Source organism: Anomaloglossus baeobatrachus, chromosome 12 (assembly GCF_048569485.1).
Source record: "Anomaloglossus baeobatrachus isolate aAnoBae1 chromosome 12, aAnoBae1.hap1, whole genome shotgun sequence".
Taxonomy (NCBI): Eukaryota; Metazoa; Chordata; class Amphibia; order Anura; family Aromobatidae; genus Anomaloglossus; species Anomaloglossus baeobatrachus.
Window position 1 is genome coordinate 109,368,944 of NC_134364.1, and position 58,840 is coordinate 109,427,783.

The 58,840-nt window shown below is 43.9% G+C and overlaps 1 protein-coding gene and 1 long non-coding RNA gene across 2 annotated transcripts; both read right to left on the reverse strand.

Moving 5' to 3' along the window:
- Positions 1–6,127: 6,127 nt before the first annotated feature.
- LOC142257670 (embryonic protein UVS.2-like) lies at positions 6,128–37,549 on the reverse strand. The gene is made up of 13 exons (XM_075329808.1): positions 37,543–37,549; positions 37,260–37,304; positions 28,928–28,996; positions 25,723–25,857; positions 25,514–25,631; positions 24,403–24,581; positions 24,023–24,104; positions 23,540–23,667; positions 22,815–22,930; positions 20,971–21,196; positions 19,209–19,327; positions 7,691–7,901; positions 6,128–6,185 (listed from the first exon to the last, which is right to left on the reverse strand). The coding sequence occupies exons 1-13, from the start codon at positions 37,547–37,549 to the stop codon at positions 6,181–6,183; spliced, it is 1,440 nt and encodes a 479-aa protein (XP_075185923.1). The 3' UTR covers positions 6,128–6,180.
- A 95-nt stretch (positions 37,550–37,644) lies between these two features.
- LOC142257985 (uncharacterized) lies at positions 37,645–53,550 on the reverse strand. Its single transcript, XR_012727688.1, has 3 exons — positions 53,502–53,550; positions 39,887–39,914; positions 37,645–37,684 (listed from the first exon to the last, which is right to left on the reverse strand). It is a non-coding gene; the product is annotated as an uncharacterized LOC142257985 (long non-coding RNA).
- Positions 53,551–58,840: the final 5,290 nt, after the last annotated feature.

Sequence of the window (58,840 nt, forward strand, 5' to 3'; positions counted from 1 at the left end):
ATTTGGACGTCTCGGGCAGTCGATCAAGAAATGGTCCGATTGACCGCAATAGAAACACAAACGCTCACGGAGCCGGTGTTCACGACGTTCGTTGGTCTCTCGCTTTTGCAGAGAGTCCACTTGCATAGGAACGTCCTCGGCCTCCCGTGGCGTCCTGAGAGCGGGTTCTCTGGAAGGAAACGCAAAGTTGGTTACCCGGTTTACAGCTGCCCATTTTTCCTGTCTACGTTCCGTCAAGCGGGTATCAATACGCACACAGTGCTGGAGAAACAGTTCAAAATCCCCTGGAGATTCGGAACGAGCTAACTCGTCCTTGATGGTACCGGACAAACCTTTTCTGAAAACAGACAATAATGCATTGTTTCCCCAGTCGGTGTCTACCACTAACCTCTTGAACTCAGTGGCGTATTCAACGACAGAACGCTTTCCCTGACGTAAGGAAAGGAGAGCCGATTCAGCGGTAGCACGGCGATTCGGATCATCAAACATTTGCGCCATTGCGGTCAGAAAGTCATCCAGGTGATTTAAACGGATATCCCGATTCTCTATCATAGGATTAGCCCAAGCCAGTGCTCGTGAGGTTAATAACATGATTATACATAACACTTTTGACCGGTCAGAACGGTAATAATCAGCATGTACATCAAAAAACAGTATACATTGGTTAACAAATCCACGAAACTGACTACGATCACCATTGAAACGGAATGGGGGTAACCTAGGCATACCGGCAGCTGATACGGACGTAGTGGGGATGGCTTCCTGAGCCTCCACTCTGACTTGCAAATCCTGAATAGCCGGACCCAGTACCTGGTGATCATGGCCCAGCTGTGTCTCCACATCTCTAAGTTTAGTTTGTACCGCCTCCATCTCCTGCTGCAAGGAGTTAATCATGGAAAAGAGCTGATCTACTCGTGTCTCAGTCATTGCCCCAGCGAAATCCTTTTGTGGCCTGAGTATAATGTAATACTATTGTATGTTCTGAGGATTTCGATAGCGTTAGGGCAATGACAACCAGAGACGAGTTCTTGGTACAAAGATGTTTATAATATGTAACCACGATAGGTACACAACGGAACAAACACAGTAGAACAATAACACACGAAATACCTTCCCGAAACGGAGCGAAGGGAATTCCCGGGACCACGCACCGGACTCCCCCAGGGAGACCACCAAGAGCGAACCCCTATACAGGGACTGTCTGGCAATCACCCCGGAAGGCCTAAATGCGCAGCAGCCGGGACACAAGGGGCAAGTGGTAAAGTCCAGAAGTGTCCGTACGGGATGATAGTCCAGAGTGGTTACGAACCGGAAGGAACCGGGCAGAAGTGCTGACCAAAGACGGCAGACGGAGTCCGGGCACAGCTTGAAGAAACCAGGTACGGTCCAGAGTCGGTGTCGGTAGTCTTTCAGGAGGATCCAAAGGCAATCAGGAATTAGGAGCAGCAAAGCAGGAGCACACAGCAAGCAGTATACTCAGGCACTGGACTAGGCTTAGAGGCGGCCTTTTAAGCAGCTGGACAGGAAGTAGGGCAACAGAACAGTAAACTCCATGTTAACCGAGGGCAAGCTCTTTCAAAAGAGAACTGGAAATCCCGGAAACCTGACAGACAGATTGGTTCAAGGTTCTCTGGTCTGATGAGACCAAGATCGAGATCTTTGGTGCCAACCACACACGTGACGTTTGGTGACTGGATGGCACTGCATACGACCCCAAGAATACCATCCCTACAGTCAAGCATGGTGGTGGCAGCATCATGCTGTGGGGCTTTTTCTCAGCCAAGGGGCCTGGCCATCTGGTCCGCATCCATGGGAAAATGGATAGCACGGCCTACCTGGAGATTTTGGCCAAGAACCTCCGCTCCTCCATCAAGGATCTTAAGATGGGTCGTCATTTCATCTTCCAACAAGACAATGACCCAAAGCACACAGCCAAGAAAACCAAAACCTGGTTCAAGAGGGAAAAAATCAAGGTGTTGCAGTGGCCTAGTCAGTCTCCTGACCTTAACCCAATTGAAAACTTGTGGAAGGAGCTCAAGATTAAAGTTCACATGAGACACCCAAAGAACATAGATAACTTGGAGAAGATCTGCATGGAGGAGTGGGCCAAGATAACTCCAGAGACCTGTGCCGGTCTGATCAGGTCTTATAAAAGACGATTATTAGCTGTAATTGCAAACAAGGGTTATTCCATAAAACATTAAACCTAGGAATGGAATAATAATTGACCCACACTTTTATGTTGAAAATTTATTAAAATTTAACTGAGCAACATAACTTGTTGGTTTGTAAGATTTATGCATCTGTTAATAAATCCTGCTCTTGTTTGAAGTTTGCAGGCTCTAACTTATTTGCATCTTATCAAACCTGCTAAATCTGCAGGGGGTTGAAGACTACTTGTAGGCACTGTATGCCCATAAGATGTCCCAGGCATGTCGGAGGTGGCTGGAAGCGGGAAATGCCTTCACTGTGGAAGACGTTATGCAGGTATTTCTTATAGAACAATTTCTGTACAAGTGTCCCTCAGAAATACGGGAATGGGTCAGAGAGCGCACGCTGTGCACCTTGGATGGAGCTGCAGCCCTGGCTGATGAGACACTTACTAGACGACCACAATGGAAGAGGCTTATGGACAATAAGCCATATTTTGATGCTCCTGCACCCCTGCCCTCTCCAGTTATAGCTGCCCCTCCACCCAGCTGCAGGCTGATGACAACCACGGCTCCCAATCCTGGGCCCCAACAGTTCCGACCATGCCCTGGGGGGATCACAGAGAGGAGATGTTATGGGTGTGGACAACCTGGGCACCTGCAATCCAGTTGTCTCACAAGGATTCAGATGGACCCCCACGCACCTCTATCTCGTCCGATGCAATTTGTGCATTCCATCCCGCCTGAGGAAGAGTTACCACCACCTCTATCGGAGTGTATCGCTGACCCCTGCACCATAGATGCCCCTGTTGGAGTGTATGGCTTCCGGCCTTTGTCATCAGGTTCTCCTACTGACTTCTCCAGAATGCACACTGGAAGGCATATGACGCAGAGGAGATGTTATCGATGTGGACAGCCTGGGCATTTGCAAAACACTTGCCCTGTTGGTCGATTAAGGAATGACCTTGCACCAAATCGACCTGTCCATTCTCCACAGCCGAACACAATGGGAGAAGAATTCTCACCCCTTCAAGTCGACTTGCCCAATGACTCAGACACTTGTGGTCGGCCACTAGGGGTTTATGGGGTGCGAGCCACTGCCCCGAGTTCCTCTTGCCATCAAAGTGAGCCATATCATGACACCCCATACTTTAGGTGGCGCTGCGCTAGAGTTTGTCTCCTTTCCTGGAGAGACAATTTGAATATTTCCCAGAGGGGCATGGCAGCTATAAGTTCCCTTACTGGCAGCCAGACTGGCTTGCAGAGTCTCCTTAAGGAGAATAGTGTTCCCCCGTGGTCCCCACAATGCTTCTCATGAGCCAGATCAGACACCCCCATACTTTGCACTGACGAGAGGCAAGTACCCCGAAACACCGTGTCTGCAAATTGGAATTCTGATCTGGCTTATATATCCTAAGTCATATGCAAAGGATTGTTAAATATCCACATTTGACTTTTAGGATCGCTACTTCCAATAGGTGGCGCTGCGCTAGAATTTGTCTCCTTTCCTGGAGAGACAATTTGACCATCAAAGTAAGCACTTACAGGAGGTTATCCTGGATAAAAAGAGAGTTATTAAATTTTGTCACTCAGGGGCATTTCTCACAATAGCTAATCCTCAAATGGTTCGGCGAGACGCGATACATTATGGACCAGGGATTGGTATTGAATTGGCTGGAGGACAGAAAAGGAATATCCCAAAGGCGACTGTAGATCTGGACTTTGGCTTTGGAGTCAAGCAATGTGTGGTTGAGGTGATGAGCGGCCTGCCTGCAGATATTCTCCTAGGAAAGGATGTGGGAGATCTACAATGCCAATTTTTGGGTGCAGGAAACACAGTTTGAGTGAAGGAGGACACAAAGGGAAGCTTGTCCTTCCAACCCTATTGCTGTACATTGTACATCGCTTTGTAACATTTCTTGGATATTTTTTATAATCACCTAATTTTTGGATTAAATATATAGAATTTAAAACCTTTGTTCCTCTTGCTCTATAATCCACACCTCTGAATATATAGCTGAGTAGTTTTCTCCTGTTACTTGCCGGTGTTCAATGGATATCCTGTGTGTTAAGGACATTTTGAAACCAGCCCTGCTCTCTACCAGATCTCCTCTCAGATAAGTTGTTCTTGTACCTCTGCTTATTGTTTCCACTTTCTTGTTGTTTTTTTTTTTCTGCTTTGATACTAATGCTTGATTCCTATTTTGCCTGTGAAGAGTTCATGGTGGAATTGGATCATTCCCTGCTTGGAGTGTCTGTATATTTAGCTCCATGATTCTGCAATGTATTGTGTTTTGTCATGCTTGGTATTAATTCAGTCCGTCATCTATATTAGTGTTTTTGGATCCCAGTAACATCAGAGTGCTGATACAGTGGGGGAGAGGTTGTGTGACCTCAGGATTTTTCCATATCAAATGTGCTGGTATTTATTAAGGTTTTTACGGCTGGAGACAGTTGCTCTTTTCTATCCTTTCCTTTAAAGATAGTTTGGGCCTCACCTTTACTGAACCCCTGCTTTTCTAGCTTTGTATTGTGTTTTCCTACATCACCGTAGTCTTTACATGTGGGGAGCTATCTATATCTTTGGGGATTGCTCCGAGGCAGATTAGCTTTTCTTATATTTCTATCTGAAAGAATATTTAGTTCTCCGGCTGTGTCGAGACGACTAGGTCATCGTAGGCTCGTCCCACGCCTACTTCTAGTTGTGTTTCAGGATTAGGTCTGCAGTCCTTTAAGGTTCCTGCCACTCTGGTTACTTTTTGGGTTTCCACATTTTTTTGATCCTCCTCAGTCCCTGAATCATAACAACTTCTGTTATGACCTGCCTAATAGTGAGTTTCCATTTTTCCTCTTTTGTTTTCATCTCCCCTTCTCAAAAGAGCCATAACTTGTTTAGTTGTCCATCAATGTAGTAATATAAAGGTGTTTTTCAGGATGAGTTATGCTTTTTAATGACTATATGTATTTTACTAAGTGACGTACTGGAATACATGAAAAAAATGCAACATTTTTTGAAATTGCAAAAAGTAATGCTATTCATTACTTTTTTGTTTTTACAGTGTTTATGATACTATAACAGTCACCTGGTATTATTATTCTCCAGATCAATACCACTATGGTAATACCAAACATTTATAGTTTTTTTTATGTAGTGAAACATATTTTTGAAAAACCTTTTGCTTGTGTTTTCAGAATCTGAGGCCAGTAATAATCTCCCAGGAATATTTCCTTTTTTTTTTTTCTCGTTGGGTCTGTACGGGGGCTTGTTTTATCTTTAGCCCTGAGCTTACATTTTTATTGGTACTTTTAGGGGATAGAGTCAAAATTTTGATCCCTACTTCCATTTTTTTATCATTCTGTTTAACAGTCAACTTAATTAATTTGATATGTTGATGAATTGGACTTTTTTAAAAGTGGATATAGCACACAAGTGTATATTTTTATTACTTTATTTTTAAAAAGAGGTCATTCAAATTTTGTAACTTTATTTTTTTCATATTTCTTTAACTCTTTTGTATTTATTATATTTCATAATCCCCTTGGGGACTTGAAATTGTGTCTGATCGCTTGTACTATATATAGCAATACTAAAGTATTGTATATAGCAAAAATCATGATCTCATATGAATGTCAGCCAAGGGCTGACATCTTAATAGGCACTGGGGTGCCATGGACTGACTTTCATAGGCAATTTCTGATCTTGCATCAAAGTAGAGGACCTGATACATGTTGGGAAGGGCTTAAAATCTATGAGTTGTGGCACTAAAGCATTCTGGAGACTTCAGGCTATTGAAGGCAACACAATAATATCAATTATCCATATGGAAACTTTATTTAAATGACCATTTCAACAAAATAAATATATAATAGATTATTAGGTTATTTAAATAATTTCTTAATGTGTTAGTTAATATTAATTACAATTTGTTAAAAAGAAAATTACACAGATAAATCAACAATAATGACATTAGGTTTTTTGCAGGATGAACTTAAAGGATAACGGAATGTTCCAGCGCATGGCCAGCTCAAGTTATACTGTGGAGAAAGACAGAAAGATGTTTTAGAATACCAAATAAGTCCAGTTCTATACATTGTTACCTAAAAATGTAATGTGCTTTATTTTCAAACAGATTTATTCTAGGATTTTTCTGAATAAAATAATAGAGTTGATGCAAATCAATTTGCAAGACCAGGTCTATGGGCCCTAGCAATAATCTGTAAACCATCTCTTACTTGCCAGCTAGCTAATCTTTTGCAATTTCGTCAAACAAAAAATGATTGCCCTAAAAAAGCTACTCTTTTGAGGTTTGTTTTACATTATTAGGGATTTATAAGTTAAAAGGTTTTTCCAAGAATTATATAAAATGGCTTACCTCATATAATTCAAATGACAGCCCGTCCTAGTCACATGTCAGTACCAGCTACATCCTAAAGATATATAACTTCGGAGACCTGTGTGTCAATGATATGAGCTGTATCACACATACCTCAGACAGAGGCCAAATCATGGCTCTCACATGCAAAGATATGTTTTAACATATATTGTTCTTGATGAGATCTCTAGCTATTTTCTCCTACGTCAGTCTGCCAACTTTACAGCAGTGCACAGAGACTGACTTAACCGAACTGGAAAACAAATGTTCCCCATTTTTCTCAACGAAGAAGAGATATATTTCTTCACATATGACAGCCTGTGCTCCACAACTGCTCCACAACTGCTGACTTAGGTATGTGTGATACACCTCTTATCAGTTGATGCAGATCTTGAGAGCTATATATCTTTAGACTGTAGCCCATACTATCACATCATTAGGATGGGCTAGGGTTTGAATTATAGTTAGGAGTCCTTTCTTTCTCATTCTCAGTGAACCAGTTTAATAGAGAGGTTGACTTGAAACCTCATTGCTTGATAAGAATAGAGAAAATTTCCAAACTTTTCTAACTTTGGAGGATGTGTTCAGTTCTGCATTACATAAAGAACTCACTGACCTAAATGAGCATTGTGTAGAGTATATTTTTCCCTGTAATGGTGGGAAATTGAACACTTAGTGACAGGTTCCCTCACAGATGATGTTGAAGTTGTCCACAATGAAAAATATTAACAGTCTACGTGTAACTTAATAACGTCTAGAAAGACATATCCATTTAGATATCCATTAAGAAATCCAAGGCACCGCAAGCTCCTTATAGATATCCAAAAGAATTTATTAACACAAGTCTCAGAAATTTCGAGCTCCCTGGGTTCCAAAGGTAGAAATGTTAAATGACCCCTCTCTGGGACTTCTAATGTTAATCCTAACATACAAAAATAAAGCTCAGGTGGCAATGTTTCGGCCACCTCAGGGCCTTTGTCAAGCCATTAAAGTTACATATTACATAACTTTATGGAGGGCTGTACCAAGCAGCATGAGTGGTGCATGGGATCTCTTTACATCATCGTTTAGAGACCATATCAAGCTCTTTACTAAATGATGCAATTATTTTTGAAAACTTAATTGAATTTTCACAAGAAAATCTAAAAATGAGGCAGTAATACTCACTAAAGGTATATGTCGCAAAGAACCCTTTAGTCTCAGTGTCTATATCAGTTTTAAAATTAATGACCAGAGTATTGGTAGTAGAGGTAATGACAGGGATGCTTCTTTCGCCACAGAATTCACCATATTGCTTGCTTCCATCCCAAACTATTACATGATCGTATGAGCATATATACGAATCCTCTAATTTGAAGTCGCTAAAGGTCAGGGTAATCTGTAAAGATCAGAAGCAGACATTGTATTGGGATGAAAACACAATTGTAATTGAGTATATTTGATCTTTCCAACTTGTTTATGGTTGAGAAGAATGATTGGGAAAATTCATACAATCATTGTCGTTCTGTTGTTGTAAAAGTTTCCCCAACATAGAAACCACTATACAATTTAGTACCAATAAATCTCTGAATAAACATATAAACTCCTTATCAAGAGATGGAGATGGAGACATATACCAAATAATGCTGTTATATTAAAATATACATTTTTGAAGATATAAAAGTATAAAATAAAAAAAAATTTGCTACGTATAAAGCAGAGAAGCAAGACGGTAAAAGCATAACAATACAGTCAACCCAAAAATTTAAAAATTAGAGCAAATGCGGGTAAGTATAGAGCGACGACGGCCCCTTATACAAGATAATGAAGCTTACAAGCAATAGTTGTTCAGCAAAAGGAGGGAATAAAGAATAAGAGCATCTAGATAGGGTTTGACCGGTTCCAATAGAAGATATCATAGTTTATGGCACACAATAAACAACTGACCTAGTTGGAGTAGTAGGAGTATGAAAATATGTCTAAAGACACATGCAAGGAGTACTCGAGAAAAAACAATGTAGGTCTCTGACCAAGAGATAAATAAGGAAGAATAGATGTTTGCGATAGTAACCCCTTACCAACGTAGGATGTATTGGTACGTCCTATGTTGGCTTCCTGACTTTGATGTGGGCTCACACTTTGAGCACACATCTTTCCCTGCATGTCAACTGATCAGATCAGCCGAACTGTGCCTCTAACAGGTGTGGGTGGATTAGAGATCCACCTGCCCCTGTGAATCAGTTAAATCTGTCTGTACTGATTTGGGGACTAATATTGCGAGGTCATTTTTACAATATAGTGAACATGATAAATAAAATCTTGCCTTTCAATTGAATGAAATTGAACCTCTCTGCAATTTCACCGCACTTGGAATTTTGTCCACATTTCCTAGTACACTATGTGGTAGAATGAATAGTGTCATTATAAAGTACAACTCGTCCCACAAAAAAATGCCCTCATATGGCTATATTAAAAAAAAATGTGTTACGGAGGGAACGATTGAAATAAAAAATAATATAGTATCAATTGTCGCCCCATGTCCACCGGGCAGGTGTTAATGCCACTAAGGACAGAGGGACGAAATACAGCAACTCAGGAAACGACAAAAGAAACTAAGGAGATGTTGTAAGGGCACACTCCTATGTATAGCGTGTCCTTGTGAACCTCACAGGTGTACACACAATGGTCACGTGTGTAAGGACACGTCTAAACCAAGGGAAACGCAACAGAAAATGGTCACATGTGTAGAGACACGACAAACCAAAAGGTAACCCAGTTAGCGTCACTGGGCAACCTGTATCGTAACCACTGATCCGGTTACGTGCATACAGGGGCACGTCAGATCATAAAGGCCACCCAGTTAGTGTCACTGGGTACCCAAAGCTGGCACACACATACACCCAAGTCTGCCACTGCAGACGGGGTGCGTGCATAGGGAGCACCTTTGTCCGATAAGACCCTAATCCCTCACCGTGCTGAGACACAGCTTGTACCCAGTTATGAGTACCTGGTACTGGCACTTGCCCTAAATTCAGATTCACATATACACGAGTCTGCCACAGGCACTGCAGACTTACAATGGTGCTGAAACCTACTCACTCTTGACAGCAGGGAAAGTAGCCTTTGCTGAAAGCATACAAAATGATGCTGCCGCCCTGATGGGCGGAGCTACAGACCTTTTATAGCCACCACCCTGGCCCAGACCACATGGAATGAGGTAATGGCGTTGGCTGCAGCCATACAGGGGCTGCCACGTCTTTGCGGAAGTCATGATGACCAATCAGCGGCTGCCACTTCATCGATGACCAATCAGTGGCCGCCTTGTCATCAATGACATCACGCACATGCTCAGTGTGGCTGCATGAGAACTTAGGCTCAGGATGGTACAAAACTCTAGCCACCTGATGCCTCAAGTGACAGCCAGATGGTGCTGCAGAGTTAACCAACCTCAATGTGGGAGTCAATAACGGGACTGAACCGGTTCGAGGCACAACAGAACCCCGAATCGTAACAATATGTCTCTTGAAAGAAGGGGAGGAAAAAACAGAAGTACAAAAAGAAAAATGCCCACTGAGGGAAAACTAAATCCCATTACTCAATAACATAGTTAGAGAGATGTAACAGACAAAAAAAGACTTGACACGTTTCTCTCTTGTAATAGTTTGTCTAATAAATTACAAACATCAATTGTTTAGTGTTTATTGGGGATTAGAGGATAAGGAAAAGTTCTTATTCACCCGTTCAAACAGATTTTCCAAGGAAATTTGATTGGCAGAGAATGGAATTTATTATGAGTGAACTAAATATCCCTTGTTATGCTCTGCGGTCTTTCCAGACCCAAGAGCATAAGACATGTAAAAAGTAAGAAAATACTTATACTCATATCACCGTTCACCTGCTCCACTTCTCATCGCCACCTGATCAGTTATTTTCGTATCTACTTACTAGCGTTGCTCACTGATGAACTCTTAAGCACCTTCATGGTAGATCAGCACTTCCGGCTCTGCTGAGGCCCAGGATGTTGTGTAAAAAGATGGTTTAAGATTGGGTGACAAGCAGCAGTGATAAGAAAATTAGGACTGGACGGTTGATGTGATGTTGAATAGCGGAGGGGCAGGAGAGGTGAAAGGTAACTTTAAGTGTTTGTTCTATTTTTCAACCTTTTGATGTCTCATAGAAGCTCAGCAAATGCAGCCAGCTACCAACCTCTTACTTAATCCGTGCAGAAGCAGATTACAAAAAAGCCATGATTTGGTGAATGTGGACTTTTGTAATATTCAAGTAGAATTCAGTTTGATCTGAATACATTCACTCATCTTTAGTGTTTATCGGTGGATGAGAAATGTACATTGTTTTTTGTCCACTCCTTGCTTGTGTCTATTTGGTATATGCTCATACTCCACCCATGCCATTTCTGCTTTATTGGACTCGGGCTAAAAGTGTAGGCACAGCAAAATTTTCAAAATAATGGAGATGGTGGGGGATGAGGTGGTGATTACTTGACATTTGCCAAATACTGCACCCAGCAGTGATTGCTTAGTGGAGTGAGAAATTCTCCAGTATACCTTGACAAAGCAATGTGCGAAATGTGCATCGGGATACTGTGCAGTGTGTGTCATGTGGCTCATTAGCATGGAATGTGGCAAGTATTATATCTAGTGTCTACAGGATATTTTTCTGCACAGCAGCTTTAATGATATAGATAAGGTTAGAACAACCAACATACACGGGATAATAAACCGTGCCATGATAGGTACATGGATAAAGCCATATACAGAACATGCATGCAAAAAAGAAGAAAGACTGTACACAAGGCTTAGAAAAGGAGTATAAATTTATTTAATCCAAAAGGTACAAAGGTAAAAAAAGGGTTAAAACAGGACTTTGGTGAGAGGACCAGCAGGTGGCATGCTCACACCACAACTCAGTGAGCAGAGTAAGTATCAATAAAAAGGTGGCTGCACAATAGCACCATACAGAAATGCCCACCAAGCACTGCACATATATTTATTTATATGTAAATGGCTGCCATACGGCATGCTCTAAAGACCATGTATCCAAGCAACAACAGACTGTGCACCGGCCACCCCCGGAAGAAGGCATTAGATCGAAACCTATAGGTCGGGGCACTTCTGGATCCTCATTTCACAACTCAGGTATATGACTTTATTATTATTGTGCTGAGGAGTGTCATAGCTCCTTCATTTGCGCCTAATGTTGTGTCCCCTGGCACTACACAGTCTGTTGTTGCTTGGATACATGGTCCTTAGAGCATGCCGTATGGCAGCCATTTACATATAAATAAATATATGTGCAGTGCTTGGTGGGCATTTCTGTATGGTGCTATTGTACAGCCACCTTTTTATTGATACTTACTCTGCTCACTGAGTTGTGGTGTGAGCATGCCACCTGCTGGTCCTCTCACCAAAGTCCTGTTTTAACCCTTTTATTACCTTTGTACCTTTTGGATTAAATAAATTTATACTCCTTTTCTAAGCCTTGTGTACAGTCTTTCTTCTTTTTTGCAGCTTTAATGATATGTAGATTGTAAGCCCTCGCAGGCAGGGTCCTCTCTCCTCCTATACCAGTCTGTTTTGTATTGTTAATGAGCGAGTACTAAAAAGCTCAGGTGCTCGAAGCTCGGGCCGAGCCTCCCAAGATACTCGTGTACTCGGCCCGAGCAACGAGCCCAATGTTATCCTATGGGAGACCCGAGTATTTTTGTGAAATGACCCCCCGGCAGCATGGAGAAACCCTAAAAATGTCACAAAAGTCTCAGAAGAGTGCTCAAATGACATGGCAACAGCATGGGGAAGACCCCTTGAAGCATTTATCACTCAAAAGTCACAGCTGTGAACAATTTTGTCCGCGTTTCACGCCATTTTTACGGACTCACCAGAAAACCTTCCAAAATGACCCCAAAATGATTTTTCATGGCAGAAATGTTAAGGGCACATACGCAATAGTGAGATAGAGCTGGTGTATGTTACTTTTTGAGATTAATACATGAAAGATTTTACGTGAAAACATTGTGTGGCACTCCGATGTCCCTGAGAAGAGACGTACATGAAGGCCTCTTGAGTCTAATGTGCCCATTTTGAGGAAGTGAGTCTTTGTAGTATTTTCCTTTGGCAGGGCAGTCCAAAATTGTGAGGTTCACCAATGCCCCTGCATACAGACGTGCATGAGGGCCTGTAAACCTGAAGTGCCCATTGTAAGGAAGTGGGTCTATTTTAGTATAGCCCTTTGCCAGGGCAGCCAAAAATTGGGAGGCTCCACGTTGTCCCTGGATAGAGACGTGCATGATGGCCTGTAAACCTGAAGTGCCCATTGTAAGGAAGTGGGTCTATTGTAGTATAGCCCTTAGGCAGGGCAGCCAAAAATTGGGAGGCTCCACATTGTCCCTGGATAGAGACGTGCATGATGGCCTGTAAACCTGAAGTGCCCATTGTAAGGAAGTGGGTCTATTTTAGTATAGCCCTTTGCCAGGGCAGCCAAAAATTGGGAGGCTCCACGTTGTCCCTGGATAGAGACGTGCATGATGGCCTGTAAACCTGAAGTGCCCATTGTAAGGAAGTGGGTCTATTTTAGTATTTTCCTTTGGCAGGGCAGTCCAAAATTGTGAGGTTCACCAATGCCCCTGCATACAGACGTGCATGAGGGCCTGTAAACCTGAAGTGCCCATTGTAAGGAAGTGGGTCTATTTTAGTATAGCCCTTTGCCAGGGCAGCCAAAAATTGGGAGGCTCCACGTTGTCCCTGGATAGAGACGTGCATGATGGCCTGTAAACCTGAAGTGCCCATTGTAAGGAAGTGGGTCTATTGTAGTATAGCCCTTAGGCAGGGCAGCCAAAAATTGGGAGGCTCCACATTGTCCCTGGATAGAGACGTGCATGATGGCCTGTAAACCTGAAGTGCCCATTGTAAGGAAGTGGGTCTATTTTAGTATAGCCCTTTGCCAGGGCAGCCAAAAATTGGGAGGCTCCACGTTGTCCCTGGATAGAGACGTGCATGATGGCCTGTAAACCTGAAGTGCCCATTGTAAGGAAGTGGGTCTATTTTAGTATAGCCCTTTGCCAGGGCAGCCAAAAATTGGGAGGCTCCACGTTGTCCCTGGATAGAGACGTGCATGATGGCCTGTAAACCTGAAGTGCCCATTGTAAGGAAGTGGGTCTATTGTAGTATAGCCCTTAGGCAGGGCAGCCAAAAATTGGGAGGCTCCACATTGTCCCTGGATAGAGACGTGCATGATGGCCTGTAAACCTGAAGTGCCCATTGTAAGGAAGTGGGTCTATTTTAGTATAGCCCTTTGCCAGGGCAGCCAAAAATTGGGAGGCTCCACGTTGTCCCTGGGTAGAGACGTGCATGATGGCCTGTAAACCTGAAGTGCCCATTGTAAGGAAGTGGGTCTATTTTAGTATAGCCCTTTGCCAGGGCAGCCAAAAATTGGGAGGCTCCACGTTGTCCCTGGGTAGAGACGTGCATGAGGGCCTCAAAACATTAAGTGTCCATTGTCAGGAAGTGGGTGTATTATAGTATAGCCCTTAGGCAGGGCAGCCAAAAATTGGGAGGCTCCACGTTGTCCCTGGGTAGAGACGTGCATGAGGGCCTCAAAACATTAAGTGTCCATTGTCAGGAAGTGGGTGTATTATTGTATAGCCCTTAGGCAGGGCAGCCAAAAATTGGGAGGCACCACGTTGTCCCTGGGTAGAGACGTGCATGAGGGCCTCAAAACATTAAGTGTCCATTGTCAGGAAGTGGGTGTATTATAGTATAGCCCTTAGGCAGGGCAGCCAAAAATTGGGAGGCTCCACGTTGTCCCTGGGTAGAGACGTGCATGAGGGCCTCAAAACATTAAGTGTCCATTGTCAGGAAGTGGGTGTATTATAGTATAGCCCTTAGGCAGGGCAGCCAAAAATTGGGAGGCTCCACGTTGTCCCTGGGTAGAGACGTGCATGAGGGCCTCAAAACATTGTTCCCATTGCAAAGGAGCGGGTCTCCTGTCGTTGTAATGTCCATTCTGCAAAGAATGGGCGAAAAAATTTACCACTGGGGGTATACCTGAAACAAAGGCCTAAGTATTGCAATTTGTAACGGTCATCATCATGGTGGCGCATGAGGAGAAGGAGGAGCAGTCCAGCGATTATCCAAAGTCCAGAAGTGTGTACCCATGGGTGAGTGGAGGTACATGGCAAACTTTAAATTCCGCTCTCATTTGCTGGTGGTGTGGTGAAGTCTGGCCCAATCCAACCCTTGTTCATCTTGATCAGAGTCAGCCTGTCAGCATTTTCAGTTGACAGGCGGGTGCGTTTATCTGTAATGATTCCACCTGCGGCACTAAAAACACGCTCTGACAAAACGCTAGCAGCAGGGCAGGCCAGGACTTCCAAGGCGTAGAGAGCCAATTCATGCCACGTGTCCAGCTTGGATACCCAATAATTGTAAGGCACAGAGGAATGTCGGAGTACAGTTGTTCGATCTGCAAGGTACTCCTTCAGCATCTGGGCAAACTTAGGATTTCTTGTGGCACTACCCCGCACCTCAGGGGCTGTGGTACGTGAGGGGCTGAGAAAACTGTCCCACATCTTAAAGACTGTTCCCCTACCTCTGGCGGATTGGACTTGTGCCTCTCTCGGCTGTACGCCTCGGTTGTCCACTGATTCCTGACCTATGCCGCCAGCGTTTTGTGAGGGGAATGCTTTGCCTACTTCCGTGACTATGGCCTTCTGGAACTGCTGCATTTTGGTTGACCTCTCCTCCACGGGAATAAGAGACAAAAAGTTCTCCTTGTAGCGTGGGTCTAACAGTGTTACCAACCAGTAATGATTGTCGGCCAAGATGTTCTTAACGCGAGGGTCACGAGACAGGCAGCTTACCATAAAGTCAGCCATGTGCGCCAGACTCTTAACAGCCAGGACTTCAGTAGCCTGACCAACAAGATGACTGAACATGCTGTCCTCCTCCTCCTCCTCCTCCTCCTCCTCATCTACCCTGTCCTCTGGCCAGCCACGCTGAACCGAGGATATGACTGGTGTGCATGTCATATCCTCAATTTGGCCGGAGAGTTGCTCCATGTCTTCATCCTCCTCCTCGTCATAGTCCTCCACTGCACGTTGTGATGAGACGAGGCTGGGCTGTGCGTTATCACCCACACCCACTACTGTTTCTTGCTGCAACTCATCGCGCTCCGCCTGCAATGCATCATGTTTGTTTTTCAGCAGAGACCGTTTTAGAAGGCAGAGTAGCGGTATGGTGACGCTAATAATGGCGTCATCACCACTCACCATCTTGGTGGAGTCCTCAAAGTTTTGGAGGATGGTACATAGGTCTGACATCCATCTCCACTCCTCAGGTGTTATGTGTGGAGTTTGACCCATTTCCCGACGGCTTAGGTGATGCAGGTACTCAACAACTGCCCTCTTCTGCTCACATATCCTGACCAACATGTGCAGAGTTGAATTCCAACGCGTGGGGACATCACACACCAGTCTGTGAGCCGGAAGATGCAAACGGCGCTGAAAGCCGGCAAGGCCGGCTGAAGCAGTAGGTGACTTTCGAAAATGTGCAGACAGGCGGCGAACTTTTACCAGCAGATCAGACAGCTCTGGGTATGACTTTAGAAACCGCTGAACCACGAGGTTGAGCACATGGGCCACGCATGGAACATGTGTCAGCTGGCCTCGCCTCAAAGCCGCCACCAGGTTCCGGCCATTGTCACACACGACCTTTCCTGGCTTTAGGTTCAGAGGTGTGAGCCAGTGATCTGCCTGCTGTTTCAGAGCTGTCCACAGCTCTTCTGCATTGTGGGGTTTGTCACCTATGCAGATTAGCTTCAGCACAGCCTGTTGCCGCTTCGCCGAGGCAGTGCTGCAGTGCTTCCAGCTTGTGACTGGTGTGGAGGGTACAGTGGATGAGGATGCGCAGGAGGAGGAGGAGGCTGAAGAGCATGACATTCCGGAGCTGTAGAGTGTGGGTGAAACACTGACTGAGGTAGGGCCTGCAAACCTTGGTGTGGGAAGGACGTGTTCCGTCCCTCGCTCAGACTGGGTCCCAGCTTCCACAATATTAACCCAGTGTGCCGTCAACGAGATGTAGCGGCCTTGCCCACAAGCACTTGTCCACGTGTCTGTGGTTAGGTGGACCTTGGGTGAAACAGTGTTGTTCAGGGCACGTGTGATGTTTTGTGACACGTGGTTATGCAACGCGGGGACGGCACACCGGGAGAAATAGTGGCGGCTGGGGACCGAGTAACGTGGGACAGCTGCCGCCATCAGGTCACGGAATGCTTCTGTCTCCACCAGCCTAAAAGGCAACATTTCCAGCGCAAGCAGTCGCGAAATGTTAGCATTTAGAACTGTGGCATGTGAGGTGTTGGCAGTGTATTTGCGCCTGCGTTCAAAGGTTTGCTGAATGGATAACTGAACGCTGCGCTGGGACAAGGACGTGCTTGATGATGGTGTTCTTTCTGCGTAGGCAACTGCAGGTGCAGGAGTGGAGGAGGCTTGTTCGCAGGCAGCATGGACAGGGGATTGGCTCGCATGCACAATCAGCGAAGACGTAGCAGTGACATCAGCAAGCACTGCTCCTCGACTCTGTTGTACTTCCCACAAAGTCGGGTGCTTGGCTGACATGTGCCTGATCATGCTGGTGGTGGTCAGGCTGCTAGTTTTGGTACCCCTGCTGATGCTGGCACGGCAGGTGTTGCAAATGGCCTTTTTTGAATCATCTGGATCCAACTTAAAAAACTGCCAGACTCGGGAAGACCTAACATTTGTACAGGCACCTTGTGTCGTCGTGTTGTTCCGGGGAACGGTTGCCTGACTTCTGCCTGGGGCCACCACCCTGCTTCTTACTGCCTGTTGTGATGCTACGCCTCCCTCCCCCTGTGCACTGCTGTCCTCGCTCTGCATATCCTCCTGCCAGGTTGGGTCAGTTACTGGATCATCCACCACGTCGTCTTCCTCTTCCGCACCCTGCTCCTCCTCCTGACTTGCTGACAATTGTGTCTCATCATCGTCCACCACTTGTTGAGACACGTTGCCAACTTCGTGAGAACGTGGCTGCTCAAATATTTGGCCATCTGTACAGACGATCTCCTCATGACCCACTTCAATATGAGCTGGCGAGAGGCCAGAATGTGTGAATGGAAACGTGAACAGCTCTTCCGAGTGTCCAAGTGTGGGATAATTAATGTCCGAGGAGGACGTGTACTCAGCCTGGTGGTAGGAAGGAGGATCAGGTTCAGAAATGTGCAGTGCAGTATCACGGCTACTGACACTTGACCGTGTGGAAGACAGAGTGTTTGTGGTGGTGCCAATCTGACTGGAAGCATTATCTGCTATCCAACTAACAACCTGTTGACACTGGTCTTGGTTCAAGAGCGGTGTACTGCTGCGGTCCCCAAGAATTTGGGACAGGACGTGCGAGCGACTAGATGTGGCCCTTTGTTGTGGCGAAATTAGAGCTTGCCCACGACCTCGGCCTCTGCCTGCACCACCATCACGTCCACTTCCTTGTTCCTTGCCAATGCCCTTGCGCATTTTGCAATGCTGTGCACTGCTGACGTGTATATTCACTACTTGTGCGTTATATCAAAGTTTCTGGAAATTGCACACAAGTGCACCTGTACGCTGCCACCAACAGGCACACACGTGCGGTTTTAAAAACCAAGCACGGACGCAATAAGAACCTAACAGGTTTTTTTGGGGAGCGACAATTACAGACAAGTCAGACACTATCTGGACTGTTTTACACTGTGTACACCAGCCCCAGATATGATGAAGGCTGGTATACGGTCACCACTACCCTGCCTGCCTGCCTGCCTGTATACTGGTACAATAGTCCTGACAAGGACTCTTTTGGTCACTAGCCTGTATTCAGACCTGGCTATACCCTGCCTGTATATAGCAACAATAGTCCTGAGAAGGACTCTGCTACTGTACTCCGACCTGGCTATACCCTGCCTGCCTGTATACAACTAGAATAGTCCTGAGAAGGACTTTTGGTCACACTGTTTGCAGCCCTGCAACTGAAAAAGCTATAAAGGGCCGCAAAGCTTTCCCTGAATCAGCGACACTCTCCCTGCACTGACAGTCTGGATAGCTGTGAGCAGAGCACAGCGCGCCGGCCGATATAAAGGCTCGGTCACGCTGTGCAGGCCGGCCAATCACTGCAATTCCACAACTAACAGGGCTGTGGCATTGCAGTGGTCTGCCAGCCAATCCCTGCATGAGGGCTGGCTCTCAAAAGAGCGCCAACATGCAGAAATGAAGACCACGAGTACAGCACGAGTATCGCGAGATTACTCGGTCCCCGCCGAGCAGCCCGAGTACAGCGATACTCGTGCGAGTACCGAGTAGTTACAAGCATGCTCGCTCATCACTATTAATGATTGTTGTACATATACCCTCTTCCACTTGTAAAGCGCCATGGAATTAATGTCGCTATAATAATAAATAATAATAAGTAGGATTTTTATTGTTGGATAATTGGCATTAAATATATTTTATATTGCTAGTTAGTGTGATTTCTGTGGATTTTTGTTTTATTTTTTCACCCACTCAGTGACTAAAAAAAATACTATGATAGCATTTTATTTTGTTATTGTTGCGTATTATAATAGAATAAATGGTAGTTTATTAACATTATGGCTATTGTAGAATTAACTTTTTGTATAGTTTTTTTTCTTAAAAAAAAGAAAACCTTACCCTCTGTCCGACAGGAGCTTTGATTGTAAAGTTACATCTCAGATTTGAGTAATAATTATTAGGGTATCTGGGGGAAGTGATATTTCTTCCGGGTGTGTAGAACGTTCCTCCACAGTTAACTATAGAAATTACATTTAACCTCATTAATAAAGTGCAAATTTAAAAAATACAATATATTTTAAAATTCCCTGTGGTTGAATGATATATTTCTGGAGTTTACATATTAAAATTTTTTGTCTTAAAGGAAAAAGAATAATATATTAGCAATTGTCGATTAATTTCATTATATAATGCATTCATCTTTCCATATATATAGTAGCTAGAATTTTGTTATATTAGTATATACATATAACTTAAGGATTTTTTTAAAGATAAACTCTAATGATTTAAAAGTGTATATTTTTTACAATACTGAATATATTCTTAAAGGGGCGGTCCACTACACAGCATAGTGGCAACATTGATGGAAAGGTCATAAAGAAGGCTTTTCTCAATTACCTTCTGTAGTCAATTGTGCCTCTGAGTGACGCTATTGCGGTCCACTTATCCTTATCACATGACCCCCGGATTCCATAACCTCTGAGATTTGGTGATATCACATCAACTTCCAGTTGACTCGACATCACCGAGGCAGGAGTGGGTCTCATTGAGTGACTGGGCTGTGGGAGGAGTTTCACCGCTTGTCACAGCTCAGCATCTCGCACACTTTCTCCTTCATTGCAGAGCACCACCAGCAGGAGTGATGCTGGGCTGTGAAGAGCAGTGAAACTCTGCCCACAGCCCAGTCACTCAGGGAGACTGGGTCCCACCTGGGTGATATCGGGTCAACTGGAAGTTGACGAGACATTATCGGATCTCAGGGGTCACGGAGCCCGGGGGTCACTCTTTGGGGATGAGTGGACTGTAATAGCACCACTCAGAGGCACGATTGACTACACAAGGTATTTGAGAAAAGCCTTTATTATGAGCTTTACATTGATGTGGCCACTATGCTGTGTAGTGGACCACCTATTTAAACACGTTATAGAATCTGTATTCTTAAGGCCCCGTTACACGCAGCGATGTATCTAACGATATATCGCTGGAGTCACAGATTTCGTGACACACATCCGGCATTGTTAGCGACGTCGTTGCATGTGACACCAACGAGCGGCCGTTAACGATGGAAAATACTCACCAAATCGTCCATCGTTGACATATCATTCATTTTAAAAAAATAATTGATTGTTGAGGATGCAGGTTGTTCGTCATTCCCGAGGCAGCACACATCGCTACGTGTGACACCTCGGGAACGACTAACTACAGCTTACCTGTGGCCACCAGCAATGCGGAAGGAAGGAGATGGGCCGCTCATCTCTGCCCCTCCGCTTCTATTGGGTGGCCGCTTAGTGACGCCGCTGTGAAGCCACACGAACTACCCCCTTAGAAAGGAGGCAGTTCACCGGCCACAGCGACATCACTACACAGGTAACTCCGTGTGATGGCTCCTAACGATATTGTGCGCCACGGGCAGCGATTTGCCTGTGACGCACAAACGACTGGGGTGGGTGCTTTCAACAGAGACATCGCTAGCGATGTCGCTGCATGTAAAGCCCCCTTTAAAGTATGTCATTTTGTAAAATTGCCACTTTATCTAGCATAGCATTGATGAAGCTATCAAGCTCTAATAAAGATTTGGATCATTAAGTTTTGTTGATTGTATAAAAAAATTACAATCCAATAATCTAAATTTTAATACCAGACATAGAATATCTTACTGTACCTGTTGTGTATAAAGCTTTGAAGCCCGTCCCAGTAATACTGCCATCACTGGAAAACTCAACCAGTAATTGGGTGCCAGATGAAATAATTGGAGGTACAACTCCTGATCCACAAGTTCTATCTATCAACAAGGGATGCCTCTTGGTAGGACCATCATAAATCTTAATGTAGTCAGATGCACAATCAGGAGATGACTGGACATCAAAGGCAACAAAAGTCAACGAAGCCTAAAATCGTAAAAATATTTGGAAATTCAGCTATGTGATCCATCAACATCGTGTAATAAGGAAACCACAAAAAGCTAGCCCATGCTATCACAGAGCGGCCATATTATCCATACTTCTTTTTAGCTGGGAAGAGTATACAGAAGTAGAAATGATATAGAAATAAATTGAGGGTCAAAGTTAAAAAAAAACAAAAAAATTGTAAGTTGCATGAGGTTCATCAATGGTTCCCACAATTAGGAAATCCAAACAAATAAAAATGAGTGGATCAGTTAAACTTTGAATTTGTCCATTTTTTTCACAAAAAATGTGATTCTCATAGAAGGTATTATCAGTGGATTTAAAAGGAATTTTTCACCAGGTTTCCCCAAATAAAATAAAGCTACCACACTCAACCAGTCATTTACCGTAGTTTATCTACCTATATTTAAGCCCCCAACTATCCCTGCACATGCCAGAAAATGCCTTTTATAATTCTGGTATAGAATGCAATCCGATCCAATGGGTGTCATTTTTCTTTTCTTGGCATCTCCTTAGTCTTTTCAGCTGCCATTCTCCTGGCTTTATTAATATGAATTGTGAATGTCACGTCCTATATCATCCACAGGTTAATGGGAATCTGGTACCTGTGCATGTAATTTCCTAATAAGGACAGGGCAAAGTCCTCCATGGCGCATCTGCTGGCAATACTTCACCCCAGGTTTATAGGAGCTAGCGCAGTTTAGGACTTTGCTCTGCCCTAAGTAGGATAAAGCATAACATGCCTATGCGCATGTATATTCCGGGGATCTATGAATGGATCCACTTTAATCTAGCTTATCGAACAGGATAGCGCATATTCCAGAGGCACAAATTGTATTTTTTGGCATATGCAGGGGAAATGTTGATGTACTGTGGTAAAGAAGCAGTTAAAAGTGGTAGCCTTAGCTTAAAATGGGAAAACATTTAAAAACCTCAGAGCATAAATTAACATAATATGAAAAAAAAAAATAAAATCTTATACTCATTCACCTTTCTGGCATTTCTGTTCCTAACCGTGACCAATCCAGTCCCTGTGGCATCTGTGAATCACAGTTGGCCATTTTGAAATCCCCAGGTCTCACTTTTGAGGACAAGATGAATGGTGGTGAGGAACTTAGGTCCCAAAGAGATGAGTATAAACATATTTTTGCTTAACATTTTGATTTTTTTTTATGGTTCTGATAAATTTCTGCTGAAGTATATAAAAAAAATCTGCATTTTAGGGAGTTTAGATTTTTTAAAATTCGAGAATTTATTTCCACTAAAAATGTATTTGCTCTTCTCTACAACCACGTATGTAATGGTGGTCCAATCATTATTTCAAAATGTGGTGGACAATAATTCAGTATTACACCACCATATATTAGAAGGAATATTTCATATGGGTATGTGCATATAATGAATTTTAGATGCCGACATTCTCGTCTAGATTTACAAGAAAAACTTGTCAGTAGTGGTTTTTCTGAAATTTTGCTTTCAGAGTCACTTTTTGCACCTTCCTGATAAGATAAGAAATTAAATTTTATTACAAAATATTGTTCCTTTTGAAAAAATGAAGAACTTTAGCTCCATGTTCAATTATGCTTCTTCATTACTGTACCTGATTTGATGGTAGTCTAAACAGCCAAACACAGTTGTAATTAGTTGGGTATGTGGATGGGTAATTGGCTGAGGTCAGAGTTCCACTATTTTCATTAAGTAAGTGAGAACAGACGTCTAAAAGGGAAAAAAAAATCAATTAAGGATTTATGAATAAATTATACATTTTTTGATTCTATTGTCCAAATATAGTCTGGGAAACAATGTTTTTAAAAATGTAGGCCTTCAAGAACTTATTAGAGTTTAGGGAGTACCTAACTATTCGTACTCACTATACTCATAATTAGTACTATCAAAAGGCCACTTTACACACAGAGATAAATCTTTGGCAGATCTGTGGTTGTAGTGAAATCATGGACATATTGTTCCATTTGTACACAGCCACAAACCTGGCACTGATTGTCCACAATTTCACTGCAACCACAGATCTGCCAAAGATTTATCTCTGTGTGTAAAGTGGCCTCAATACTCGCGTAGTCGCTCCGAATAGCGTGTGCAATGCAAGTCAATGGGGAAAAACTTACAAAGTAACGAGTAACCCAAATGCCATACTTTTCATGCGAGTAGCGAATAGTACAGCATTCTGGTTACTCGTTACTTTGCGAGTTTTTCCCATTGACTTGCATTGCACACGTTATTTGGAGCAACTACGCGAGTATTAGACAGTACTCGTTCTTAGTATAGCAAGTACGAATAGTTAGGTACTCGCTCAACTCTAGAACTTACCACACTGATAAAATTGGTTAATTTTGGAAACATCTAGAACACTCAGTCCATCTCTTTGTCCAATTGAGACATTGGGATTTGGTTTGGGGACAATGGTGGCTTGCCCTGAAGTGTTACTGAATGCATCCCTGTTTAAAAAAAGGAAATAAAAAAATGGCAGATAACGTGAGATTGTGACACGTCATAGAATAAAAGATTTAATATTTTATATTAGTTTTGGTATTTCTAGTAACCATGCATAATTGCTGATGATGATACAGCGCCGCACAACCAGATCTACCATAATCTACTGTATCCTCATCTATCCCTTGTAGACTGTGAGCCTTGGCGGGCAGGGACCTCTATCCTCCTGTACCAGTCTGTGCTATTTCTATACTTATATTTATATACGCTTTTCATATGTAAAGTGCTATGGAATTGATGGCACTATAATAATAATTATTATTAATAATAATAATAATAATAATAATGTCAATAACTTACCTTTCGTAATGCATCACTGAGGAGTAGTCGTACTCGATACCAAGATTATTAGTGTTTGCTTTATTAAAGTTAGGAGTATCACCTATAAGAGAAGACACCTATGTAAGTCTGGATCTTATAATGATAAAAACATCAACATTACAGATGTAGTAATTTTAAAATAAATCTGTAAGGCATGCTAAGGCATTAGTGCTGCAAGCCTACCGTAGTTATGCAGTACCACCAACACTCATTGACTTCCAATTTTGATAGCCGTGTTTCACAAATTTCATATGAACATTTATAGCTCCAAACTAAGGTTTCTGGCACAACAAATATTTATTTTAAGAATTTTACATCTGTATGACCATATATTTAATTAGTCATGGTGGAGTCATTACCTGGTGATATATACTGGTACATGATGGTGACGTAGCTGTCACGGTCGCTCCTCATATGCTCATGTACAAACCCCAGGACATGGTTTAGCTCATGTTGTATAATTCCTTTATACATGCAACCATATATATCTAATCCAACAGCCTGTTTTCCACCTGATCGCCCAATAGTTGAGTGACATCTGAACATAGGGAGGGAATACAGGTTTATTGTAATATTCTAATCAGTATTAGAATCAGGAGAAAGGTTAAATTATAGTTTAAGGTAAAGTCTTAGTTCTTGGAGTTAAGGTCATGAAAAACCTAACAATTGTGTTGAATATTTTTTTTCAAGACTTTATTAATTTGCGCTGGAATGCAGGATATAAACTTCTTGAACAAATCATGATTGATGGCAACCCATTCTTGTACTGCTTGGAGTTTATCACAATTTCTGTGTTTTATGTTTGTCCACCCACTTTTTGAGGATTGACCAAATGTTCCCAATGGGATTGAGAGTGGGGGAGTTTACTGGTCATGGACCAAAAATGTTATTGTTTCGTTCAATGAGCCACTTAACTATCATGATTGCTTTGTGATAAAGTGAGATTGGTATTTTTTTAAATTTTTTTGCAATTGACAAAAAAGTAGGAAAAATATTCTTAAGTTACAAGCGGAGCTGGACAAACTGAGTCTGCATCCACTTGGCAGGTAAGGATCAACATGAATCATTGTAAACTTACAAATCAGTTTATTAATATTCTTTGAGTATCATATGTTCTAGAGGGAGTTAAACTAGAAGAGTCACTTTAAAAAGAAGGATCTGGGTGTAATAGTTTCCTCCATCCCACGAATGAACAGTATTGTCATGTGTCTATTTCAAGTATACTATTATCTGTTAATCTACTTATCCAGTGAGTATCAGTAGCCCTCCTCCTATCCCTATTTTCTTACTAATTTATTTTCAATCATTCTACACCTGCCACATAATATGGCAGTGTTTGGTAACTTAAAATACATTCTATACATGAAAAAGTGTGGCCACATATATATCTACAAGAATAGATTATATTACTAGGCATGAACAAACATAACATTTTACTTCAAATGTATTGAAAACCTGAAAGTAACCTACCCATTTCCAGACCCAATGTTGATGAAAGTAGTTTCTACTGTCTGAGGCACAAACCTCACACATGTAAGAGATTCAAACTCATCCATGGCGTTCTGAAACAGCTTGCGTTGATTATCATCTGGAGTTACAAGAATTTTTCTTTTACAATAACTCTATTATTGGACAGTTGACATGGTCGTCTAAGTACAAAATGATCAAGTAAAACTCACTATAAGGAGCCGATAAATTGTAGGGTACAATGACTTTCCCATCTGTAGATTTAGGCCACTTGCAGTTGGAACAGTTTGAAGCACTACGTCCAGTTCTCACCAAAATATCACCGTCTTGTAATGGCAAGATATTTTCTAAAAGTTGGAAAAAATGTCATTTTATTTTAAATGTATATATATATATATAATTGCCTTATTCTGTCTATCTGTCTTGCTCCGAAATGACGTAATTACAGTGACAACCATCGCATTGGCCGCTCGGCTCGGCCCGGCCCTACCCCCCGCACGCATTGGCCACTTGGCCCGGCCACGCCCCCCGCACGGCCACGCCCCCACACACTGTGCCTGCTCGGCCACGCCCCCCACAAACATTGGGCACCTATACACCTCCCTCCCAGGACTACTCCACCTATTAGACTCCCCCCAGGACTACTCCACCTATTAGACTCCTCCCCCAGGACTACTCCTCCTATTAAAACTCCTCCCCCCAGGACTACTCCTCCTATTATCCTCCTCTCTCCACAGGACTACTCCTGCTATTATCCTCCTCTCTCCCCAGGACTACTCCTCCTATTATCCTCCTCTCTCCCCAGGACCACTCCTCCTATTATCCTCCTCTCTCCCCAGGACCACTCCTCCTATTATCCTCCTCTCTCCCCAGGACTACTTCTCCTATTATATTCCTCTCCCCAGGACTACTCTTACTATTATCCTCCTCTCTCCCCAGGACTACTCGTCCTATTATCCTCTTCTCCCCCCAGGACTACTCCTCCTATTATCCTCCTCTCTCCCCAGGAATACTCCTCCTATTATCTTCCTCTCCCCCCAAGACTACTACTCCTATTATCCTCCTCTCTTCCCAGAACTACTCCTCCTATTATACTCCTCTCCCCCCAGGACTACTCCTCCTATTATACTCCTCTCTCCCTAGGACTACTCCTCCTATAATCTTCCTCTCTCCCCAGGAATACTCCTCCTATTATCCTCCTCTCTCCCTAGGACTACTCCTCCTACTACACTCCTCTCCCCCCAGGACTACTCCTCCTATTATACTCCTCTCTCCCTAGGACTACTCCTCCTATAATCTTCCTCTCCCCCCAGGACTACTCCTCCTATTATCCTCCTCTCTCCCTAGGACTACTCCTCCTATTATACTCCTCACCCCCCAGGACTACTCCTCCTATTATACTCCTCACCCCCCAGGACTACTCCTCCTATTATACTCCTCACCTCCAGGACTACTCCTCCTATTATCCTCCTCTCTCCCCAGGACTACTCTTTCTATTATCCTCCTCTCGCCTTAGGAATACTCCTCCGATTATACTCCTCTGCCCCAGGACTACTCCTCCTATTATCCTCCTCTCCCCCCAGGACTACTCCTCCTATTATCCTCCTCTCCCCCAGGACTACTCCTCCTATTATACTCCTCTCTCCCCAGGACTACTCCTCCTATTATACTCCTCTCTCCCTAGGACTACTCCTCCTATTATACTCTTCTCTCCCCAGGACTACTCCTCCAACACACACACGCACTGCACAAAACATACCTCCCCCCAAAACACCCACACAAACCGCGCAACACACACAGCACCACACACACACAACGCTGCAGACACACAGCGCTCCACAAACAACGCAACACACACAATGCAACACACATACAACACCGCTCTCACCCCCCCCACACCCAGACAACACCCAGAACATGTACAGCGCCCTACACAAACACTTGATAACTACACACAACAACGTCTATATATATATAACAAAAATCATACATTAACTACACAATAAATTCTAGAATACCCAATGCGTTAGAATCGGGCCACCTTCGAGTATTTTTATATATATATATATATATATATATATATATAGTGCAAGAGAGCCATGGGTCGATGAAGTTGAATGTGAACTTCAAAAGTAACTTGTGAAGAGTGATAGAAACTTTACATGGAAGCTAACATTTTATATAATAAGATTATCCAATCTACAATATTACATGGTTGAACACTATTCATGACTCCATAAAAATGATTAATCTACTATATGAGGATGACTTGTCACCAGGTCAAAAATGTCCAGTTTTTGCTCTTATTTTAATACTGCTGCTTCCTTGAATATTGTATTTTTTTTCACAATATAGTTCCAGATTTATTGGCATTCTTATTTGGTGCTAGTTTTCATGGTCTCTTACGGTCTTTACCAAGTGGTGTTGCTCACAGGATGCTCTGTGTTGTTGTCATGCGGTGTTCTGCGTTGCACTCCTTGGGTGTCGTGGTGGTGTCGGACTCTGTTCACACTGCAGAGTCTGACAAACCACCTGGGACTCTTTAGTTGCACAGCCTGCCATGGGCGTCAGCTGGTTCTGTCTTCACTGCTCTCCAGCACAGTGGGAGTTAATTGTTACTGGCCTGTGATCAGCTGCTGGGAGCTCAGGCTGCTGATCACCATCTCCAGCCTTTATAAGATTCTGGATTCTGGAGCTGTTTGCAAGATATAGCTTTCTGCTTCCTTGGTTCCTGTGGTTATCCAGTCCTACAGTGATCTACAGTTGCGGTTCTGCATGGTGTGAGTTCTCCAGTTGTGCATTTATTTCCTACCCCTTTCTGCATTTCTCCCCAGATCACATACTGTCCCTCCTTTGTGTTTGAGTGCATTGTGCATGCATTTTCGTTTACCCCTAGTATGTGCCTATTTGTGGAGGTTTTCTTTCCTTGGTTTTCAGCCCACTCCCTGGGTGGGTATGGAGTTGTATCAGGGCTCAGACAGGAGACAGGGTCATGCTGGGGGCTCGAACCTGGCTACCATTGAGCCTACCTTTGAGATAAGAGACAGCACAGGAGCCCCAGTCTTAGAGTCAGCCTAGGAGCCACTGTTCCATTGTTACATAATCCATGACAGGCGTGTCTATAGGCTGCTCTGCAATGTGAGCCACAACTCTTTGTAAGGGTCATTTAAATTAGCACTCAATAAAAAGTCTAGAATTTCTGGAATCATATGGCTGATTTTAAAAATGAAAAACAAAAATTATAGCACTCATTGAAGCAGCGGGACTAAAATAAGAGAAAAAACAGAACATTTTTGACTTTTTGACAGGTCCTCTTTAAGTTATTATTGAAATCATCAGTCAATATCAATGCTTAAAATTGTGGTATTTATACTATGCAACTTTTATTTGCTATCAAATGCTTTAATTCATTTTTACCTAAACCTTTGTTAGCCTTCAATATCCTGCTAAAGACGCCTTCAGGTTCTTCTTCAGCACTATCTGAAACTTAAAAAATATATACATAATGTAGTAATTAGGCAATAGATTTTTTCTTAAGCATAGTTTTTGGTTAATATATATACTTAAATAAATACTACGCATATTTATATAATATTGATACTGAAAATATGAACATTTATTAGCAATACGAGAATATTCTGAATTTTAAATTTCCCTGCTTCACTGAATTTTATTGAAAAATTGGATTCTGTGCAAATTAATTCTCCGTAAATTGACATAATGATTTCTTCTTGGACAGCATCCAACCCCTTCCAAGCTCTTCAGTACAAGCAGAAATTAGTTATAAAGTGATCTCAAAATATATTTTTTCCAACAGCAATATTGTGTTATGCTTCTGCATAAATGCAAAAAAACCCAACTGATCAGTAAAGTCCCTCCCTGGCTTTGACCTTAATATCTCGCTCACTCTCAAGCAACTAGATCTGTTATTGTCTCTTTTCCACACACTAATCATCTTCACTGCTATGCTGTCACAAACTGACTATACAGTTTCTTTCTATCCCCATTTCTATGGCAAACCTATAAAATGTGACGTCCTGTCACTATCCAGATTCACCACAAAATGACTGCTGAATTTCTTCCATCTGCTTTTTTCTATGATTCTCCTTGATTGGCTTTGCTAATTCCTAAGATTTAGTATCTGTAATTCATTGTTTTAATGCCTGCGTGACCGCACTCAGGGTCATGTGATTATTCCTCGCCTTTTGCAATAAGGGATGGCAGCCATTTTTATTTATTCACAAAAAATGAATTCAAATTTGTAGGCTTTAGCGAAGTTTGTGGCCAGGGTTCTCTCTCCTCCTTTACCAGTCTGTGACTTGTATGGTTCACGACTATTGTACTTGTCTACATATACCCCCCCCCTTTTTCACATGTAAAGCGCCATGGAATAAATTGTGCAATAATAATAATAATAATAATAATAATAATAATAATAATAATAAATATTCAAAAAATGTTGACAAATTCTATTTCATTAGAATTTTCTCATTTTTAATATTTGTCATTAATGTGTATTTTATTCTTAACGTATACTTACTTGAAGACAGGACAAAGCATAGCAATGTGTACCATTTTGTTGTTAAATGTGTATAATAAGCTATCACATAACCTGGTACAGTATTACTAATAAGAAGGGACTTTTATAGCCTGTATAAAAGCAGAAGCAAGGAATGCAGCAGCCAACTTGGGGTGATTCTGGATGATGAAAGAATGTAACAGCTCAAAGTTTAGCCATGGAGATAAAGCCATGAAACATTGAAAAAGGTCTAAAGAATCAAAGTAAAGAAAATTAGTATATAATATTTGAAGAAAAGAAAATAATTTGTCTACGTATGCCCCCCATTTTCACATGTAAAGCGCCATGGAAAAAATTGTGCTATAATAATAATAATAATAATAATAATAATAATAATAATAATAATAATAATATTAATAAAAATAATAATAATAATAATAATAATAATAATAAATATTCAAAAAATGTTGACACAAATTCTATTTGATTAGAATTTTCTCATATTAAGTATTTGTCATTAATGTGTATTTTATTTTTAACTTATAGTTAATTGAAGACAGGAAAAAGCATGGAAATATGTAACATTTTGTTGTTAAATATGTATAATATGTTATCACATAACATGGTACAGCATTACTAATCAGAAGGGACTTTTATAGCCTGTATAAAAGCAGAAGCACGGAATGCAGCAGCCAACTTGGGGTGATTCTGGATGATGAAAGAATGTAACAGCTCAAAGTTTAGCCATGGAGATAAAGCAATGAAACATTGAAAAAGGTCTAAAGAATCAAAGCAAAGAAGATTAGTATATAATATTTGAAGAAAAGAAAATAATTCAGAGATTCAATTGATAAGGGGGACATTGAGAATGAGAATTAGAGAAAGGGATATATAGGAGGTGTTTTAGAAGTTGATGAGTTGATGAATGCTATATTGATGTTGTTTGCAGTCAAAAGCCCCAATTAATTCTTTCCAATTGTCATCTCTTTACCATTACTTTTGGCTGTGTCTTGAGCTACAGACTAAAATATTTATTAACTGACTGGTTTCTAAGGACACATTGACTGACAAGATTACAGCTTGATTGCTAGACAATGCATCCTAAGTATCCAGACCGTCAAATATCAATCGGCTCAGGGTGACATGGCCTCTATGCTGTTTTTGGCATCAACTTGATTTATTAGTGACACTTTTATAAAGATATGTTTGTATGTAAAACTTGACATTCTCAAAGACTTGACACTCTCACAGGCCACAATATCAGATGTGACAATCTACTCAAAGCTGCATTGATTCATGTATAGTCTCAGAAAAGGAAAAATCATTCTATTTTTACGTTATCAATTTTTTTTTTAAGACATACGTTTAAAGTAAAGACTTCTAATTTGGTTTAAAATTCTCGTAACATATATATATATATAACACACTATGAAGAAAAAGACATGGATCGCACATCCCAAAAATACATTGATCTAATAGCCGCTAGGCAAAATATTAAATAGAACATGAGGTTCTTTTGTTACCATTCTGATCAGATTGTATTAAGCCCACTGCCACGTCACGGCAAACCTCTTGAGTGGGTCCCTAACCTGACCTTTTTGTGTGGCACCGTGCACCGACCACCGCCGTAGCGACAAAGCGCCAGCAGGGCGGGCGACCTGGCGCCTCACAGCACCCATGCTGCAAGGCAAAGCCCCCAAGGCTCCAGGCCGCGCCGCCCCACCGACACCACACCACCACAACAGCAGCCACCACACAGCACCAGCACACAGTGAGAGGAGCTGTGCACTCACCTCCCACTGGCTCCCATATGTGAACTGGGAGCAAAAAGAAGGCTGACCCCTCTTGCAGTTTCCTGCTGATTAAAATCACCTGTGCCAAATGGGGAGAGTGCAGATCCAAGCAAAAAAAAGAGGGGGATAGAATGTTGTATAACACACTATGAAGAAAAAGACATGGATCGCACATCCCAAAAATACATTGATCTAATAGCCGCTAGGCAAAATATTAAATAGAACATGAGGTTCTTTTGTTACCATTCTGATCAGATTGTATTAAGCCCACTGCCACGTCACGGCAAACCTCTTGAGTGGGTCCCTAACCTGACCTTTTTGTGTGGCACCGTGCACCGACCACCGCCGTAGCGACAAAGCGCCAGCAGGGCGGGCGACCTGGCGCCTCACAGCACCCATGCTGCAAGGCAAAGCCCCCAAGGCTCCAGGCCGCGCCGCCCCACCGACACCACACCACCACAACAGCAGCCACCACACAGCACCAGCACACAGTGAGAGGAACTGTGCACTCACCTCCCACTGGCTCCCATATGTGAACTGGGAGCAAAAAGAAGGCTGACCCCTCTTGCAGTTTCCTGCTGATTAAAATCACCTGTGCCAAATGGGGAGAGTGCAGATCCAAGCAAAAAAAAGAGGGGGATAGAATGTTGTATAACACACTATGAAGAAAAAGACATGGATCGCACATCCCAAAAATACATTGATCTAATAGCCGCTAGGCAAAATATTAAATAGAACATGAGGTTCTTTTGTTACCATTCTGATCAGATTGTATTAAGCCCACTGCCACGTCACGGCAAACCTCTTGAGTGGGTCCCTAACCTGACCTTTTTGTGTGGCACCGTGCACCGACCACCGCCGTAGCGACAAAGCGCCAGCAGGGCGGGCGACCTGGCGCCTCACAGCACCCATGCTGCAAGGCAAAGCCCCCAAGGCTCCAGGCCGCGCCGCCCCACCGACACCACACCACCACAACAGCAGCCACCACACAGCACCAGCACACAGTGAGAGGAGCTGTGCACTCACCTCCCACTGGCTTCCATATGTGAACTGGGAGCAAAAAGAAGGCTGACCCCTCTTGCAGTTTCCTGCTGATTAAAATCACCTGTGCCAAATGGGGAGAGTGCAGATCCAAGCAAAAAAAAGAGGGGGATAGAATGTTGTATAACACACTATGAAGAAAAAGACATGGATCGCACATCCCAAAAATACATTGATCTAATAGCCGCTAGGCAAAATATTAAATAGAACATGAGGTTCTTTTGTTACCATTCTGATCAGATTGTATTAAGCCCACTGCCACGTCACGGCAAACCTCTTGAGTGGGTCCCTAACCTGACCTTTTTGTGTGGCACCGTGCACCGACCACCGCCGTAGCGACAAAGCGCCAGCAGGGCGGGCGACCTGGCGCCTCACAGCACCCATGCTGCAAGGCAAAGCCCCCAAGGCTCCAGGCCGCGCCGCCCCACCGACACCACACCACCACAACAGCAGCCACCACACAGCACCAGCACACAGTGAGAGGAGCTGTGCACTCACCTCCCACTGGCTCCCATATGTGAACTGGGAGCAAAAAGAAGGCTGACCCCTCTTGCAGTTTCCTGCTGATTAAAATGGTAACAAAAGAACCTCATGTTCTATTTAATTTTTTGCCTAGCGGCTTTAGATCATTGTATTTTTGGGATGTGCGATCCATGTCTTTTTCTTCATAGTATGGTATTTATATCAGTCTATCCCCCTCTTTTTTTGCTTGGATCTGCACTCTCCCCATTTGGCACAGGTGATTTTAATCAGCAGGAGACTGCAAGAGGGGTCAGCCTTCTTTTTGCTCCCAGTTCACATATGGGAGCCAGTGGGAGGTGAGTGCACAGCTCCTCTCACTGTGTGCTGGTGCTGTGTGGTGGCTGCTGTTGTGGTGGTGTGGTGTCGGTGGGGCGGCGCGGCCTGGAGCCTTGGGGGCTTTGCCTTGCAGCATGGGTGCTGTGAGGCACCAGGTCGCCCGCCCTGCTGGCGCTTTGTCGCTGCGGCGGTGGTCAGTGCACGGTGCCACACAAAAAGGTCAGGTTAGGGACCCACTCAAGAGGTTTGCCGTGACGTGGCAGTGGGCTTAATACAATCTGATCAGAATGGTAACAAAAGAACCTCATGTTCTATTTAATTTTTTGCCTAGCGGCTTTAGATCATTGTATTTTTGGGATGTGCGATCCATGTCTTTTTCTTCATAGTATGGTATTTATATCAGTCTATCCCCCTCTTTTTTTGCTTGGATCTGCACTCTCCCCATTTGGCACAGGTGATTTTAATCAGCAGGAGACTGCAAGAGGGGTCAGCCTTCTTTTTGCTCCCAGTTCATATATGGGAGCCAGTGGGAGGTGAGTGCACAGCTCCTCTCACTGTGTGCTGGTGCTGTGTGGTGGCTGCTGTTGTGGTGGTGTGGTGTCGGTGGGGCGGCGCGGCCTGGAGCCTTGGGGGCTTTGCCTTGCAGCATGGGTGCTGTGAGGCGCCAGGTCGCCCGCCCTGCTGGCGCTTTGTCGCTGCGGCGGTGGTCAGTGCACGGTGCCACACAAAAAGGTCAGGTTAGGGACCCACTCAAGAGGTTTGCTGTGACGTGGCAGTGGGCTTAATACAATCTGATCAGAATGGTAACAAAAGAACCTCATGTTCTATTTAATTTTTTGCCTAGCGGCTTTAGATCATTGCATTTTTGGGATGTGCGATCCATGTCTTTTTCTTCATAGTATGGTATTTATATCAGTCTATCCCCCTCTTTTTTTGCTTGGATCTGCACTCTCCCCATTTGGCACAGGTGATTTTAATCAGCAGGAGACTGCAAGAGGGGTCAGCCTTCTTTTTGCTCCCAGTTCACATATGGGAGCCAGTGGGAGGTGAGTGCACAGCTCCTCTCACTGTGTGCTGGTGCTGTGTGGTGGCTGCTGTTGTGGTGGTGTGGTGTCGGTGGGGCGGCGCGGCCTGGAGCCTTGGGGGCTTTGCCTTGCAGCATGGGTGCTGTGAGGCACCAGGTCGCCCGCCCTGCTGGCGCTTTGTCGCTGCGGCGGTGGTCAGTGCACGGTGCCACACAAAAAGGTCAGGTTAGGGACCCACTCAAGAGGTTTGCCGTGACGTGGCAGTGGGCTTAATACAATCTGATCAGAATGGTAACAAAAGAACCTCATGTTCTATTTAATTTTTTGCCTAGCGGCTTTAGATCATTGTATTTTTGGGATGTGCGATCCATGTCTTTTTCTTCATAGTATGGTATTTATATCAGTCTATCCCCCTCTTTTTTTGCTTGGATCTGCACTCTCCCCATTTGGCACAGGTGATTTTAATCAGCAGGAGACTGCAAGAGGGGTCAGCCTTCTTTTTGCTCCCAGTTCACATATGGGAGCCAGTGGGAGGTGAGTGCACAGCTCCTCTCACTGTGTGCTGGTGCTGTGTGGTGGCTGCTGTTGTGGTGGTGTGGTGTCGGTGGGGCGGCGCGGCCTGGAGCCTTGGGGGCTTTGCCTTGCAGCATGGGTGCTGTGAGGCACCAGGTCGCCCGCCCTGCTGGCGCTTTGTCGCTGCGGCGGTGGTCAGTGCACGGTGCCACACAAAAAGGTCAGGTTAGGGACCCACTCAAGAGGTTTGCCGTGACGTGGCAGTGGGCTTAATACAATCTGATCAGAATGGTAACAAAAGAACCTCATGTTCTATTTAATTTTTTGCCTAGCGGCTTTAGATCATTGTATTTTTGGGATGTGCGATCCATGTCTTTTTCTTCATAGTATGGTATTTATATCAGTCTATCCCCCTCTTTTTTTGCTTGGATCTGCACTCTCCCCATTTGGCACAGGTGATTTTAATCAGCAGGAGACTGCAAGAGGGGTCAGCCTTCTTTTTGCTCCCAGTTCACATATGGGAGCCAGTGGGAGGTGAGTGCACAGCTCCTCTCACTGTGTGCTGGTGCTGTGTGGTGGCTGCTGTTGTGGTGGTGTGGTGTCGGTGGGGCGGCGCGGCCTGGAGCCTTGGGGGCTTTGCCTTGCAGCATGGGTGCTGTGAGGCACCAGGTCGCCCGCCCTGCTGGCGCTTTGTCGCTGCGGCGGTGGTCAGTGCACGGTGCCACACAAAAAGGTCAGGTTAGGGACCCACTCAAGAGGTTTGCCGTGACGTGGCAGTGGGCTTAATACAATCTGATCAGAATGGTAACAAAAGAACCTCATGTTCTATTTAATTTTTTGCCTAGCGGCTTTAGATCATTGTATTTTTGGGATGTGCGATCCATGTCTTTTTCTTCATAGTATGGTATTTATATCAGTCTATCCCCCTCTTTTTTTGCTTGGATCTGCACTCTCCCCATTTGGCACAGGTGATTTTAATCAGCAGGAGACTGCAAGAGGGGTCAGCCTTCTTTTTGCTCCCAGTTCACATATGGGAGCCAGTGGGAGGTGAGTGCACAGCTCCTCTCACTGTGTGCTGGTGCTGTGTGGTGGCTGCTGTTGTGGTGGTGTGGTGTCGGTGGGGCGGCGCGGCCTGGAGCCTTGGGGGCTTTGCCTTGCAACATGGGTGCTGTGAGGCACCAGGTCGCCCGCCCTGCTGGCGCTTTGTCGCTGCGGCGGTGGTCAGTGCACGGTGCCACACAAAAAGGTCAGGTTAGGGACCCACTCAAGAGGTTTGCCGTGACGTGGCAGTGGGCTTAATACAATCTGATCAGAATGGTAACAAAAGAACCTCATGTTCTATTTAATTTTTTGCCTAGCGGCTTTAGATCATTGTATTTTTGGGATGTGCGATCCATGTCTTTTTCTTCATAGTATGGTATTTATATCAGTCTATCCCCCTCTTTTTTTGCTTGGATCTGCACTCTCCCCATTTGGCACAGGTGATTTTAATCAGCAGGAGACTGCAAGAGGGGTCAGCCTTCTTTTTGCTCCCAGTTCACATATGGGAGCCAGTGGGAGGTGAGTGCACAGCTCCTCTCACTGTGTGCTGGTGCTGTGTGGTGGCTGCTGTTGTGGTGGTGTGGTGTCGGTGGGGCGGCGCGGCCTGGAGCCTTGGGGGCTTTGCCTTGCAGCATGGGTGCTGTGAGGCACCAGGTCGCCCGCCCTGCTGGCGCTTTGTCGCTGCGGCGGTGGTCAGTGCACGGTGCCACACAAAAAGGTCAGGTTAGGGACCCACTCAAGAGGTTTGCCGTGACGTGGCAGTGGCTTAATACAATCTGATCAGAATGGTAACAAAAGAACCTCATGTTCTATTTAATTTTTTGCCTAGCGGCTTTAGATCATTGTATTTTTGGGATGTGCGATCCATGTCTTTTTCTTCATAGTATGGTATATATATATATATATATATATATATATATATATATATATATATATATATATATATATATATATATATATATATATATATATATATATATATAAAAAATTCTTCTGACTTAAACATTAAATAATCATACCTGGTAAAGGCTTTATAATTCTCTTGATTTCATTTAATGTTTTTCCTATGAAATTAAATAAGAACTATATTAATGATTTAAAAAAAACATCACAAAAAGAATCTAAAGAACTGGAAATTTTATGAGGTAATGGCCAATGTACAGCAGTCTAAATTACCTGCTAGATTTATATATCAACAATCTTCCTCTTAATGATGATATTAATTTGATTTTTTTTAAGATATATATCTAGACCAAAGACTTCTAATTTATGATTTATCACAAGGTTTAACATTCCCGTTACTTAACATGTTTATATGTATATGTATATATATATATATATATATATATATATATATATATAAAAATATGTATATATATTCTGTCTTAAACATTAATCTTACCTGGTATAGGCTTTATAATTCTCTTGGTTTCATTTAATGTTTCTATGAAATGAAATTGGCAGCATATTAATGATTAAAGCAATCACAAAAAGACATGTGAAGAACCATACATTCTGTGAGGTAATGGCCAATGGACCAGAGTCCAATTTACCTTCTAGAATTGTATATCAATAATGTTATTCTAAATGATGATATTTATATTAACTATATTGAAATCCGTGACATGGACTGCGCTCCTTAACCAGTAGTAAGTAAACACATTTAAGCAGGCTTCACACACAGCGACATCGCTAATGAGATGTCATTGGGGTCACGGAATTCATGACGCACACCCAGCTTCATTAGCGACGTCGTTGCGTGTGAAACGCACGAACGACCGTTAACAATCAAAATTACTTACCTAATCGTTGATCGTTGCCACGTCGTTCCTTTCCCGAATATCGTTGCTGTTGCAGGACGCAGGTTGTTTGTCGTTCTTGCGGCAGCACACATCGCTATGTGTGACACCGCAGGAATGAGGAACATCACCTTACCTGCGGCCGCCGGCAATGAGGAAGGAAGGAGGTGGGCGGGATTTTCCGCCCACTCATCGGCGGCCACTTAGTGACGCCGCGCGAACCGCCCCCTTAGAAAGGAGGCAGTTTGCTGGCCACAGCGACGTCGCTAGGCAGGTAGGTCCGTGTGATGGGTGTAAGCACAACCGACGGGAGCGGGTGTTTTCACCAGCGCAGCGACATCACTAGCAATGTCGCTGCATGTAAATCCTGCTTTAGTCCATGAAGGTTCTCCAGCATTTACAGCTAGATGTTCTTTTTCGTTTGAATTACTAAAATTTGGTGTTAAAATGCCCCATCAATCAGATGTGTCGTCAAAAGACAGTTTTGTAGGTTGCAGTGGCTTGGAAACTACAAAAAGCTGCAGATCTCAGGACTACAGGTTCATGTATGACTTGTATTCAGTATAAATTCTATATACATAGTATAATAATAATAATAATAATTTTCAATTTTATAGTTTTTCCCTATTTCTGGACATTGTTTGACTTGTATCCAGAATATTTCACCTGTTTTCCATTATTCAGTCTCCATTGGTAATTTTTTTTCCCAACGGGAATGCTGAACTCTTGTACCTGCCCTTGTCGGATCGCAGACGTTACTTCCATTGGTAATTGGTTTAACTAGTTGCCTCTAAGTTAATGGGTTAAGACTAGCTCTTATAATGTCTTGCATACATAGTACTCTGCTACATGAGTGATTTCTTTACATGTTTTTATAGACAAAACACATAAGCTGAAGCATCATGGTGGAGATCATACAGCAGTACTGAGCAGTGTAGCTGTGCATTCAGCACGGGGATGAGATAAAACACTTAGAAACAAGCAGCATTGATTTTATCTCTCTCTTCTCTCACTCTACTTTCGATTCCTTTTCCTCCAGGAAATATATCTTTAGAAAGTTGGACTTTTTACAATAATGAGTTATCGAGGAAAGCAAAGGAAGAGAAGCTGAACATAAGTGTAGAAAAAAAGGAAATTTCTTGATAAAAACCTTATTCTTATTTTTTACATTTTCATATACAACTGATTTAAAAAAGCATTGAGTAAAGGCTGCTTTACACGCTGTGACGTCACTAGTGATCGCACCCGCCCCCGTCGTTTGTGCGTCACAGGCAAATTGCTGCCCGTGGCGAACAATATCGCTAGGACGTGTCACATATACCTTCATAGCGACGTCGCTGTGGCCGGCGAACAACCTCTTTGTAAGGGGCGACGTCAATCAGCGGGCCACCAATAGAAGTGGAGGGGCGGAGAGCAGCCACATTCACGTCACTCCCACCTCGTTGCCGGAGGAGGCAGGTACGCTGTTGTTCGTTGTTCTCAGGGTGTCACACGTAGGGATGTGTGCTGCCTCAGGAATGACCAACAACATGCGTCCAGCACGAGAAACGATATTTTGAAAATGAACGTGTCAACAAACAACAATTTGGTGAGTATTTGGGATTGTTAGCGGTCGCTCGTACGTGTCACACGCAATGATGTTGCTAACGAGGCCGGCTGTGCATCACGGATTCCGTGTCTCCAGCGATATCTCGTTAGCAATGTCATTGTGTGTAAAGCGACCTTAAGTGTTAATTCTCTGAATTTCAAGTATTGAATAAAAAAAGCTTGTAAAAAGACAAATCTTAAGACTAAAAATACCAATAGACATTGAAGAATATCACAATTGAAACCAAGAGAGTACTTACCATATTTCTGTAAGCCAGGTATGGAAAACTGTAGAATAAATATGTGTAATCATTAACTTCACGATAGCAAATATTGGCTGTACATACAAATTAAGATATAAAAGATAAAATATTAATTAATTAATTAATTAATATGCCTATAAATAACGTATTTGCTAATTAAAGAAAACACTAAACAAAAGAAGAGAAAAACTACTTAGGGGTTGCAAAGATTAAAGTTACAAAATTGGAACCTATGAAGTCATTAGGACTTAAGGGCACTTGAGAAGAAAGCAACTTTTCTAATAATCAGTTTTAGCTCTATAAACACTTTTCTCTCAAAATCTTGAAGCATTTTGGTATGAAGATGCTTAGGATTACAAAAGTTGACATAGAAAAAACATTAAAAAATAAACTTTCCTGTCCACAAATTAGGCAGTGGTAGTCAAAAAAAAAATAGATGGCTGTTTTGTCTGCTAATGTTGACTCTCATTAAAGAGGTTGTTCACTACTTTTTATTGATAGCCTCTCCTTAGGATAGGTCATCAGTGTCTCATCGGCCAGGGTAAAACATCACGCGTCCCCACTGATCAGCTGCTTTAATTGCTCAGTTCCCGAGCTGCCCGGTCAACTGATAGTGGTCGCAGTAAGGTACCCCACATGCCTTTTATATCAAAAGGAGGCATGTGGCAGTACTTAGCCATGGCTACTATCAGTTGACGAGGTAGGTCTGAAACTTAGCATTTCTGGCTGCCTTCTGCAGCCACCACCACAAGAGGTAGCTGATCAGCAGGGGTGCTGGGTCTTGGACTTTAACCAATAAGACATTGATGACCTATTCTAAGGATAAGCCATCAATATAAAAGTAGGTAATAACCTCTTTAAAACTAAACTAAAATAAAAATTAAAAAATGTAGAAGACTTGAAAAACATTTGAAAAGATACTATTCTAATAAGGACATACAAAGGTATCTTACCTGTAATGGTTGAGATACAGGTAGACTTTCCACCGTTCCCACTACAAAAAGTAGTGAAATAAGGTGAATTTTCACTTCCATGTTGTTAAGATTACTCGACAATATTGGAAGGAGAAGTCTCTTGCCGAGATGCATGCCAATCTTCATGTCAGGTGCACCTTATATACATGCATCTGACCAACCATAAAGGTAATGGTCAAAAAAACACCGTGAAGGAGAGATATGTATGTTATAGATGTGTAATTATCTTCATGTATGACAACAATGATGACGATCATGGAAACTTTTTTTTAATTTGTTCATCAATTCTAGAAAGTTTCAAGGTCTACCGATGAAATTGATAATTGTGTGTGTCAAATCTGAGTACGAAAACTCCAATTTGTATAATTTGTTACTTTAACTTATTATTTTATTACTGTGTTTGTTACAGTTACAAAGATTTACAAGGGATATAATCTGTGCACTGCTTTAAATCCCAAGGATGTACAGAATTGTAAAAATTCCACCTTACATTGTTCATTTTAGTTTTACAAGTCAAAGATGTTTTAGTTGTGTAATAATCAGGGATTGGGAGATTAGGGGGTTCATTTAATTCATAAGACACAGATGCAATAAAAGATAGTGATAATTTTGGGTAAAACCTTTTTGGAATCAACATAAAAACATGAGATATAATTAATGGATTACAAAGATTACACTGATTGTGAGAACTCTAAAGGACCCTTTGCACACTACAACATCGCTAGTGATATTGCTGTAATGTCACCGGTTTTGTGACGTAATAGCGAACTCCCCAGCGACATTGCAGTGTGTGAAATGCATCAGCGACCTGGTCCCCGCTGTGAAATCGCTGATTGCTAGAAATTATTCAGGAAAATTTTTTGGTCCTTTGTTTCCCGCTGTGCAGCATGCATCGGTGTGTTTGACACCGTTACAACGACATTGTTAGTGACTTAGAACCCAGCCCGTAGGCGTGCTATAGCGTTCCCTTTCCCACCCCATTATCTCCAATTGGTGGTCGCTGTTGCATTCTGATTGGGCGGCTTTCACTGAAAAGAAGGCAACTTTAGCGCTTCCGTCTTTTGCTTCAAAACTACCTTGTTCCTGAGCGTGCTGGTTTGCGGATCATCAGAGAGTTCTCCAGTCTGCAATACTATAAAGCCTATACTGTAAGCATCATTTGATTGAAGCTGTATTGATGCTGTATAGATAAACCTGTGTGGAGTTGCCGCACAGAGAACTCTACAAAGATCCGCTAAGTAACAGAAGCTCAGGAACAAAGGATATACAAATGCGATTTTTGCCAATCTTTCAAAGCTCAGGGTCGCCAATAGGGATGCACTAGTGATCACCAATCGGAGCTGATGGGGCGTGTAAAAAGGACACCTAGGTGGCTTCAGCGCCAAACACCATGCCGCTAACATAGGTGTGAGTCGCCAAATAGCTGCTATGTGACATGTCCCCAACGACCAGTGAGGTCGTTCTGCAGGTCCGTATCGCTGCTGCGTCATTGACCAGATCTGTTTGACAGCTCACCAGCGACTGTTTAGAGACTTTCCAGTGATCCTGGCCCGGTCGGGATCGCTGGTGGGATCGTTAGAAAGTCTCAGTGTGTAAAGGGGGAATAAGTTTTTACTTGCTTTATTCCCTTTTCCTAATTTAAATTTGGAATTTGAAATTGAAAACATCTTTTTTTATCCTTCAGTTTTAGTTAATTTGAGTACAAGAATTCTAGTCATTATAACAAAATGTAAGTTTTCTTGATGAATATTATCTTATATTTGTGCTGCAAAAGAAAACAAATCTTTATAATCTTGCCATAACCAATTCATACCATGGGTAATTTTTGCATTTTTGTTTTCTCTTCCCCATCATCCAAGCGTAAAAAATATTTTTAAGAAATGATCCTTTGACATAGCCATAAAAAGTCTATTATTTGCAGGTAGAATATCTTTTAATGACAAGATTAACTTTAGAAAGTAATATAATGAAATGCAGGGTGTGGTAAAATGTTGAAAATAATACAATTTCACCATTATTTTTTGAGATTCTACAAACTTGTATCTTTGTTACATTGTGGTAAAATAGATGCCTGCCATGCCAGTGTTTACACATGTGGTGGAAGATGCCATGATTTTTTAACATGACATGGTTCAAAATATATCTCTTTTTATATTTCTAGATTTGTGCAGGGCAATCTTGTCCAAATAGATGTGATGATGCCACACAGATTATAACATTTGATGGTTCACAGTAGGCTGGATAAGACTGTGCCACAGCCATTGTTTGACTTCAATTGGCAGAAATAGAATTTCATTGGATCTGGAGGGTTTCTGCTAGTCATAGTCCAGGTGTGACTATGTCTCCATGTTTAGGGGGTGCATCTCCATTTGCTGATGTGATTCATGTCAGCCCACTCAGTGAAAAAAAAACAAAACATGGTGCATCATCTGATATTTTGTTGAGTGGCTGCATTGGCTGATTATAGCATTACCACTAAAATTGATTTTGCATGGCCTTTTGGAAAGACATATGGGTGTCAGGTGTTAGCTCTGCAATAGCTGTGCCACATTGAGGACTGAGTAATGTGTCAATTTCACTTCTGTATTCTTAAGCAAGACAACATTCCTAAGAGCATGGCTATCTGTCACGATTCTGCTCTGCAGAACATCTTGCCTTTGGAGATGCTCTGCTGCACTTTCCTGTGTTACTAAACTAGCAGTTTTTTTGACAGCACAGGATTCCATGTTGGTGCTGGTTAGTCAGGTGTCCCACCTTTCTGGTAATTGCTCAGGTTTCTTTACTGAGCATGATCGCCCAGGACCTTGCCAGTTGTATTCTATGGTTCTGCAGTTGTGCTGTTGACTTGTGTCTCTGCTAGTGTTCTGTTCTTTGCTCTCTGACCCAAGACTGTTATTTGACTTCTCTTTGCCTGTCCTCTGTTCCTGTCATGACCTCCTGCTTTTTTGATCTCGGACCATTACTTGGACACATCTCTGCTTTCTCCCCTGAATCTATTATGTGCTCTCCTTGACTTCTGACCCTCAGATATTGACTTGACTACGCTCCTGTTTTCTCCTTGTGCTCATACATGTCCTACCATTACCAGACCTCGGCTTTCCAGACTACTCCTCCATCTATACCTCCCATAAGTAGTGGCTGGCATCACACTATCCAAATGACGATGATACATCTGCCAGCATGTAAGCAACTGAACATCCAGCTTTTCATACGCACCGGTGTAGTCAATGATACTGCCCTCCACTGCAATATTTGGTCATAGCCGGCATTTCCATTGCCATCTTTATCATATTATGAAAAATAATAATCCTCTTTACATCAAACGCTTCCTAAAGTCCTCTTAATTTCTCATTCTTCTCCACAGATTGCTGCACATTACATAATCCATGAGAGTCCCCAACTGCCACAGGGTGGAAAGCAAAATGTGGAATACGTGTTTCTTTCACCCTTTGTTGCGTCAGTGAGAGCATTTTCTCTCATTTCAATATCAAGATAACATCATTGTTGACTATTTGCACCCAAATGTTTGATGTTTCTGTTCTTTCACCCTAATATCCTAGCAATTTCAAGAATGCTATATCCCACTGCAAGACTTAAAGGGAAACTTTCAGGTGCAATATGCACCCAGAACCACGAGCAGTTCTGTGTATATTGCTAATCCCTGCCTAACCATCCCTATATCTAGTAGCATAGATAAATATTTTTTTTAGAAAAAGTATTTCCAAAGATCCTGTATGATATGGTAATGAGCGTAGGGACTAGTCACAAGGGCATTAGTTAATGCGCTCATTCCACCCTCTAAGCATGTTAACACACCCACAATGCCATTGCCTAGCGTCATCTATGGGCGTGCTAACATGCTAGGAGGGCAGAATGAGCGCAGGAATTAACACCCTTGCGACTAGTCCCAGCGCTCATTATCATATCATAGAGGATCTATAGAAATACTTTTTCTAAAGATCCCTTTATCTATGCTAGTATAGCCTAGGACAGTTAGGCAGAAATTATAAATATGCACCCAGAACTGCTCGTGGTTCTGGGTGCATATTGCACCTGACAGGCTTTAACAATTTTTTAGACTCAATAAATCTTTTTTTTGTCCATTTTGCTTGAGAAAAACAAGCTGCCTAGTAATTATGTACACCTTGATAAAGGATGTTGATATCCTTTGGCCTCACACTCCTCATTACACAGATACACATCACCTGAAAAAGTTCATCCAATAATCATTCAAGTGTATACAGCTTGGAGTTAGGAAATTATACGGTTAATCCCTTAACGACCGCAGGCTGTCAGCAGCCGGGGGAGATTGGCGCACATAGCTGATTTATAAAGCTGACATGTGTGCCTGCTAGGCACGAGTGGAATCGCTATCTGCCCATGATTTTTAACCCCTTAAAGGGTGCTATCAATATGTGACAGCGCCATTATAATGCGCTACAACTTTACTCACATGCCTCCACCGGAAGTCACGTGACGTGATCATGTGGATCTGGTGGTTGTCATGGAAGCAGAAGGTCATGTGATGACTCCTGTGCTCACATGACTAAGGTCCTGTAAAAAAACAGCTAAGTACTGACTGTTACAAGAGATAAACATTTCTCCTGATCTGAGCGGTGCTGCTCTGATCGTGAGAAATGAATGAGCGATCAGACTGCTGATTGTTATAGTTCCCTAGGGGGACTAGTAAAGCAAAAAAATTTTTAAAAAAAGTTTTTAAAAATTATAAAAAATATTAAATCTGAAAGTTTAAAACACCCCCCCATTCGCCCGACTGAAAATAAAAGGGTTAAAATATAAAAAAAATATGCACACATTTGGTATTGACACATTCCGAAACACCAGATCTATCAAAATATAAAATCAATTAATCTGATTGGTAAACGGCGGAGCAGCAAACAAATTACGTTTTTGTGTCGCCACAAATTTTGCGCAAAGTGCAATAACAGGTGATCGAAAGGTAGCATCTGCACATATGGTACAGTTAAAAATATCAGCTCAAGATGCAAAAAATAAGCCATCACTGAGCCATAGAACTCGAAAAATGAGAACACTACAGTATGGGTCACAAAAATGGCTCAAAACGTACGCCACTTTTTTGGACAAACTTCTGATTTTTTTTTAACCCCTTTGATAACAGTAAACCTATTCACATTGGTTTCTACAAACTCACACTGACCTGAGGCATCAAAGCCACACATCAGTTTTACCATATATTGAACACTGTGAATAAAATATCTCAAAAACAATAGTGCAATCACATTTTTTTTGCAATTCTTCCGCATATGGAATTTTTTGATATTTTTTAGTACACTATATGGTAAAACTCATGGTTTCATTTAAAAGTACAGCTTGTTCCACAAAAAATGAGCCCTCACATGACCATATTGACTGAAAAATAAAAAAGTTACGTCTCTCGGAAGAAGAATGGCTCAAAAAAAAAACAGAAAACACAAAATTTGCGGGTCGTGAAGGGGGTTAAAATACTCACTTGCCTAATAATTGTGTACACAGTGTAAATGTCAATAACATAAGCCAGTGAAGCATTAAGACAGTATAATATTTTGTGAAAATGTCTTTCTCAGGTGGTCAGGCATTTTCAAGGCTCCAATGGAATGTTGTGATTGGATGGGGATTCACAATTTTTTTTTTTTTCTTTCTTGAATTGTTATGGGACATGTCGTAGGCGGCTCTACCTACTTGAAACTGAAAATTTATGATCTGTTCTGCAACATTCCAGATGTTTAAAGGGTGCTTTACATGCAGCGTTATCACTAGCGATGTCACTGCCGATCGCACCTGCCCCCGTCGTTTGTGCGTCACGGGCAAATTTTGCTGCCCGTGGCGCACAATATCGCTAGGACCCGTCACATGGACTTACCTTTCCTGCGACATTGCTGTGGCCGGCGAATAGCCTCTTTTCTAAGGGGGGCAGTTCGTGCGGCGTCACAGCGACGTCACACGGCAGGCGTCCAATAGAAGCGGAGGGGCGGAGAGCAGCCGCAGGAAAGACACGCCCACTTCATTGCTGGAGGATGCAGGTACAGTGCTGTTCGTCGTTCCTGGGGTGTAGCGATGTGTGCTGCCTCAGGAATGACGAACAACCTGCATCCAAAAGCAGCAACAATATTTGGGATTAGAACGACGTGTCAACGATCAACGATTAGTTGAGTAATTTTGATCGTTAGCGGTCGCTCGTACATTTCACATGCAACGACGTCGCTAATGAGCCCGGATGTGCGTCACGAATTCCGTGATCCCAACAACATCTCATTAGGGCCTGGGCCTGACCTACAATCATAGTAGCAGCTATTTGCAATAAGTTACTACTGCTCTCAGTAATTATTTTTACAATCATATTTGTATTGAATGCTGCACAATCATGGAAAAAACAACGATATGCACATGGATTTTATTAGATAAGGTTTTGAAAATATTTTCTTTATATTTGTCTTTTTCTTATCTGATATGTTACTCATACTTTGACTTCATTATCTACTACTTATATATGATTGAATAAGCCTATTTTGTGTCCTTGTCTGTGAGGCAACGTGTACTTTTTATATTTAAGCTTTGTATATTATTAGATTAAGTAAAAATATATACATTTTTGAGGGATCTTTTGCATTTACTTCATTCATTATGTCCTGGGTCATAGATCTATTTTTTTTGTAGAAAATTGTTTTGAAGTCCTCTAAAAACGTAGAAAATAATTCTAATACTCAAGACACCCACATAAAGCCCCCAACAACTCATTAACACATGCACAAGTAGAGCTTTCACGTGCTTTCAATCTTATTCCATCATATATAGTTATGGCTTTTCTTTTCCCCTAGCAAACAGTGGTAGAAGCAGATATGCTCAGTAAAACAGGAGATCTTTCGGATGAACATTGACTCTGCACTTTATCGTCAATGCCTCTGAAAAGTTTCTTTGATGGTGTTACCTGGTTGTCAACCTCACCTTTTTTAATGTTTTGTTCATCATACTTTTAATATCATAGTCAACATTATCATGGAAGATGAGCGAACCTGTCAAGGTTTGGTTCAGTTCGTGTTCTCTGACTTTCTCGGTTTTTGCCGAACAGCTCGACAAACATATCTGAACACCATTGAATTCAATGGGAAGCAAAACCTGTGTTACTAAGGGCTAGGGAGGTTGGCGTTAGTAAGGGCTAGGGGGACTGGTGTTAGTAAGAGCTAGGGGGGTTGCAAAATAAATAAAATAAGGAATAAAGCAAAAATGTTATACTTACTGAATTTCCTGCACAGCTTTAACATTACTTCCGGGTCTACTCATTAACCTTCATACATATTCACTGTTTCCCCCACCTACCAGCATTCCTGGCATCTCTGATTGGTTGCAATTAGACCGTGCCGACAACCTGTGTGCCAGCATCATTCAATGTTTATAATCACATATGCTGTCTGGGTCCTCTAATCGAGTGTAAAAAAAATAAAAAAATAAAATTGTGTTAGGATCCCTAATATATTTAAACCCAGTGCAGATAAAGCAGACAGCTACAAGCTGCAACTTCCAGCCATGTGCTTATTTTGGCTGTGTATCAAAATAAGAGGAACCCTATGCAGGTTTTTTAAATAATTTAACTAATTTTAAAAAAGGTGTTTGGTCCCCCCAATTTTGATACCCAGCCAAGATAAAGCTAACAGCTGGGTTTGGTGTTCTCAGGCTAGGGAGATCCTCCTGCCTTGCGCCTTCACACACTGAAACCTGTGCCAGTGCCCATGGACCCTGTGGGGTGGCGTAAAGCTCTATCCCTTGGCCCTTTTGAGTCACCTTCCAGCAAATTTGTGTGTGGATGAGGCTTTGGTGCTTGCAGTCACCTCAACCGCTGGTTTTACTAGTGGAGTACTTAAGGTCTTCTCCTCTAGCCTAGGGACAAGTCCCTGTGTTGCAGCCAAGTCCTGCCACCCGTAGATTATAAGTGGAACAAGGCCACAGGAGGATGTTGCACTTCCTGTGGTCTCTAGGACCCCTTCTCTCGGTGCCCGGGCCAAGAAGTACCAGCTCCAGGCCACGGGTCTTCGCTCCTCTACTGCTCCTCTCCTTCTCCTCCCTACTCCTAACTAACTCCACACTGTGTTCCCACTTGTACTACTGTGTTCCCACCCCCCCAACCTTGCTTCGGGTATAATCACGCCCTTACCATGTCTGATGAGGTGTTGTGCTTTGTATGAACCGGTGTTGACCTCCTCCTTACCCAGGATGGTGGGTGAGGTGCAGTATCTCTGTGGCGACTGAAGCCTCAGGGGCGCCACATCATTTCATCCACCAATAGCCAAATTTAGATTTTTAGAAGCAACACAGTATAAAGCACTGACATGACAAGAATCTGCATAACTAATCATATGCTAAATAGCTGCAAGTCAAATTTATGAATGAGATAGCCAAGATTATTGTTTACAAAATGATGGTAGTCTCATGCTCAATACTATAATGAATGAGGAGATATGGAGCCTGAAAGTCAAAAGTTCAAAATATTGTTACCCTTTTTTCGTCACTGTATAAAGATGAGATGCACAATGCTGTTCCATTTGCTTAAAATATCTGTAATTGTGATGCTGGAGATGTTCCTTGTTGCTCCCACTATCCTCTGAAATATTACATCACACCGGGGGTGTGGCCAACTCCATTATGTTGGTAACAACCAGCCCTATGATAATCGCTACTTCCCTGCAAGTCTTAGGGGTACTTTGCACACTACGACATCACAAGCCGATGCTTGTGATGTCGAGCGCGATAGTCCCCGCCCCCGTCGCAGCTGCGATATCTTGTGATTGCTTCTGTAGTGAATATTATCGCTACGGCAGCTTCTCTTGCACTCACCTGCCCTGCGACTTCGTTCTGGCCGGCGACCCGCCTCCTTGTCACAGCGACATCACACGGCAGGCAGCCAATAGAAGTGGAGGGGCGGAGATGAGCGGGACGTAAACATCCCACCCATCTACGTCCTTCCGTATAGCCGGCTGTTACGGGGGGCTGTCTGATAATAAAACCTAAAGGAATATCAGACAGTCAGGGGTCTACCGTGCAAAGACTCTGCTGCAGACTATGGCAGAAGATAAGGGGTATATAAGTGTGCCACTGTAAATAATAATAGCACAAGTGCAGAGTGCAATACCTCTGTTAAACTCACAGAGGAATATAATTAGAAAATAAAGCAATTCCTCCCGTACTTGGAGGGTGTGTGGAATGGTCTCTGTTAAAGATCACAGAGACAAAAGCAGTGAGTGTGAAATGGCCCCTACCTAGGTCCGTTCCTCTAGTGGTGCCAGGAGGCGGACAGCAGCGTAAGCCGCACAAAGCTCCTACCTGCGTTCGCTCCACTAGTGTGCGAGGACACGAACCACTAGATATGGCACCTGCCTAGGTCCGCTCTTCTAGTGGTGCAAAAGAGACGGACAGCAGCATAAGCCGCACAAAGCTCCTACCTCTGTTCGCTCCCCTAGTGTGCGAGGATACGAACAACTGCCAGACGCAGTATAAGGAACGTTACCCTAGCGGCAACGTCCACCTACGAGTAGAATCACAAGGCCCAGCCGGACCATGTGCCTCAGGCACCTGCCTATGTCCGCTCCCCTAAGAGGTAAGGATACAGACTGCAGCCGAAGCTGTAAGGTATAAGAACGCTACCCTGCCGGTAGCGCTCACCTAGCATAGACAGAGAGATGCCTAGAGGAACGTGCACAGAGCGTCTACTCTCATGCATGAACCAAGAGGACTGAGTGCCGTGTGGCGTGCGTCGGGGTCTTATATAGACTCTGTGCCTCAGCCAAGATGGAGGACACCAGAGCCAATCCGCTGCCAGAATGACAGGAATGACGTCACGCTGGCCTATCACCGAGCAAAGCGTCACGAGCACATGACCAGCGACCAATCGGCATAGAAGGTGTCAGAGACATGTGACCTCGTGTCACAAGCACATGACCAGCGGCCAATCGGCATACAAGGTGTCAGAGACATGTGACCTCGTGTCAGCGATGATGTCACCCGCACATGTGCAATGGCTCCAAGATAGGACTTAGTCTCCAGCGCTTGCACATGTGCAGTAGCAAGAAATCTGGACATAGTCTCCAGTGCCACAGCAACCGTAACACCGGCGTGAGCCGCAGGACGCAGGTAAGCTGATGTTCCTCGCTCCTGCAGCTTCATACACAGCGATGTCTGCTGCCACAGGGGAACGAGTAACAACATCTTAACGTCGCTGCAGCGTAATTATGAAAATGTCGGACACTACACCAATGATACGATTACGATGCTTTTGCAATCGTTAATCGTATCCAAAAAGATTTACACACTATGATGTCGACAGCGACCGCGGATGTGCGTCACTTTCGATTTGACCCCACTGACATCGCACCTGCGATATCGTAGTGTGCAAAGTACCCCTTAGAGCATGGGGACCTGTACAATACAGACTGTGAACAAGCTTAGCAGTGGCTTCTTTTGGCTATCAAAAAATGATCATACACCTAAGATCCCTTCTTACATTAATACTTAAATTTATAAAGTCTCAAAAAGACACTGGATTCCTGAATAGGCCATCCTTTTAAGCAAATGCCATAGAAGCCTGACAGTGCCTGACTTAATAAAATATTTCTGAGCTCTCAACTTGCAATGTTTTCCTTTGTTGATTGCATTGCACTATTATATATACAGTATACATACATACATATGTGACGCCCTAGCAGCAGTCGGACTGCTCGGCAGACACTTCGATGAAAAAAAAGGGTTATTTACAGGGGAGAATATTTGTGACGCCACATGCGGTGTGCGGTAATAAGGAATACCGCCGCTGCCTTATGGGAGTGCCGGGGCTGATAGTATTGGGGCAGCCTGGTGGTGATTCCCTCCGCAGGTAGGGGCCCCGGGACTCAGGGTAGGGAATAGGTCGGAAGTCTATATTGATATAGGGCCGGCAAGGCGCTGGGGAGCCAGGGTACTCACTCAAGTGTGATGACGCATTCAGTGGACACAGACTCTGAGGTAAACAAAGTCTCTTGGTACTGCTGCATTCGGTGACAGCACGTCCGGTGGTCCCTTTCAGTGATTCTGTGGTGGACTGGAGCCTTCCTCCATACACTGTGTACTGTGTGTGTCCCTGGCCCTGTTGCCTTGAAACCTTCGGGTCCCATCCCTCTTTTTACTGGGAACCTGCTCTTAGCAGCTGGCACGTGGGATTTTGTGACTGCTCTGTGTGGGAAGTCCTATCCCTCCGTTGTGCTGACACCACTAATCTCTGAGCCGTTGCAGATAGCACGTGAAGCTACTTCCCACTGCAGGTTAATTGCCGGGTTGTGTGAAGCTACCTCCCGACTTAGGGGCCTGTCCCCCGCTGTGTGCTCGGCCCCCAGACCGGTTACTGTGGATCCGATGGCTGATGGTCCTCTTGCCCCATCCAGCCCTGTCCTCCAGTTTCCCGCGACTGGGTTTCCGTCTCCTCAGGCACAGGCCACTGTCTGCGACCCAGCCAGACTCTCCTCAGAGAGCTCTTAATCCCCAGGTCCTCTCTCTTTTTCAGTTACTACCAACTGTCTAACTGACTCCTCCCACCAGCCTGTCTGACTCATAGGTGGGCGGTTCCTTTCCCAGCTGGAACCACGCCCCCGGTGTGCCTGACAAGTGTAGTGTTTGGGTGACTAGGATTTGTGCTGTTGGTACAGAATCACTGTTGCGGACCCCGGAACCAAGGCAGGTGGGCCCTGCACCAAGGATAGAGAATAGTGCAGTTCCCTGTGACACCCTGGACTAGTCCAGGGGCGTCACACATACATATATATATATATATATATATACATGGACTGTATTGTAGTAATCACTTTAGTAATATTTTCACTTCTTTATATACATTTATTGTTATAGCATTTGTTGGTATACTTCATTTGGAACATTTAAAATCATTGCCATACATATGTTGCACAGATCTTTTTGCACTTTGAACTTTACACAGTATATAATTTATTAATTTATTGTATTTTCTATGCTACCATATATATATATATATATATATATATAATTTTGTATATATACATTTGTATATTTTTATATATATATATATATATATATATATATATATAAATTGTATATGATAAGATAGGGGACACATTTGATGTTACAAGGTTGGCGGCTTAGGAAGGAATATTATAGAATCCCAAGCACAACCCGGGTCCACCATACTAAACGATGGTATGTAGTTGCTAAGTGTCCCGAGGGCAGAATGGACAATAACAGTTGCAGAGAGAATAATAAATGGGCTCACTTCAGTCTATGTTAACCTCACACAGACTAGACAGCAGTGCAGAAGATAAATCAATAATAACTAAAAGGATGGAGCGATAGACGACCTGTGCTATCAGCATAAAGAGAAGACAGGAAAGACTCAAATTCAAGCGATAGTGCAGAAAGGAAAACGCAAATTCAATAGACCTATATGTGGGGTATCGTATACAAAACCAGCACACGGCTGTATACAGGGAGTATGGCACGCTTAACCAGCGCACGATGTATACATGGACGCATTTCAAGTGAAGTAACAGTATGTGGTATATTGTACACTTAACCAGCATATGCAGCAGTGCTAAGATGCAATTCAAGCGATACTGCCAAACACCACACACCATGAGACTTGTTGATGACTGCTCACCGTCTGGCGTCGGCGGCATCCTTATATAACTTAAGTACTTCCCCAAACAGAACCATGCCCTGTCAGCGTGGGTGTCGTCCACTGGCCAATTCAGGCCTGCCACGCAATCAGGACAGCCAGTGTCATCAGGACAGCTGACATCCAACGGCCAATCCTGGGATGCCAGGTAATCAGGACAGCTGACGTCCAACTGCCAATCAAAAGATGTCACATCCCGCACATGCTCAGTAGCCCGTTTTCTGGACTTAGTCTCAGACAGGGCATATTTAATCCGAGCATGCTCATTGGCTCGTTTTCCAGACTTAGCTTCTGGCTGAGCAGAAACAATTCTAGCATGCTCAGTGGCCCAATTTTGGGCCTTAAACTCATTCTGTGTACCTTCAGCCTGCGCATGTGCAGTGGTCCTATTGCTGCACTTAGAATCTGGCAGCCGAAAAGCCAGCAGAGCGCCACTAGGTTGGGCCAGAAGTTAAGACTGGTGCCTACGTGGTGCAGTAGCTACAGGGGGAATCTTGGGCAACAAAGCAGAAGCACCCAAGGGCACCTGGAATCTGACCGCAAAGAAGGCAGACTCCGAAATAACATTTGAGCTCAATAATTTTTTTATGTCTTGTATTTACTTTTGTGCTGTTATATTCCTTTTATGTGTGTTTAATGTGTTTTTTTATGCCACATTTATTATTTGTACTTATTTACCTAAAAACCTATATTAATTGCTATTCAGTTAGTATGATCCATTTCATATAGCCATCCCGTTCTTTTCCATGGCTAACATGACCGAAGTTTGTGTAAGGCATAGACAACCAAAGAATTAAAGATCATAATTCTGGATTTAAAAAAAAATAAAATATATATATATATATATATATATATATATATATATATATATATATGACACATGAATGGCTTTCTATTTAAACATTGTAGCTGCAACTATTATCATGCCCCCTGAGGAAGCCATTAGATGTGAAACATAGATTGGGAAACTCAATCATAAGGGTCTGACCATCAGCATGGGTAAGATTTTTTGAGAATACTTTGTGATATTTCCTTTTTAAAGTGTATCGATGATATTTAGGTTAAAAATTGGTGAATATCAATGAAACTTTCCTATTATATGTGATTGATAGTTTCATAGTGTTTAAGGTTGAAGATAGATGTAAGGGCCAATGAATTCAGACTATGACCTAACCTAAAATGTTGTGACCTAATCTACCATGTTGATGATTGCCATTCTTAAGCCTGCTTTACACGTTACGATTTAACATACGATATCATATGTGTCAGGGCCAGGTGGACGGGCAGACCCAGGAGGTGGATCCACTGGGCCGAACTCCTAGATGGTGGTAAGGGGTCCGGTAGCTGGAGCACTATAGGCAGCAGAACAGTCCGTGCACACGAGTATAACGGAGAAGTCCCTGGGACCACGGAGTCACTGGTGGTAGTCCGGGTGACGCAGCTCAGGTTCGGAAGCCGAGAAGATGTCAGGCGGGGTCCGGAACCTTTGGAGCGAGATGACAGGTCACCGCAGGGATCCGAGATGGTACGGACTGTCAGGATGGCAGATGGACAGCGTTCGGGGTTCGGGATTCGGTCAGGACCGGATGGCGAGGCAGGCACGGCTCTACAAGAGAGATAGGTGAGTATATACACAGAGACACCAGGAGACCTGACTCCTAGCTTAAGAAACACGAAGATCAGGCCCCGCCCCCTTGGACATTAAACCCCTTTATACCCTGTACCTGTTTTGCATCATTTCCTGTTAATGGACGCTGGCCCTTTAAGAAAGGGTCAATGACCGCGCGCGCGCCCTAATGCGCATGCGCGCGGCCCGAGTGCCAGAAGCCAGAGCAGGAAGCTGCGAGGAGGAAGCAGCAGGGCCAGGCTGGGGCTGTGAAGCCGACGGACGCCGGGTGCGGGGACCAGGACGCTGGGGACGCGCCGGCAAAGAGTGCTGGAGAGCGGGGAGCGGCGGTGACCGGACCAAGGAACCGGGAAGCGAGGCGGGGGAGCCGAGGAGCGTGACAGGTGAGCCGGAGGGCAGCACAGGGGACCCGGGGAGCGTGACAGTCCCCCCCCCCCCACGCCCCCCCTCCCCGCAACCGAGACAGGAAGGCACGGATCAGCGGAGTACCCACATTCTCCCGGGGCTCCCAGGACCTATCCTCAGGACCATACCCTGCCCAGTCCACCAGGAAGAACTGTCGACCCCGTACGGTCTTCATGGCCACGATATCCCTTACCGCATAGATGTCGTCATCGGCAATAGGTGGAGGAGCCGAACTGGCAGCAGCGGAGAAGGGACCCAGGACCACCGGCTTGAGCAGGGAGACGTGGAATGAGTTGGGTATCCTCATCGTGGCCGGGAGCTGTAGCTTGTAGGAGACCTCATTGATCTTGTTGAGGACTTTAAATGGCCCGATATAGCGAGGACCCAGCTTGTAGGATGGTATCTTCAATCGGACGTACTTGGATGCAAGCCAGACTAGATCTCCAGGAGAGAAACACGGAGGGTCCAGACGTCTCTTGTCTGCGTGTCTTTTCATCCGCAGGGAAGCACGCCCAAGGGACGCCTTGACAGAGTCCCAAATGGTTGCAAAGTCACGGGCTACAGTATCAGCAGCAGGGACATCCGAAGAAGGGGATACAGGCAATGGGACGGAGGGCTGAAGTCCATAAACGACATGGAAGGGAGAGCTGGAGGACGACTCACTGATGTGGTGGTTATGGGAGAATTCAGCCCAAGGAAGAAGCGTGGACCAGTCGTCGTGATGGGCGTTGACATAGTGACGTAAGAAAGAGGTCAAGATTTGATTGACCCTCTCCACTTGGCCATTAGACTGAGGATGGTATGCAGATGAAAAGTCCAGAGTCACTCCCAGATGTTTGCAGAGAGCCCTCCAGAAGCGGGAGGTGAACTGAGTTCCTCTATCGGATACGATGTGAGATGGAAAGCCATGCAAGCGGAAGATGTGATGTATATAGGCGTCCGCGAGTTCCTGAGCAGAGGGCAATCCAGCCATAGGGACGAAATGAGCCATTTTAGAGAACCGATCCACCACGACCCATATGACTGTGTGTCCGGATGACAATGGCAAGTCTGTAATAAAGTCCATCGCTATGTGTTGCCACGGAACTGAAGGTATCGGCAGAGGCAGAAGACGGCCATATGGCAGGTGTTTGGGCGTCTTGTTCCTGGCACAAGAGGAGCAGGCAGAGACAAAAGCAGCGACGTCCGTGCGAAGGGATGGCCACCAGTAATGACGTACAATCGCACCCCATGTTCTCTTCTGACCAGCATGACCGGCTGTTTTCGAGGCATGACCCCAGTGTAACACTTTTTGCCTGTCTGTCTCAGAGACATAGGTCTTCCCGGGCGGTATCTGGGCCAGGGTGACAGGGGCCACCGGAATGATTTTGCTAGGACAGATGATGGGTTGGGTAGTCTCCTCCTCCTGCTCCATGGGCATGAAAGACCTGGACAAGGCATCAGCGCGTACATTCTTGTCCGCGGGTCGGAAATGGAGCTGGAAATCAAACCTGGCAAAGAATAAGGACCACCTGGCTTGCCGTGGGTTTAGTCGCTGAGCGGACCGTAGGTATTCCAGGTTCTTGTGGTCCGTGTAAATAATCACGGGGTACACTGCTCCTTCCAGAAGGTAGCGCCATTCCTCCAGAGCCAGTTTGACTGCCAAGAGCTCTCGGTCACCGATGGTGTAGTTGCGTTCAGGCGCTGAGAAGCTCTTGGAGAAGAATCCGCAAGTCACCATCTTCCCGGAGGAGGACTTCTGCATGAGCACTGCTCCGGCTCCTGAGGAGGAGGCATCCACCTCCAAGGTGAACTGGCGGTTTAACTCCGGACGGTGGAGTACAGGAGAGGAGGCAAATGCCCGCTTCAGAGAGCCAAACGCGGCGTCGGCCGCAGGTGACCAGTCCTTTGGATTAGCCTCCTTCTTGGTCAAAGCGGAGAGAGGAGCAGTCAGAGCCGAGAAGTGAGGGATGAACTGGCGGTAGTAGTTGGCGAATCCCAGGAAGCGTTGGATTGCCTTCAGTCCAGAAGGAGGAGGCCAGTTGAGAATGGAGGAGACCTTCTTTGGATCCATCTGCAGTCCGGTATCAGAGATGATGTACCCCAGGAAGGGGAGAGAAGACTGCTCAAAGACACACTTCTCATACTTCGCGTACAGACGATTCTCTCTCAGTCTTTGTAGAACCAGCTGTACATTCTCTCTGTGGGTCTGGAGGTCCGGAGAGAAGACAAGGATGTCATCCAGATACACTACCACACAGACGTAAAGAAGGTCCCGGAAAACGTCGTTCACCAGTTCTTGAAAGACGGCTGGGGCGTTACACAGGCCGAAGGGCATCACGCAGTATTCATAGTGCCCATCGCGCGTATTGAATGCGGTCTTCCATTCGTCCCCAGAGCGGATGCGTACCAGATTGTAAGCACCCCGAAGATCCAGCTTGGTGAACATACGAGCTCCTCTAAGCTGGTCAAACAATTCGGGGATGAGCGGCAGAGGGTACTTGTTTTTTACGGTGATTTGATTCAAACCCCGGTAGTCTATGCATGGGCGTAAGTCGCCCTCTTTCTTCTTGACGAAGAAGAAACCTGCTCCAGCCGGAGAGGAGGATCTCCGAATGAATCCCCTTGCCAGGCTCTCTGTGATGTAAGTAGACATGGCCCTTGTTTTGGCTGGAGACAATGGATATATCCGTCCTCGAGGTGGTGTTGTTCCAGGGAGCAGGTCGATGGCACAATCGTAAGGACGATGTGGCGGAAGTACCTCGGATTCCTTTTTATCAAAGACGTCTGCAAAGGACCAATAGGCCGAGGGCAGCCCCGGTAGGTTCTCTGGAACCGGAGGTCGTCGGATGGGTTGTATGGTCTTCAGGCACTTCTCATGGCACGAAGAGCCCCATCGGGTGATTTCGCCAGTGCCCCAGCTGACTGATGGTTCGTGTGTCCGCAACCAGGGAAGTCCCAGCAGGATTTGATGGGACATGTGTGGGAGGACGTAGAGAGCGATGTTCTCGGTGTGCAGGGCACCGATACGCAGTTCCACCGGCTTGGTGATCCAGGAGATGGTGTCAGAGAGGGGTCTCCCATCCACAGAGGCAATCACGAGGGGCTTGTCGAGTGGAGTAACAGGCACCTGGTACTTGTCCACCGTGGCCTGCTGGATGAAATTGCCTGCTGCCCCGGAATAGAGGTATGCCTCAGCCGTGAACCGCGTCTCTCCCGTTGTCACTTGCACAGTCCACGTAACCGGGTCTGAGAGAGTCCCAGCACCTAGGGTGGCCTCTCCT

What these genes read in the sequence shown, in the direction of transcription:
- LOC142257670 (XM_075329808.1), bottom strand. An exon ending in AATTATAAAGCCTTTACCAG is followed by an intron (nt 28,997 to 37,259) that starts GTATGATTATTT and finishes ATATTTTTTAAG; the next exon opens with TTTCAGATAGTGCTGAAGAA. An exon ending in CAATTTATCGGCTCCTTATA is followed by an intron (nt 25,632 to 25,722) that starts GTGAGTTTTACT and finishes TTGTAACTCCAG; the next exon opens with ATGATAATCAACGCAAGCTG.